The 70,533-nt window shown below is 49.0% G+C and overlaps 2 protein-coding genes across 5 annotated transcripts; both read right to left on the reverse strand.

Moving 5' to 3' along the window:
• Positions 1-2,291: 2,291 nt before the first annotated feature.
• On the reverse strand, positions 2,292-53,656 carry LSP1 (lymphocyte specific protein 1). Of its 4 annotated transcripts, none has more exons than XM_061463134.1 (11): positions 53,490-53,655; positions 27,243-27,395; positions 23,784-23,873; positions 20,514-20,709; positions 19,386-19,511; positions 16,177-16,220; positions 15,919-16,000; positions 15,413-15,553; positions 14,540-14,620; positions 13,516-13,630; positions 2,292-3,669 (listed from the first exon to the last, which is right to left on the reverse strand). In XM_061463134.1, the coding sequence occupies exons 1-10, from the start codon at positions 53,567-53,569 to the stop codon at positions 13,541-13,543; spliced, it is 1,083 nt and encodes a 360-aa protein (XP_061319118.1). In that variant the 5' UTR covers positions 53,570-53,655; the 3' UTR covers positions 2,292-3,669; positions 13,516-13,540. The 4 variants fall into 4 exon arrangements, with proteins under 4 accessions (XP_061319118.1, XP_061319121.1, XP_061319122.1 ...); XM_061463137.1 differs by lacking the exon at positions 53,490-53,655 and adding an exon at positions 40,046-40,254; XM_061463136.1 differs by lacking the exon at positions 2,292-3,669 and adding an exon at positions 9,532-10,093.
• A 776-nt stretch (positions 53,657-54,432) lies between these two features.
• On the reverse strand, positions 54,433-56,258 carry TNNI2 (troponin I2, fast skeletal type). The gene is made up of 5 exons (XM_061464294.1): positions 56,135-56,258; positions 55,739-55,867; positions 55,289-55,378; positions 54,978-55,154; positions 54,433-54,673 (listed from the first exon to the last, which is right to left on the reverse strand). The coding sequence occupies exons 2-5, from the start codon at positions 55,859-55,861 to the stop codon at positions 54,575-54,577; spliced, it is 489 nt and encodes a 162-aa protein (XP_061320278.1). The 5' UTR covers positions 55,862-55,867; positions 56,135-56,258; the 3' UTR covers positions 54,433-54,574.
• Between the last annotated feature and the right edge of the window lie 14,275 nt (positions 56,259-70,533).

Here is a 70,533-nt window from a genome sequence, read left to right on the forward strand (position 1 = left end):
CTCCCACAGATTTAAAACTAGGTGCTGTACAAAAGGGCATCCCCTTCTGCACAATCTAAACAAGCAGAACAGTGAAGGAGAAATTGGAATGAGGCAACACCTTGAGGTATGCCTCAAGGTCAGAACACTGACAGCCCACAGAGGGGCTCCACCCCTTTCTTTGAGCACCACTGACCTGCAAAGGGGATAGTAATCTGGGATAGGATGGCAGCACAGAAAACAGATTGGCAGCCAACAGATACAGGGGCCAAGAAAGCATCACTCTTCTCCACCAGGCTTTGAGGATAAGCTTAATCCTGCAAGAAAGACTCACTTAATGCCTCAATTTGTCCTTCCTACGCTCAAAATAAAACAGTCCCAGGAAAAGATAGAGCTAAGGTATCATAACAAAAGCCTAAGAGATGCCAATGCTGAAAAAAAAATACAATATGAATGTAGAAAAGATACGGAGCAGTCAGCTACTCAAAACCAGACCAGTAACTGTTATAGACAGAACACCCTGCTCTGCTTTACTCACGTGAGCAAGATGAGCCCCAGAGCACTCTTCCCATCCCTAGGAGTATGAAGGTCCCAGCACCACATAGAGATGCACAGGAGAGCTGGAAGCAGACTTGACTTTGCAAAGACTGCAGCATAACTTCGCTACCACACACTGTGGTTTCTTCACAGTGAATTCACCAGCAGGAACTTCTCATTTTAGCAGGAGATGAGCAGACACATTTCACAGATACATTTCAAGACATTTTCTTCTGACATGAGCAATAAAATCAGCCACAATGCCCAGTGCTTGCTGCTGAGGGAAGAAATGAGCTTTCATCCCCAATTAGCATTGCCCAAGATGCACATCCAGAACACCTGGGCTGCAGCATCTCTTTCTGTGGATGTCTTTCACCATTCTGGTAACCGCACTGCCACTCCCATCACTGAGTGCACACCACGTTACTTTATGAGGAGAAACAGCAAACCATACAGTTAATTTAACTGTGGGAAAACTTCCTTTGGCAGAAACAGGTACCTCATAAAGAGCTACACACACGTGCTCCAAAGCAGGCCTTTCCCCGGCTCCTCAGCGCTACTAGAGCACTCTGGCCTCCCAAGAGGCCTTCCACATAACCTGCTCACTTCTGCGCTGTAACCAGAACCCAAGTTATGCAGTTGTTTCAGGTGAAACCACACCTAGGTCCAAGTGGGCTTTAAGTGAGGAAAATATGCCCTGAAAATTAACCTTCCTCAGGGAGCGAATCCCACACAAGCAGCCTCTGGGGCTCTTTCTGCACTCTCCAAGCAGGGAACAGGAATAGTAACAGGTCAAATTTCTGACCATCCTTTCCATCAGCAAACTGCAGAATAGAGCTGCAAACAAATTGGTGCAACCACTTTGCATGCATGCAAGGGCACAGTATCATTGCTTTTGCATCAAATCAGAACACCTCCGTACACCCCATTAGCATGCCTCACTTGAAAACCCCAGTATGGCAGAGAAAGGGCTGAAAGGAGGAACAGCTGAAATGAGGAAGATGGGCCCAGATGTTGTCCACACTCCTCAGTGCTCTCCGAGGAACATGCTCCTTGCATTCTTACCTCCAGGACCTGAAGCAGAGAATGAAGGGGACAAGGGTACCAATAAAGCAAGATGACAGTAAGAAGTGGTATCTGAGAACTTTCCTCTTCCTAACAGTTTAAGAAAGTGTAGGTAAGGGCAGCACAAACTATTTTCTATCTCTGCACCATAGAAATGTTATTACTTGCAAGGTCACCTCCGTGGAAAGGTTTCTTCATTAGATGTTTCCAAGTAGGATAGCCAGCTCACTAGAGTGCTGGGCTCCTGCACAGACAGCTATATAGATCTCATCTAAACTGTATAAGCAGGCTATAGAGGATTTTTCAATTTTTTTTTTTTTAAACAGTTAACATTGCCAGTGCTTTTGGTTGAATCTTGTGATGTTCTCAGGTCCATTAGCTGAAGAGATAGGCTCTGTGCTTCATTTATCTGATCACTCCATGGGTGGTGTTCTGCATGCTGCTCCATCTCTCACCCAAACACCACTCATCCCCATTTTACAGTCAATTACCCCAGTAACAATGAAGAATGCAGCAAGATGACAAGGATCTCCTAAATGGGACAGGCACACAACAAGCCCCTTTCCTGCATATGTTAAGCTCCTTTTCTTGTTGTCACTCAGTCTGATGTTTCTTCTTCTCCACTTTCCACTCAAGCAGAGGTTTGCAAGATCTTGGAAAAAAACTTTGCTGAGGGAACTCCTATATCAATAAACTCAGAGTTGCCATCATTACAACATCTTCCTCAAATTTTATTAAATGCTTACAAAAAGAAAAAAGAAACCAATCCAGGATGCAGTAAATGGAAGCAGAAAGCACACTGATGCAGGAGAGAGAGAAGCTGTCCTCCCTCCAGGAAAGCAGAAACAAGTTGCAAAATTATGTTGACATGAGAAAAGGGTAGGAACTAAGAATATAAAGAGGGGATGGGTCATGCTAACACTATGACATATGAAGACATGGGAGAGTTCAGAAACAGCCCTAGGAGCTGATTTACAGACCTCAGGCCCAAGGCCAGAGCAACACTCTTTAGGGACTTAGTTTCCCCATGTTCACAGCAAGCTCTGACCTCCCCAAACAAATCACTAGGATGCCCTTTCACTGAGGCAGCTTTCAGTATAAGAACAGCCGCTGTTTCCCAGTTATCCTGTCCTCCTTCAGGAGCACTGAGGGTGAACTGTCAACATACCCATCACCACTGCCATTCAGAAAAAGTGTTTCAATCACTGGCACTGGAGCCTGCAGGTTAGGAACAAACAAATATCTTTCACAGAGAAGGGACGTAATACCAGCAGCCAGCACTCCTTACCTGTGAAAGGAGACTTCCAATCCATGTTAGGGAGAGGAAAGCAGCAGCTATTTGAAACAAAGCTGCTATTGACACTGTCAAGACTGAAAAGTGGCAGGAACATTTTGGCATGGGTATGTAACTGCAATTAAAGGATGATCTGGGAAATAGACTAAAAAACAGGACTAAGTTGAATGTGATTTGACATACACAGAATCCAGTAGATGGAAATCCCTCAAAGCAGATGTTGTAGAAGGACAGAGGCTGCATTGTAAACAGGGGAAGACTTTACCCACAGCTGGCACCAACATGGTGATAAGTGGTCCTCACAGTCGCCTCGTGCTCCGGATATGCCCACTGCCTTCCTTCCAAACACTGATTCTTTTGCTAGGTTTCTGTTAAGCTCCATCTCTCCCACCACCAACCACCAAGAACCACAAAGGTAGAAGTTCTTCATCACATAGCAAAATCCCTGACAGCTCAACTGATCCCCCTCTTCCAGACTTGGATGGAAGAGAGGGAGCAGAGCACAGGCTCCCATCTCCATAGCAGAGCCAGATTGAAAAAAAAAAAAAAAAAATGGAAAAAGAAAAAAATGCCAGAGTCACATTGAAGGTTATAACAGGGGTAGGTTTTTCCAGCTGATCTAGTTCCTTCCATCCATCCAGAGGCAGCATGGGGTATTACTCATAACCTGAGAGCAGTCAGGCTGTACCAAAGCAGGCTGGCATCAGGCAGAAGAGAAACATCCTTCAATTATCTTCTATGGAGCAGAGGAAATAGTGGCATTGAGAGTTGCATCGAGCCAGGACCAAGCTCAGCTGCAAGACAAGAAATCAACAGGTTTATTCATACCATTTGGCCTGCAACCAGCCATACCCTGGGTTGTACAGAGGCTGCATCTTGACAGCAATTACAGGTGGTTTTGTTCCACCCATTTAACAGAGCCCTGTGAAACATCCCATAAAGCTTCAGCACTGCAGGACAGCCAACCATGCCATGTGCCCATGGCAGAGTAGATGCTGAGGGCTGCACACCGGGCAGAGGTCACAGCTGCCCAGGCAGAGGGAGAAACATGCTCCTACCCAGCCATCTCCTCCCAAGAAGGAGATGAGCAGGTTTCCTTCCAAGCCTGACAAAGCCACTGACATGGAGAGCATGCTCCTGCAGCCCCCAGCAGCCATAGCTCGCTTCTTGGGACCATCTGCAGCAGTATTGGGTTCCTGCAGCTCTCCATCTGCTCCACGCATAACAGCTGGTACAGCCGAGGGGCTCCACGTGCAAATGACTTTTCCATCACGTGATAAATGACTCCCCCATGCTGACACCCTCCCCACCATTCCTGCTTTTGGGTTGATGCAAAGAGAGTGGACCACAGGAGAACAGTTGGGCTCCAAAGGTGGGTGACTTCCCCTCCACCACCAGGCATTCAACCAGTAGCAGGGAAGCTTAACCCTTTGAAAGCTTCTTAACTCAGCTTCTAGCTCAATTTCCTTCCAGCTTATCACATACACACCAGAGTTCCCATTCAATTTCCCCTGGATTTTCAGCTCTGGCCTTTCCAAGGGCAATAAAGCAAGTCTGCCTGTCCCTTTGCTTTTGCTTCATTATTCAGCAAGGGGGAAGATGCTCACAAGTCTTGCTCATTGCAGAATTTCTCCTGAGCACAAAGCTCTGAAGAAGACTCAAACAAAGCCAAGCATGACAGAGAAGGCAAATAAATTAAAAGCTGATTTCCTTTTTTTTCTGTTTTTAACATCTGTCTCCCTCACTAATCAAACACAAATATGCCAGCACAGTCACATGCCATGGAAGTTACCACCCACAAGATCTCCAGGGCCACAGAACAGCAGGTTTCAAGTCAGATGAGATGCTGAGATAGTAGCAAAAGTGATTAAGAGCACTATTGTAAGACACCAAAAATCTGAGGCTGTAGGGCATAAAGCAGCCTTGAACTTTGGGAACAGAGGGAAACCCTTCCTAGTGCATGCAGATTATATCTAAACTTCTTACTCCAAGAACCCCCATGGCCTCCTCAGTAACATCTGGCAGTCTGCAGCAAATCCCAGGCAAAATCCTGCTATGGCCTATACAGGAAGATGCCTTTTTGTGGGGTACAGCAGTCCATAGAAAACACTCAAACAGGTCATCAGTATTTGGGAAGTTCGCTATCCTGCCTTTTTATCCCAGCACAAGCCTGATGCAAATCAACCTTGTAATTTTGGTTTACCAGTGCTGCTAGACCACAGCTCATCTTGTAGGACAGGCTGTCCACAGGACCACATTAAACGGGAGCAGATGAAATCAGCTCACAATCAATCCTAACAGATGTACATCCTAGCTCACCTCGCAGCAGATAAAAATCACACAAGCGATTACCAATTCCTATACAATCTGAACCACAGCAGTGATTCACAAAAGCAAGTATGCACCTCTCCAACTCCGGCATTCTGACTTTCTGACCCAGAAGAACCTAGAATATCCACAAGGCTAGGGAGGAGAACAGGTATATGATAAAGGAATGGGCTCTCAGCCTTTATTTCAGGCTAGTGCAGACTTGTTTCTAAGAGTAGCTCCTGGAATAGAGCAAGTCCTAATCCCAGCCTTGTGCCTAAGGCATGATGCTGATAAGCCACTGGGAATGCCCAACAGTTGTCACCCCCAACTGGCATAAATCCCCTCCGAGCCCCCTCACCAAAACAACAGGAGGATTCTCATGCCTGTAGCCAAAATAAATCATAGAATCACAAAATAGTTTGTGATGGAAGGGACCTTTAAAGGCCATCTGGCCCAACCCTCCTGCAATGAGCAGGGACGTCTTCAACTAGATGTGGTTGCGCAGAGCCCCATCCAGACTGACCTTGAATGTCTCCAGGGATGGGGCTTCTACAACCTATCCCGGCAACCTGTTGGAGTGTTTCATCACCCTCATTGTAAAGAATTTCTTCCCTATATCCAGTCTGAATCCACCCTCTTTTAATTTAAAACCATTACCCCTTTTCCTATCACAACAGGCCCTACTAAAAAGTCTGTCCCAAATTTCTTATAAGAAAAGTATAAGAAAAGTTTTAAGTACTGAAAGGCTACAATAAGATCTCCCTGGAGCCTTCTCTTGTTCAGGTTGAACAACCCCAGCTCTCTCAGCCTCTCCTCATAGGAAGGCGCTCCATCAACTCCGATCATTTTTGTGGCCCTCCTCTGGACCTGCTCCAACAGGTCTGTGTCTTCCCTGTACTTCAGAAATCTGTTGGTAGAAGTGCACTACTTGCTAGAAGCTTCCTACGTCCAGCCCATCACAGCCTGTGCTATGGATCACGGCTCATCCACCACGGTGAAAGCTTCATCTTGAAGGCTTTGTGCCCTAAATGCCACCTCTTCAGTCCTTTCATTTGCTGCTGCATTTGTTGGAGTTGGTTTAGTTTTTTATGGGGTGGTAATTTTGGGGATTTTTTGGTTGTTTGGAGTTTTGTTGTTGTTTAATAGCAGTCATCTTTTCATGCCCATCCACAAATCAGTCTTGTCAGATACACCAACTGCTTGCTCAGTACAGATCAGCTTCCCAGCCCAGTGCTGACAGCAGCACTGCAAGCCCAAAAGCAACACTGAGCAGTCAAGCACAAAAAGCTGTTCTGCACTTTTGAGAGTTATATTCTGGATAGTTTTCTGCAGAGCAGGTATGCTACACACCCACACTAGCCAGAGCAGCTTGGGAGCCACCAGGAAACAAGCAGAGCCAGTAGTTCCTCTGGGCAACCCAGACATCATCCCACTTCTTCATTGTTTTGGGATGCTCAGGTGCATCCAGCATAGGGCACTAAGGGGCTCAGTGATTTATGCCTAGTTTCACAGCAAAAGTCAGCAACTCCGTGCTGAGAACCAGGGTAGTCAGATTTTCTTCTGTAGGCTGCCAAAGAATCATTGCAGGTCAGAGGCTGAGTGTTTGGTGCTCCCCAGCCCTGTTCAGGAAGGGAAAGAGGAGAAGAGAGACTAGTTTCATCTTCCTATCCCCAACACAGACCCTTAGCTCCACTATGCAGGTAATCTGATTGGTGCTCACCAGAAAGGATTTCGTGGCAAGTTAACAACAGAGAGCAGTTGTGCATCTCCCCAGGAGCAGCACAGTGTTGGCTAAAGATTGTCCAGCTGCAATTGCTACTGGGGATAAGACCTGACTCAGACCACAACCCATTTCTGTTTCACTGAAGAATGAGTGATACAGGCAGGACAGTGGCAATGCTCCCCAGCGGAAAGGGAAAACTAGGTTTTAAATTGAGCGCAGGAGGAGAAGATTGCCACTGTGCTTGGTGCAACAAGGAAATTACAATCAGAGTTAGCTTTGTGACAAAGCACTAACTCACCAGATAATCACAGCTTTTTAAAGCCCTGCATTTCACAGGGATGTCTTTAGGCCAGCTGAAATTAATCAGGGCCAGTGTTGACTTTGATTCAAACGACATGTAGTTTATGACTTATGTTGTACATTACATTGTATCAGAGTATTAATAATGGGAATTTTAAAAGCCATGAAATGGTATCAATTTATGCCTCTGGAGAATGTTTTAAAGCTTCAGAATTTCAGACCTGCTCTGTTTCTCTTGACAGTTCCTTCTAAATTGCATTAGGAGTTGCCAAGACACAAATGTCTGGGGTCCCAAGGAGCTCTCACAGGATTTTGCTCTAACACCAGGAGAGAGAGGGCTACAGATTCAGTAATACTGCTTCCCTCACTACATCTCTACATCTACATCCACACTACCACATCCCCCATCTATATCCCACACTACCCTCAAGACTGGATGAGGGCTCCTTAGGAGATTAAGGAAATCAAGATGGATGGTTTTCTTCCACAATTCTGACTCTATACTCATAGCTTTTGGAGAGAGGAAAAGGAGGCCTTATGTATGAATATTTCAGATCTAGCCCAGCAGTAAGCCCATGTCAACTCTAAGATTTTTGTCTTCTTTCAGGAGATGCCAATGCTGATAACAGTATCATCCTCCATCCAGCCTGCTCCCATTCACCACCACCTTTCTCCCCCTCCCACCTTACCAAAGCCCAGTAAGGACAACCTGCAGCTCCAGCGGCTGCTGAAGAAGGCAGCCAAGAAGAACGCTATCCGAGCTTCAGAGCAAGCCAAGTCCTTTCGGTCCAGCCTCTCGCCCGTGAATGAGGCCAGCTCTGACCTAGAGCACAATGAGAGCGCTCCCCCAGCAGAGACCCTCAAAACCACTATGCCTGCCTCCACCAGCCTCCCAGCCCGACTCTCCATCAAGCCCATCATTCATCGCATCCCCTCCCCTTTCCGAAAGAGCAAGCCTTTCACGCTGAAGGTCACTGAGCAGAGGCGCATTGCCGAACACCTCATTCTCACAAACTCGTCAGCCATGCCCCTGCTACACAAGCCAGAAGCTCCTGAGACTCCACAACAGCCTGAGGGCACAAATACCCACCTTCCCTCTCTACATGACCCTCAGATATCTATTTTCCCCCAGCCTCCTCCTACCAGTACACCCAGTAAAGAAAGGGCACCAGAGGTTACCTACATCACCAAGGTGCACACTTATTTCCACAGTGTCAAGCCACCCAGAGCTAAGACAGCCACATCAAATCAGACCCAAGGAACCATCAGCCATGAAGACAAAAGGCCTTCCTCACCAGCACCTGAAGCAAGCTGCTCTCAACCATACCCAGGGCAGATACCCACCCTGCTCAATGACAGCAAGGCCACGGCTACTGCACTGGAGCATTCCCTCCTTTCTGCTGCAGAGGCAGAGCCACCTAAGCAAGCTCCTAGGCCTGCTGTTACTGAAGATTCCATCAAGACCCCTTCACCCAAGCCCAGCATTGCCAGTGGTCACACTGATAAGCCTATGACCCATGGAAGTGACACTGAAATATCTGGATCAGAGACAGCACCCAAATTACCCAAGCAAGACCAGGACATCCAAAAACTATCCACACCCAGTGCTCCCTGCATGCAAGCACACCCAGCAACAGAAACCCCAGAACAAGCTGACAGTACCAGTGCCACCTCCACAGACACCAAAGCAGAACATGTTATTCAACCTCAGTTGACCCCCAGCTTGCCAAACACCAGCCCTCCCCTCGAAGATGAGCCAACACTATCACCAATAGAAGAAGCAAGACCTCCTGGAGCTAGTGCCAGTGGCTGGCATCGCCTCAGGAAGCACTTAATGGTGCAGCCAGAAGCACCCAGCTTCCCAGAGTCTGAGCCAGAAAAGTTGGGACAGGAGGAAGGGAGCAAGGAGAAGGAGGAGAACAGCTCTCAAGCAATCACACAAGACTGCAGGCTGTTTAAATCGAAGGCCACAAGAATGTGGGATGCTATTTTATACCAGATGACAGTCAACAAGGAGAGGAAGCAGCAAGCAGAAGAGAAGAAGCTGCGAAAGGAGGAAAGCTTATTTATTCCCCGCCGTTTACCCATCCTTCTACACAAGCCACGTTTTGATGCCCGAAAACTGAGGGAACTGGCTACCAAACCCATGACAAAGATCACCACCGCTTTTGAGGTGAGCCGGTTTAGACCCAAAGCGGTTGAGGAGCACACCGAGATCTTTAACAGAACAGCATCAGGATGGTCAGCCAACTGAAGCCAGGCTGCTTCAACAGGCCCACATCTCTGGAGGTTCTTACACGGCACCAAGCAAGAGAACACAGCCCAGAGCCAAGTATCAGGAAAAAATAAAATTAAATAAAACCCCTTCAAGCCAGCAGCCTCATGCTGTGGGTTTAAGGATTACTCTCCACGTGTATATAAACTTAAATGCATGACATACTACATCCACAAGTCATGAGCCAGGAAAACAAACATACACATGCACTTGTTCTAAAAAGAGCAAGCAACAACCACTGTATGCAATAGCACAGGGAAGAGAAGGGAGGCACACAGTGAAGAGGACAAATTGCCTGTAGAAAAAGCCCAATTTAGAGGAGGATGATAAAATTTGAATTTATTTTGTTGTGTTTATTTAAGACCAAGATAAATTCTAGAAAGAGAAGCAGCTGTAGATAGGACAATATGAAGGAATCTATGTCACTCCACATCTCCTCTAGGGAATCTTAGAAACTGAACTCCAAGAATATACACATCTCTATCTTCACGACTGAAACTGCACCCCACACCATTCACTGAAACAAGGTGGAAACTCATCCTTCCACCGCAGGCACTGACAAGAGACTCCATAAGATATCCATCTCACTCTCACATAGTGGTTCCCCTGCCTAAAAAAGAATGGACATCATCATTTGATGTCTGCCTTGCTCAGTCTGCTAAATGGTAGTGCACAGAACAACAATTTCATTGCAATAATCAAGTTTTACTATTTATTTGACCATGCTTTTAAAGTATAGCTGGGGGTTAGTTTTTCCACGATAACCAACAAGAGCCTCCATCAGCATGTGGGTATCCAAATATGTATTTAACAAGGTGCTGTTTTGAGGAGTTCTGCTAACCACGTGTAGTCTTGTTTTCAGGGGTAACGTCATGACAGTTGTGTACTTACTGGTGCCTAATGTCCTGAGAAAAAGGCTATTTAAAACAAAATCCCCCAACTCTGCCCATCCACAGGGGACAACTGTGCTTTCCTTCATTACAGTTACCCTTTGCATCTCCATTGGCAGCAGGCTTATGAGCATGAAAGCTGGAGATCAGCTATTTCTATTTCACAAGGAACTCTGTCATACGCTGGGATGTTCCTACACAGCTAATATAGAATTGCTATGTTTAGTCCAAATAGGAAACTTGATACACAGCTCTTTACATTCTCTTCATGTGCAGAGGATATGGAGCTGACCAAAAATTTCCCCAAGCCCAACTTCAAACAGACTTAGAAACAAAACCAAGAGTCACTTATTCTTCTTTGAAGTCTTCCAATTTTGGATTATGCTGTAAGAAGAGCTCAGTTATCAAACCTTCACTGAAGTTTTCACTTTGCTGGTCTTATTCTGGTTTGCAATTCCTTCCCTATTCCAAGAAAATAAAAGAGAAGGAAGAATAAAGCAAGTATCTAAATTTTGGACTTCAACATCCCAGTTTTCCAAGAAAAAACTGAAAAGAGGTAGGTTGGAAATGCACCAGTCATCATGAGCGGATCCCAGGTAAGCCTCTGCAGGATAATTCAGCATGCTGCAAGAGAAGGCTATAGAGACAGCAGCAATACAAAATCAAAAAGAGTGCAGCATAAAACACGTAGAATGCCTAATGCAGACAAAGATGACCTTACACACAGTGATAAAATAGCACTTTCGTGTAGCACAGCTAGATGGATGCCTATGCACGAGAGTTTGCATTTACAAGATCACAGCACCAGCATGAGGCAGAACAGCTAATATTGATTACCCTTGGGAGACTAAGTGAATCCAGCCAGAGAAGATGGTTTCAGAACCAATTCTGCTTTAATTCACTTTGTCCTGTAGTGAGGACAACCACCCAGAACAAAACAGGGATTCTCACATAAGGCTTATGTTTTGCATCTGCTGGCTTCCCACCAGGCTGCATTCACAATCCATCCCTACTGCATAGGGATGGAGACTGACTAGTGAGGGGAGCAGCTCCCACAGTGCTAAGCAGAGAAGGCAGATCTGCCTGCATGGGTTAGTCCTTTTGTCCCAGGAGTGAAGGGCAGGGGCATAGGGCAGGCATGGCAAGTCCTGCAGAGACAGACCCTGGCATGAGAGCATCACAGAAGAGAGAACAGATACCTGGAGACAAAAGACTTCCACCAGCAGCTCTGCACTGGGACTCATTGCAGCACGTCCCAGACCAAGTTGCCATGCTGAGCAAGGGAAGGGGAATGCCACTGGGCACAGAGTTTGGTTGTTTTCAATGTCAAACTGCCTCAGGCAGCTGCTGAGAGACCAAATTGCCATGTAGAGAAAACCTGCAGCCTGTTCAGAGATCTTGCAGCTCATTAAGAGAGGGGAGGAGGAAAAACTGTACCTGTGCTCAAGCAACTAGAAAGCTGGTAAGGTGGTGTTGAGTGACATGAGGGTGAGGCAGAAAGGTTTGAGAGCATAAAGGCAACCACAAAGGGATCTGGCAGGATGAACGTAGTTAAAGGGGGTTGGAAAGGAGCTGGGACCTCACAGCACACAAAACAGCTAAAAACCCAAGAAATGAGCCAATATCCTTCAGCTATTTCAGTCATTTTGCTATTCAGAATCAAAAATCCTTACATGGCAGTGTTCTGCCATGGCTATTTGGAGTGCTGGGTGAATCCAAAAGGACAGCCCATGACAGTCAATAGCCTTTCAAGAAAAGATGCTAGAAAAAGGGCAGAGCCAAGGTCACTTGCCTTTGAACTGCCTGCAGGAGCTCAGGTACGGCAAATTAAACCTGCTGACACCCTAGCAATGCCTATTTGCTATAAAGAACTGACGCTCAGCAGGATCCCACTTGGTGCATCAAAACAGACCTCAGGAAAAAGACTGATCAAAAAGAAGACCTTAAAATAAGTTTCTGAAAGCCACAGGCAGAGAATCAAGTTGAGGCTGTAAGTCCTGTAGGCTCCTCCTTTACATCTAAAAACATAGCTTTGGCCAGGCTTGGGTTTGTACTGCTGCCCATCTCAAAGTGGCGTTTAAGAGACCTCCTGCTCTAAATAGGCACCACAAAAGTCTAAATAAATCAAACAACAAACAAAATGTGCTGCACTCAGAAGCCAGCTTCTTGAAGGAAGGAAAGGGGGAAGAAAAAAAAGGAACATGGCTCTCAAAAGAATTCAGAAACAAAAGGTGGTTTGTAGACAGAGCTATTTATAAGCTTGGCTACGAAATAAAGCTTCTTTTTTATAGCAGGAAAAATGAGAATGAGCTTGTTTTTACCCCCAACAACTTCCTCTCCTCTCACTGTGCCAGATGCTGCCCAGTTGGATCCAACTAGTTATCACAGCCCTGTACAACATTCCTCCTTATTGCTGCAACCCTCTGCTATCATCCACTCAAGATAACACCAGGATATCTATTAAAATAAACACAATATGAGCATGAGATCCAAAGACTGTTTCAAGAGGGCACAAAACCAGCAACCCAGCTCTGCTTTCCCCCTTGCTTCACATCAGAGGACAATCTTTTCTGCTTTGTTGGTCTACCCAGCACAGCAGATGTCCATGTCCTCCCCACTACAACCCTATTACGGACTGGTTCTAAGAGGTTATTGAAATCATTAAAAGTTCTTCCCTTCCCCTGATTAATTCAATAAATCTGGGAATTGGACCCCAGAAGCATCTGAATTTCAGAACTATATCAGATCCCATGCTCAGCCAGAATGACCTTCAGCTATCTACTTATCCTTGCATCATAAGGGAGCATAAGAAAAGACAGCAGATAGAGACTGTTCCTTTGAACTAGCAAAGGCAAGCGCATCTTCACCCAACCAGCAGTAGCTAAGGGACTTACTCTGCAGATTAACTCGGATATCAAGCTTCCTAGCAGCATCAGAAAGTCAGAGACCAAAACAAACCTCTACTGTGTACCCGCTCCTTCCCAGCTCACAAAGTCAGGCACTTGACCAGAAGCAAGGCTCCAGCTGTTACCATGTAGTACCTTCCAACTCACCTAAAGTGTAGCTGGCAGAAATAGCCCCAGCACCCTGCCAGAACAGTACCAGGAGCTTGTAAGGCAGTGCAAGGTCATACCCCACCTACCTGGTTAATGAGTTCTCCAGGCATGCTATTTCTCTGCAGCATCGTCTATCAACACCTTCTTGTACTGGCCATGGCCTGTTGCAATGAATTTATACTTTTTGCCAGAAGGAGTGGACTGAACAGGAGAGAAAGAAAGAGCCAAAGTCAACAATTTTCTCTCTCAAATAGGCAGGCAAGATTAAATAACTGAAGTCAGAGGAGCATGTGATATGGTTGTCTGTAATCCCACAGGACTTTGAGACAGTCTACTCTGTACTCCCTTCCTGCCCTTCCACATAAACTCCTTGCACAGACCAACCACCACTTTTTATAGGCATAAGGTAACACAGCAAGCACAGGATGTGTATTAGCAAAGGGAAGATGCAATGCAAGGCATCATGAGGGAGGGCTCATCTAAAACTGAAACCTCCCAAAACAGAGCTAATTTCACCCATGCAAAAAGCTAGTTTCATATACCACATACTGGCAGCATACTGACCCAGGAACAGGCAAGATACTTAGATCTGCCTCTCCCAGCCTGAAGAGTTTGAACAGCAGCTGCTTGCTGCATTTTAAAAGGCATTCCCACAGACATACTGTAGGCACAAAACATCAGATTCATCTGCAAGTGTTGATGCTGTTTTAGATTCACTTCCACTTTATTTTGCACGGCTTTTTTACTCTCAAGATCAAAAGCTATAACAAGAACAAAGTAACTCACATATGCAGTTCAATTTGAGCTTAGAAGGCTGGGGCTTCCAACGCATGGGCCAAGAGCAACATGTTATTCAAGAGATCCCTCAGTATTATTAGTTATAAAATGGGTTTTGCCCCCATTTTCACTAGGGCTGAAGCAATAGTTGCTCACTGTTGGGACAAGCTTTTAAGGTAAGCAATGGCATTGATAGGTACTGCTTGTATCTATCAATGCAGTTGTGTACCTACAGAACACCACCATCTTCTCAACACTTCCAACCCAGACAAGAGCCCTATTCTTTTTCACAAGAGATCAACTACTTTCATACTCATACAGATGCTAACTCACCTTGGTATTGGTCTCCAGTTTGGGATTGCCCTTCTGTTCCCAAAGGCTTCTTTTACTCACAATATCTCCAGCCACAATATCCTGAGAAAATTATGCTCTTATTAGTATTCTCTGCTAATACTGCTGAACATGCCTTTGTTCATATATCTTTCAAACCCATGTGTTTGACTTTATTTATAATATCACATCATCTGGCCTATGACAACTGCAGGTAAAACCCATGACTATGAAAACTTCCTCGTATTCCCAGTATACCCTATGTTTTCCTCTCTCTCACTCTCTTCAACAAAAGCCTGGATCAGAGATCCAAGACGTTTATTTTCTTAAGTTCATTAAGTATTTAAAACATGCTAACATCAAGCCTTTTTTTATGTGGAAGGAATTTTGCTCACATAAACACAGATTTGCAACCAGTGGGTTACAGAATCAACCTCACTCAGAATGACCAGAAAGTGAAATTAAGAGAGCAATGCATTATACTCTCTGCCTTTTTCAAGTTTACAAGATTTATCATCTTGGTACAAGATGCAACTTTGTGCTCAACAACTGGAGCTCAGTCCTAGCCCCTGAAGAAGACATATGCATTCTCCCCACCAGCTGATTTGATTCCTAGTTCTAAACAGAACCTCAACTAGCATCATAGAGGCTTTCCTAGGTGTACTACCAAGGAACAATTTGGTATCCTAGCACAGGTGAAGCAAAGCTCTGAGGTATGACGCCTTGCATCCTGAAGGAGAAAATTTGATCTCTAATACAGATAGCTTTAAAGCTGGTACCAACAACAGCAAGCTGACACAAGTGTAATGCATATTGTGCCCAGAGGCCAGTCCCTCTTCCCCTACACAAGCAACACAAGTCCTGTAAGTGCCGTACCTTACAGGGCAAGGACTTCATGGCAGACTGAGCTGTGACCTCTCCAGTCTCCCAGAGGCTTTTTGTGCTGGCTACCATCATGCTCGTGGTGGGAAGGTCAAGAACAGGTTGTCGAACAGGTTTTGGAGCCTTTGTGGATGTCTGGAACGTAAATGAAGAGAGACCAGCATCAGGGAGTGTGTGTTTTCTTTCCCCACCCCTGTAACTGGAGGTCCTCAGGGATAAGGGATTGTAAAAGAAAACTTACAGGGTCTTGCTAGCTCCTGCCACATGCTCCCACCCTTTAAGCAGGGAACATGCAGAAACTGGGATAGGACAGCTCACCAAAGAAACCTCCTTTATGCTGTGGAAGGAGATAGAGACTGGAGAAAGGGCTGCTCCCATCTAAGGCGAGACTGTTCAGTTGTCACCCCCGAGACGGTAAGACTAAGAGGCGCAGTGGGAAATCAATGTCTAGCAGAGAGGGCTCCTTGGAGAGTGGGGAAAGAGACAACACAGCAGCCCACCTCAATAGCCTGTGTGTACTGCTCCAGCCTGTCATCAATCTTCGACACAGGGAGGGGAGGCTGACTCTTCTTTATGCTGTTACTGGAAAGCAGAAGAGAGAAGAGTATTAAGGTGATCCCCCAGGGCCTCAAGGAAAGGGAGGACTTCGAGGGCCACAGGCAGCCTCTCACTCCTGCCCTACCCAGGAGGGGGACCCTTCAGCATGCTCCACTTGCAGGAAGGGCCCTGCTTTACCCTGAGGTCAACCCTAGAAATACCTTTTCTTTATTGAGCGATTCAGCGACTCGGTTCTGTCTGTGAGCTGAAGTGGGAGAGAAAAGACAAAGACATTACTTTTGTCTGTGGACCTCAGATGGATGCAAGTCACCTCCACTGACCATAATTCAATCATTTCTCTGCTCTAACTCCTCACCTAGGTTTTGTTAGAAACGCCTCACTCAATTCCATGTCCCCACACTGGTTGGAAGACACTGTCATCCCCTTTCCTTCTCCCTTCCCAGGCAGGTGAGCAGAATCCCACACAGTTTCAGGTGCAAAACAACAACATGCAGCTTGACTGACAGCTGAAACAGCAACCAAGACCATTTTCTCTACTCCCTCTGCCCAAGGGCTAGGCATCTTTCTCAACACTTGGTTTCCTAGACAGACACAACAGAGAACGTAGCAAGTGTGGAAAGACAAGGGGGAAAAACTAGAGATACTGCCGGCTAAGTCTGTAGAAGAGTAGCCAAGCTTGAGAGCAGCACAGGTATGAGTTACATTGACTTATCCGCACCAGAGAAGCACACAGGGCAAGTCAGCACATGAAGCCACCTGCAAAGAAGCCCTTCAGGTCAAGCCAGAGGGAAAGTGAGTTTTGCGTAAGAGGCCCCTGTGCAAGAACTCTTTGGCCAAAGCAAAGGAAGGCAAACACCTCCTAACCACCAAGTAAAGGAAAGCTGAAATGTTTTCAGCTAAACTTCACAACTTTTGAATGCCCCCCAAAACAAGAATACAGTGAGAAAAATCACTTTCAAGTTAAGAGGGGGCTCTTTGTCAACATCACCTCCTACAGAGCCAAGGAGCAGCAACCATGTAACAAGGAGCCTTCTCTCCCTGTATAACTGCTGGCTGTGCCATGGGAAACATCACCTACCAGCAGATAGAAAGTAGCCCTAGGTGCTCATTTTAAGATGCTTTCAGGATGCCAGCACTAAATTTTATCTCAGCAGAAGACAAAACAGTGTCACAGAGAACATACATTTAACAGCCGTGCCCAAGAGCACGGGGCCCATTAGAGATGAGCACAACCATCAAACAGTGCAACCCTGGCTAACAGAAATGCATTAAGGGTCATCACTCTGCAGGGTCCCAGCACAGCAGCAAGATATCCATCCCACCACCCAGCTTTTTCTGCTGGGCAGGCTGTCTGCCTGCTGCTAGGTTACTACTTTGCTTTGTGCCATGAGACTTATGCTTGTCTCTGAGCCATGAGTCCAGAGATTGGGTTGCTCATTCCTCTGGGACATTGATGGGCAGGCTGGCCCCTCATGGGACATAAAAGCATCCAAAAGGGGAATCTGGCAGATCCCTGCCTATGTCTCAGCTGTTCAACCACGAGTCAATGAGATATCAGTAGGAAGAAGCCTTGCCAGCCCTGCCAACAGAGAGATGCTGTGCAGGTGCAAACCACCCACAGGTGCTTCCAAAATGTCATAAATGAGCATCAGGTTATATAGAAGGGTCTAGGAAAGGCTGTAGGTGACAGCAGATCTCAGCACAACACTCTAGGTGTGAACAAACTTTTCCTAAGCTATTTGGAGACCACCTCCCCATGCCCCATAGGGCAATTCCTTGCAGTGAGAGTCATGCATTTCTCTGGTCCAAAGCACTTTCTGGAGGTCAGAAGAGACCACAGTTGCTCACTCAGCCAACCTTAAAACTCAGAATTCACAAGAAGCCTGGGACAAAATGGGGCTGGTACAGTGCTTCACCCCTGCGATCCCACGTCTATTTCTGCCCCCAGGCCACACTGGCCCTCTGAACCCTGAAGAGCTGCCTGCCTCAGATGTGTACCTGGCCTCCACCACCCACGGCAAATGCTCTCATCTTTCTACTACAAGCAGTGTTTGTGCTGAGCGATCCTGTACCAAAACACCTCCTTGGTGGTCTACATGTCTAATTCTTTGTGTTCACATAAAGCCCTCCCAGCTGGGGTGTAAAGATCCTCCTTCCTTTGGAACGATCCCAAGCTCATATTTTTCCTGCACTGCTTTACATTAGGCTTTGTGTACTGGTGAGCTTTGACATCACCATTATAAAACAGAGACTATATTTCTAAACCTTCCTCAGGGCTGAATCTAGCAGCAGCAGGTAAGCTAAGGAAACTATGTATGTTTTGGGGTTGTAATGACAAAGCTTTCAGCATATAAAAGCTGTTGGAAGTGTTTCACACATTTCCCCACCAGCCCCACTCCAGGGATGTGTTTTGACCACCCCACCCCATTTTTCAGACCTAACATTAGCATATGGCCTGCATCCAAACCCACCCCTTCTCTCCTTTTATTTGGCTTTAAAAAGGCTTCTCCAGAAACAAGAATCTGATGGTTGTAGATGATGAAACCTTCTTCTTACAATCTGTTTACTTTTGCAAGAGGGAGTGCTCATACAATCACTCCCTCCAGCTAGGAAATTTTGACCAAGAAGCAAATAGCACAGATTAAATGTAAGAAAGCAAAGATACCAACAGGAGATTAGCAGGCTACACAGGCTCCTCACTATTTCCCTCATTGATACAATCAACAAGTTTAGGGCTTACAAAGACAAAAAGCCATTCACTACAGAAACCACTTATCTGTATCTATTGCATTTTAAAAGGACAAACATAGAATTGAGGATTTGTAGTAAATGCAACAGAAGTCATGAGATGCAATTCAGGTAGTGTTAAAAATGGAAGCTTTGAAAGAGCATCAGTGCAGAGAGATGTCATTGGGAAGGACTCTATGCTTGACAGATCCGGAATCTCAGCTTAAGAAAACTTAAGTCATACTTTCTGATTTTATTCTAAGTAAGACTGGGAAATTCCAGTGCTTTGGTTTGGGGTATTTTTGGGGGAAGGGAAATTTAGTTTTCTGATTAAGTTCACATGTAGTTTTTGACCAAATGCACAAGCTGAAAGCACAGACATCTTTCTCAGTATTACAATATTCCCTGGAGTCCTCAATGAGCTTTAGATTTTTACGGTGATTGGCAAAGTATACACAGAGACAGTTACATCTCCAACAGCTCAAGCAAGAGGAGAGGAGGCTAACAACCAAGGAAGATGAGGGAAACAGATTACATGATTTGTCCCAGCCTGTAGTGGGAGTGGGATATCAGGATTCACACCCTACATTGCAGTAAGCCCTGGATCCTCTTTCCTCATCATTAGTTAGGTGCTCTGTTGCAATAGCTGTCATGACCCCAATGAGGCCCCAGGAACACAAACCTTAGTGGAGCAGACTAAAGTGTGGTCAGGGCACAGCTCCTCCTCTTCCAGGCTAGCAGGGCTTGGGGCCTTCTGGCGTTTTTCTGGTGTCATTTCTTCTTCCTCATTTCTCCTTCTCTTCTTTTCCTGATTGCAGAAAATGAGCAAGCCAGAAAGTGAGCTGGTCAAACTGCTTACTATGCAACAAAAGTGACTTTTGCCCTCTCTCACAGGCTTCCTGCTTTACACTAAACAAGCACGGGAGCAAAGAAACTTTAGCTCACATTATCTAATTCTGAAGCATCCAGGAAGCAGCTCATGTGTCACGTAGAGAGAGGGAAATCTGAGAAATTTTGCAGGTTCAGGGTTCCAAAATTATATGGAAAGAGGTCCTTGAATCAATCAGCAAAGATTTTCTACCGCTATTCGGGATAGCAAAATGTGAATTTCTTTTTTAGAGGCCACAAGGAGACAGAGCAGCTGGCCTTAGAATGAAGGGCTAGAAAGAGCCACACAGTTCAAATGTCAAAAGCATGCTAGCCTCCACAAGTCAAAATCCATGAATTCATTTACAACAACAAAATATACTTGAAGCTCAGCCACCCTAATGGACTTGCACACCACTAATGGACTTGCACACCACTCAAGCTCCAGCTTTGTCTCTTTCACTAACCAGGAATTACACCCTTTCAGAAGGGCAAAAAAGAAAACCTCAGCTGGGAGCAATGCAGTATTTAGTGATACATCAAGACAAAGTGCTCCAAAGGTGCAACAAAGACTAGGGAGGGAAAAACAAGTAGTAAAATTTAGACTTGAGTTCTGAAGAGCTACTCACTGCTCACAAAACCACAGGAGAAATAGTAGAACTTTTCTTCTTGGTATTCCAGGGACATGACTAAACCGCCACACACTCTGGGAGCAAACACACCACCCTCGCAAGAAGCCAGAAGCTGCCTACAGTGACCTCAAGAAGGCACATAGGCAAGAGTGACACTGGGCCCAGGTCTTGCCATGAAAGCATGTTTACTTGGGCTCATCAGTCAGTGGTGTCAACAGTAGTGGTGAGCTAAGTTCTTAGAGAGCAGCCCCCAGCCACAGCTCTCCCACCACTCCCGGGGAGAGGAAAAGGTCAGCCCCTCCTGATCTCACCTCTTGCTCAGCTCTCCCCTCTTCTTCCTGCTCTTGGACCTGTTCTGCCTCCTGGCACAGTCTCTCTTCCTCCCCAGTAACCACATTCTCCTCTCGGATCTCCTCCGGGCTTTCCTGATCCAGCTGGATCTGCTCCAGTTTGACTTCAGCTTCCTTCACACGACTGTCCTCCTCTTCATATGACTGTTGTGGAGATCTGGAGGTGGGGGAAAGAGGTCAAAGAAGCAAAATGTTTTTATGAACCTACAGACACTACCAAGTGTGTCAGACCTCTAGAAATCTGGTTTTATCACTCTCCCACGTTTACAACTTGCTAAGTGTTTTACAGCAGGGCCACAGCCACTTCATGATCCAGTTCCAGGCCCCCAGATGTAACAGCAGTCACATCACACTCCCGCACTTTGAATGTCCGAGACTCAGCTCAACTAAGAGCTGTGGCAGATCTGAAAGCATCTGCACCTTTCCACCCTCACCACAGACAAGACCCACAGGAAAACAGATATCAGACCTCCACTCAGACCCCAGGCACAGAGGACACTACCACCATTGCATGGTGCTGGCTCAATTCTCTGCTGAGCTACAGCCTAAATATCAGGTGAATCAGCATGTTCAGTGGTCCCAATACACAAACACAGACCTGACACTGCCCCCTCAGTTCCCAGCATCAATTCAACTTGGAGCACCAAACACAACCTTTTTCTGCCTAAATTCAACTTCCATGTTAACAGAGCCTCTCGCTGGAGAGGGATCCAACCAATGACACATGAACATGATTCCCAAGATTTCCATTCTCTTCAGCTGAAACTAAACTGCAGGGCAAGGCTGTACAGCCATTCACATAGGGTTTGGGTTTTTTGCAAGGCACAGTGCTTCACAAGCAATGCTGTATCTACATCTGACCCCATGCCTCCGTTTTGCCCTCTGGAATAAATTACACCTCTACTCATGCACTCATATCATAGCCCAGAAAATCAAAGGAGTCCCAAAGTAGGGTTTGTACAAGAGGATTCCTCCTGGTCTCTAAGACCCAGGAGCATGTTTAAGCAACAAGCTTTGTGAAAGCAGAGCAGTCCACGTCTTTGGTCACAGAGTCAATGGGAGCTCATGATCCCAGAGTTCTCACGGGCTCACAGCCATGCATCAAGGTGTTATTGCCATCTTACTTTCCCTGGCCAGAATATAGCTTTCTCCTCCTACACATTTCTTAGAAAACCACCTGGCTTGTGACAGCAAGGCAGGAGAGCTGCTAGCAGGCAGTAGCCAAAGCATGAGAATGACTCACTGCTTCTGCTCCACCAGCCAGCACCAAAACATGACAGAAAGTTCAAGCAAGGCTTTCCCACCCACCTCTCTGCTGCTGGGAAGGCAACTCACAGGACAGCCCTCCTCACTGACCACATGGAGAAAAACACTGATGCATATGCTGGCTCACTTGGCTTGCTACTAATCATCCTCCCACGACAGCACAGGCACTGACAGCAAACAAGCTCCAAGTAACTAGCTACTCTCAACCAGGATGCCAGCGATGCCTCTAAGCTGAAGTGCAAGCTCATATTGAAAACTAAGGCCAGCAGATATGGTGCAGTCTATAAAACGCCTTTCACATCACAGCAGTCTTATATGGGAGACAGCTAGTCTGACACATGCCCCACATTCTTGCACACCACTAATAGCATGGTTCTCCCTCCACAAAGCAGGGGACCAGAACCAAAAAGACAATGCGCCTTAGCACCAGTGCCCTCCGGGGATGCACAAGCTGGTTTAGTTCCATTCAACAGAGGATAACTGTCTTCACCTCATTTATATCCATTCACTTGAACACCCTTCAAATGAAAAAACAGGGCTTGCTCCATATTCAGTTAAGCAAGAGAGAACAGAACTGGGAAACCCTGGCAACAGCACTGCTTGTCCCAGTGTGGGGCATCCCAGCCAGAAACAACCTACCTGTGCTCACAACACACAGGAAAATGAGCAAGGACAAAGCTGCTGAAGGGACTTTAAGGGCACAGCCACCCACTAAGGAAGCAAGCCCAGATTTTCCAAGAAACCTACTCCCAGCAAGCCCAAAGGGTCTGAGCCCCTTCACCTATCTCTCCCAACCAGCCTCTAGCCACAGAAGCACTCTAGCTACAGCCACTGCCTTTAAAGCACCATACCTCTCTGATGGGCTCCACCTGCCATGGATGCCACCTCTGCTGCTCAGCACCTTCCTGCCCCACTACAGAATAAATCACATGAAAACTCAAGCAATTTCTGTAGGGGATAGCACAACCCTCCCAGCTAATCTTTTGAAGGCCAAAGAGGGAACTGCCAGAAAGGGAGCTGCCACCTTTCTCTCTGGACAAGCTCTTTGCAAGGGGGGGTGGAAAAAAGGCAGCCTGCCGAAAAGCAGATGGGGCTGATTTCTAATTGCTCCCACAGATGTGATAATCAACATCACAGCAAGGTGCTTGAGAAATGCTTGTAGGTTTGGGCTGCAAAGGTACAGGTTACAGAGTGCTTCAGCTACAGTGTTTGGAAAGAAGTAAGAAAGAGAGAAGCTCTATTTATTTGTTCAGCAATAAACATTAATCTTAGGAATTTTTTCAGGCTTGGTTGTAAAGAAGAGGCTGTGTCATCACAGGAGAAAAATTCCCTATAAAATCAAGCTTCCAAGAGACCTGAATCACAAGAGTTCACATGCAGGTAGATTATGTCCAAGGGAAGTGGTTAAAGCAAGCGTTTGGTTCAGCTCAGCAAAGGGAGAGTCATGGGAGATGGGGACTAAACAGCCAGCACACACGCACCTCTCAGGGCTCTTTGCTGCCTGTTTTCCCCTGCTGAAAGAGGAGCCAACCACAGGGTGGGCTGGGGCCATAACACTCACTATGCTGACACGAGCCAGGAAGTAGCTTTTTAGGCTGGCCTGGATTATGTTAGAGGCCGTTTCAACCCCTGCAGCAGCTCAGGTGGCTTAAATCCACCACTGTCCCTCCTCCAAACCCAGGCATTCTGGCAGGCTGCCACTGTTTGTAGTGCAAGGCTCCATCCAAACATCCCCAAAACCTGGGGCTGTCCATGAGCCTTGCTCCTCCATGTTAGCCCGAATGGCAGGCAGAGAGCATCCATCCCAGCAGTGTGAGGCCCATACTGTCCTGATGATGCTCCAGTCTCTGGCTTCATGCTTATGCATGTGAGGCTTGACTTGGGCTTGGTCACCCCTCCTCAGGGATGCTCCTTTTGCTGGGCATGTTGGATCCGCTCCCCACAGTCTGGCTGTGTCCTACCCACCTCTGTTTGCGCTGCTCAAGCTTCTGAGACCAGTCACTGAACCCCTCATCCTCCTCCAGCTCTGAAGTCCCATATGGCTTAAAGTCATAGCTGAAACACAGCAAGAAGGAAAATTAAGGTGAGAAATACAAAAACCCCAAACCTGTCCTGAAAGATCCCCAGCCTGGTACCATTCTTCTCTCCCTCCAGTTATTGCATCTTCTTTCCTCTGGCTGCTCCCAAATTGCATTTGAAGCCTTACCCTCGATTACAGAAAAGATGCCTTTGCCACGTGCTTAGGAGCACCCTTACACAAAGGTGGTTTCTTGGGGCATCACTGCAAGATGGAGAGGTAGAAGGAGCAGTTCCATGTCTCCAGCAAGAGCACCCCGCTGCCTGCCTGGACTCTGCGGCTGCACACAGGCAAGCAAAAGACAAGCAGCACATCAAAACCAGAAAGTCAATGCACCATGGTCATTCTGCACCAGAGCTGGCCTTACCTTGTTTGGACCAGTGGTGTTTCAAACACAGTTGCTGCTTGTCGTACGCTTGTACATAGGCCCTTAGAAAAGACATGAGCAGGAGCCAGCCTGAACAGACTGCTGGATAAGGAAGGCACGAAGATCCAAAGACTAGGATACTGGCTCAAGCTCTGGACTGGGTCTTCATTTTCCCCTACAACTCTGAGCCAGTCACAAGCACTTGCATGACCCTGGCTCCCCACCTCCATATACTGCAGCCCTGGCAGGGCACACAGCTGCCAGCACCAGATGCAGGATGCCCAAGCACTGGGATTGTTGGGTTCTCCCTGTTTTTTCCCATGTGTTTGCAAGGAGACTTGCCTCCCAGGCAGAAGTCCTGGGGGAGCAGCCCCATTGCAAGCATCAGCCTGAGAAGGTGGCTTCACAGATGTTTTTCAGATGCAGGGCAGTCACATTGCCTGGGAATGGGAATTAGGAAGTGGGACCCACAGATTAATTTAAAACTCAGAGGTTCAAAATAAGTAACAAACATGAGTGAGCCTTTTCTTTGCCTTCCTGGGCTCTCAGGAGGTACCAGAAGGTACTTAGCCTCCTAAATGGGGACTTCCTTTGAGTTTTGGGAGCCTCATATTGAACTGACTGCAGGAGCTGAAGGTTTACAGAAAACACGTCTTCACCAGGCTCACCAGGAAGGATAGCAGGGGACGCACACTGAAAACAGTTGTTCAGCCACAAGTTTGAGCATAGCCCAGCTGCTGCTGTAGTTCAGCATCACCTTTGGCTGCCAAAAAGTGAGGCCATGTAAGTCCAGGACACTCCAGCCTAGGCTGGATTATTTTCCACTGTGTGTGTAGTAGTAGCTTGTGGGTGCCCCAGGATAACACTCAGGAAACTTGATGAGGAGCCAGGATGGGACCGCAGACCTGGTAGGGCTTCAGGTTAGCTGCAGCACTGATGATGCCCAAGGCAGAATTGCTCCAGTATTTGTGGCCACGGCTACAAACGTGCTCAGGCTATCAACAAAGCTATCAGGGAGCAAGGGACACCAGCCAAATGCTATCTGAAAACTGGTCCTTTCCCTGTGCCCCTCTGCAAATACAGCCCCAGGGGAAGCAGTGAACCAGGAGAGCGCCATCTGCACTGCTTAAGATGACATCCACCCCTCTGGCTCCCAAGGCCACTGTTTTGCAGGTTATTTCTCTTTTTTCTTAGTGGGGGGAAGGGAGCAGAGGAGCTTTTACTCTGTCCCTCTGGTGCAAGGAAATGCCGAGGGTAGGTTTGCACAAACAGGAGTGACATGGATGGGATGAGTCCCAGCGTGGGAAGAGCGGAGGGAAGGAAGGGGCAGTGTTTACACAAGAGAGAGCAAAGCTCTTCAGAGTAATAGCTGGGGCTGACCATGGCTGCATAAGCAAGCCCAGGTGGCTGTGAGCAGCTGCAGAAGAAACCAGGGGGTGGCCAGAGAGGAAACACTCTTCTGGTGAAGTGCGGCCCAGCAAGCTCAAGCATCGTGGAGGAAAGAGCAAAACCCCTTGGTTTAGTTCTTCTTGTTATTACTCCCTTTGCAGATGCTTAAGCACTCAGTTAAAATGGGGCAATGCCAGTGGCCCTGTGGAGTCAGCAGCATGTCTGTGCCTGTGCCCACAGGAACAGAGCTTGCAAGCTGGGTTACTGGGGCTGCTGCATGCTGCTCTGTGCCGGAGCCCACTTACAGCATCTCCCAGCAAAGCAGAGACCAGAGATCTGGTCTGCTGTTTTTAAGACCTTTATGAATTATTTTCCAGTCCTGATGTGAAGCAGGATTTGGAAAAGCTAACGATTATTATTAGTTTTCAGATCTTCTGTTTGCTTTCAGGGCAGACTACAGAGGCTTTGTTTGCGGGATATCACTGGATGTATTTCCACAAAAGATTCTGAAACTTCTTTGAAACTTTCTTAGACCCCCTTCAAAAACAGTACTGAATAATTTTGAAAGTATCTGAGGAAAAAAAGAATCTTTTAATGGAAAAAATATATTTTTATGAATAGCCTTTGCTATTTTTTCCAGTAAAATGAAGCTGCTACTTCTCTCTGACTGTAATCCCAAATCCTGCTGCCACTTTTCCATTGTGTTTAATATAGTTAGAAATAAGTTGAACACACAAATAGCGGGAAGACTGGAGTCTTCAAGACAGAGTTTTGTGACTCAAGAGTGCAGAACGGTTTTTGTGCCAGCCCCAGTGCTGCACAGCACCTGGGCTGAGCTGTGGGCACAGGGAGCCTGTGGTGGGATACTGCAGTGGGATGCTGGGGATGTGACTGGTCACCCTATCACTTCCCCAGTTCTTTCTTCTCTGACAGCAGATATCTCAGCATCACCATAAATATCTCCTGAAATATTTCCATTTAGGACCTGCCCCATTAAAGCATCAAGTTAACTTTAACCCTTGGAGCTGCGAACTGCACCAGCTGGAAAGCTGCTCCATGCTCCCCACTGCTGGGCAGCATCCTCCAAGAGAAGAGCAGGAAGCCCAGCTGGGAGAGGTGATGGCTTGCTCTGCCATGTGATCTGCTTGGGGGTTGTGTGTCACATCCTCAGGCACATGTCTGTCTTCCCAAGTATCAGGAATTTCCATTAGTTTCGGTGTAGGATGATTCACAAGCTGAAATGCAACCAGGCAGTTGAATCCCTGGCAATGGGGACTCCCTGCCTGAGCTCAGCCTTACCCAAGCTGTCCTAAGTTTAAACTCCCAGGCAGTGAAACACCCAGCATCAGCCAGAAAAAAAAAAAACAAAAAAAATAAGCAAAGCAGATATTCTGGCTTTTTCTGCCCAAACTCGAAACACACTTTTTGTTAGTTTGGGCTAAATCCCCCAACCCAAATCTATTAGGGAACTTCCCCACTTCCCCAAACCAGACTGAGCAACAGAGACACAGGGACACCCGCTCTGTGGATGCAGGAGGGTTTTGCTGCAAGGAAAGAGTACGTCACTGGAGCATTTATCCACAGTTCTTACTGGTTTTCCTGTGCTGGACCCGAGCTCTCTGAGCAGGAGATGGTGCCATTCAAGCCCTCTTCTGCCTGGGACCTCAGCTGCTTCTCCCTCTCCCGCCGCCGCCGCTCTCTCGCCGCCTCTTCCTCATCTTCCACACTCCACTGTGCTGTCAGCCTGCCAAGCCAGAGGAAAAACCCATCCTTAATGCTGGGCAGTGCCTCTGAAACCTGTCAGCAACCCTCTGAGGTGCCTGGACTTCCTCCAGCAAACAGGAGGCTCCAACAGAGGAGTTCTCCCACCATGAGCCATGGTCCTCAAAGCAACATCCCCAACCTCCATCGGCACAGCTCCACAGCAGGATCGACCAATGTGCAATGATAAGGTGGGCCACATGCACTGGGAGAGGGCTGCAGGAAAGCCTTTTCCAATGCCAAGGAAGAAGTGGTATGTAAGAAATCTCAATCCCACACTCTCATCTCAAGCTTTGGTCCAGGGAGGGCAAAATCTTCACCTTGAGGGTGAGTTTCCTTAAGCAGCTGAGATGCTCCTGTCTGGCCAGGAGCAGAGGGAACAGTGTCAGAGGGCAGTGGCTGTGTCCTCCTCTGCCCTGCTCAGCTTCCTTCCACCCCTGCAGAGAACAAAAACCTGCCCTGGCTTCTCCCAGACATCTCAGGCGCTGGATTATAGTGCCTCTGTCAGCAGAATGGCCTCTTACACCCCTGAGGAAGTGATAAGGCAGCTGCCACACTCCTGCATCAATGCTGGTCCCCACACAGGATTGGCTCTCTCTCCACAGTGGCAGCACCAGCCAGGATGCAGGCAGAAAGGGGCATGACACAACAGCGTGATCACTGCTCACCCAAAGAGTCTGTGATGCCAGCTGCAGCAAGGCAGGTCTGACTTGTGGTACCTGGGGCTGATGCTGGGGCAGATTCTCCCTCACCCCACTCCATGAAGGCTGTTTTCCCGGGTGCTTGCAAGTCTATTTAGAGAAACGCTCTTGTGCAAGGCATGGACACAGGGATCAGGAAGGCAATCTCCCACCAGCAGCAGCACCCCTTCGCGGAGTGGTCCCCCCACCACCCTGGCAGGAGGCTAGGGGTGATCCAGCAACCCTGAGCTGGACAGAGACAGGCCACCCATCCCGGCCAAGCTCACGGGGGAGCAGGGAGCAAAGCAGATCCCAGAACCAGGCCAAGAGACAGCTCCATGGCAGTGTAATTACTGCTTGACTCATTTTGGGTGGGGTCTTTGGCAAGCAGCAAATTCAGCCATCCTTTCCCCTTCTCCCCACTCTCGCCCCTGGCCACCTTGAGCAAAGTGGACCCAGACTAGAGCTTGGGCTCCCCTCCTCCTTTCCTGACTCATCCCACACTCCTATTTATTATTTCCCCCCAGGTTCCCATAGAAACCCTTGTCTGTGGGCCTGGCAGGAAGCCACCGTGTTGTTGTTGGGTTTTTTTAATATATAAATGAAGTCATTCATTAAACTCTGCCATGATCTCCCTTCCTTGTGCAGCAGCTCCAGATAGTCTCTGATTTGGAAAGGCTCTTAACTCCCTCTCACCCAAATCACCCCAGTTACAAGAAGCAAGGTCCATGCTTATGCCAGAATAAGTTAGATTTTGATTTAATTCCCTGGCACCCTCCTCCAGCTCCTTGGGAAGCCACTGCAGAGGCAGCACTGCACCAACCCCCTGGCTTGGCCAGGGTGCGGGGGGGAGCCAGAAGGGGGTCCCCTCCGAATCACATGAGCTTCCTGCAGTGTGAGAGCAACGTTGGTTGGCAGCCCTCTCCCTTTCCCAGTTGGATGTGACTAACTCTCTCTCCATGACCTCACCGGCTCGCTATTCTGTCCCTGCATCCTCCAAACAGGCTGAGGACAGAGCTGGGGGCTACCGTTTTGGGGAGATGGATTTTTCTGCAAAAGCAGGGAAAGAACTTTCCCAGCTCCTTTTGTCACAGAGCAAACCAGCCTCCAAGATGCCCATCACCACGCTGGGATGCGGCTCAGGCACACATCAGGGCTGGGCTGCGATGCTGGGAGCTCCATATCTGCTCCTCTCAGCAATAAGTGCATCCTCCAGCAAACACCTTAAACAGTTTACTAGCAAATTCAGAGCTCCAACAGGCTGGCAGCAGAGCAAGGTTTAATGAGAGATGCTTTGGGGTTCAGTAGTCACATCAACAAGCTGAGGGAAAAGGACAATTCCTATTTGACTGACCCAGCAGAACAAATATTTGTGAAATCTTCAGTGAAAAAAAAAAAAGGAAACAAAAAAATACCCCAAACAAATGAGAAACTAAACCTCACCAAAGGCCCTGCCTTCGGGTCAGCTACAAGGGTTTGTTGGGCTGGAGATAGAATGTGCCGTTTCGATTTGGACAAGCCCAAGTGTGAGGAGGGGGTCAGCTGTTAAATCGCTTTTCAAAGCAAAATGGTGGAAAGATTTAATTTACAAACAGCTCTGTTTTCTAAGAAGGGGCTGCAGTCTCCTGTTTGTTCCAATTGCTCATAATCACATTCCGCAACCCAGTGTGCTCAGCCCACAGCAGTATTGCACAACCATCTTTCCCACTTCTAGAAATAATTTCCCAGCACTTCAGGATCCAGATGATACCACGTATCACTCTGCCTTCACCTCCAGCCAGCACTTTTCCAGGTCAGTCTCAGGCTGGAGAAGTCTGGGGAAAAAACAGGCTCATAGCTGTGGCTGGGTCAGAGAGCTCCCCACTTCATTTCACCCAGCACAAGATAGGGAAATGGTAAATAAGAAGACTTAAAAGCTTAAAGGCTTGCAAGATGAGCAACAGAGTACTTCACTCCTGCATTCAGTCACCGCCCTATATAGAGCAATTTTCATGTGAGGGGAAAGGAAATTGATTCTCTCACACAAACATAACAGGAACTGGAGAAGGGAGGATAGAAAAATGACTTTGTTGCCCCTGCAGCTAGGAGCTGCGGCAAGGCTTGCTCCAGCAAGACCTCATCATAGGATTGGATTGTTTCTCTTTATGCAGTCCTCAGCCAGCCAGCAGCTTTTGGAGGTCTTGACTGGGGGTGTTGGTGGATGAGAAAATGAACATGAGCCGGCAGTGTGCGCTCGCAGCCCAGAAAGCCAACCGTATCCTGGGCTGCATCAAAAGGAGCATGACCAGCAGGTTGAAGGAGGTGATCCTGCCCCTCTACTCTGCTCTTGTGAGACCTCACCCGGAGTATTGTGTGCAGTGCTGGTGTCCTCAACATAAAAAGGACAAGGAACTGTTGGAACAAGTCCAGAGAAGGGCCACGAGGATGATCAGGGGACTGGAGCACCTCCCGTATGAAGACAGGCTGAGGAAGTTGGGGCTGTTCAGCCTGCAGAAGAGAAGGCTGTGTGGAGACCTCATAGCAGCCTTCCAGTACCTGAAAAGGGCCTATAAGGGTGCTTGGGATGGACTCTTTATCAGGGACTGTAGTGATAGGACAAGGGGTAATGGGTTAAAACTTAAACAGGGGAAGTTTAGATTGGATATAAGGAGGAAATTCTTTCCTGTTAGGGTGGTGAGACACTGGAATGGGTTGCCCAAGGAGGTGGTGAATGAGCCATCCCTGGCGGTGTTCAAGTCCAGGTTGGACAGAGCCTTGGGTGACATGGTCTAGAAGGATCCCTGCCCATGGCAGGGGGGTTGGAACTAGATGATCTTACAGTCCTTTCCAACCCAAACCATTCTGTGATTTGGGGAAAAACAGTCTTTGTGGAAGGGGCTTATCTCTTCCTGAGAAGGCGAGGAGATCCTGCAAGCCTAAGGATAGGCAGAAAACACCTTGGTTCAGATTTGGCCATAGAGTCACAGCTTGCCAAGCATCTGGGATGCTTAGACTTCTGCTCTGACTGGGTCCAGCTGCTCGTTTCAGATCTAGCTCTTGACTTCACCTCCCTCCAGACTCCCACACAAGGGAGGGTTTTTATTTCCATTTGCCCTACAAAACACCTCCTCATCCTGCAGAACAATGTCACAGGCACCCACACTCTGGCTGCACTGTTCCACATGGCCACGAATGCCCGCTCCAGACAAGCTAATGTTGATGGAAAGGTTAAGTTTCCTTTGGGCATTTCCTCACCAGCACTTGAGGAGATTATAATATTCAGGCAAGGGAAATTTATGGCACCAGCTGACCTGTGTTTAAGGGAAATGTTGCAGACTTGAGGAGTCTTCTGCATGGCCAACAGCTCAAAGGAAGCTTTTCTGGCTCAAACCCAACCTTCAGCACTAAAGCTAATTCCAGAAAGGAAAATGAAATGCCTCCCAGAGGGTTTGAGCTTTGCAGACCCATGCCAGACAAACTCAGGAACCCTCTACCAGCACACTGGACATTCCTGTCTCCTGAGCTCGCCGGGGTATCGGAGCCAGGACAATGTTGACTTTGGTCACCGCCTCCTTCGGGTAGGCTGCACCTGCAGTGCCAAGGTTCATGAGTGAAGTTTTGGGAACATGGTTTCGAAGGAGCCATGTGCAGGCCATGGAATGATGGACACCCTTTCCCAGAAGACATATTGTCCCATCACCTGCAAAAGCGTCTACCACCATCACTCACAAGAAGTGGGGCTACATGAACTAGAGAAGAACTGAGAAGGGTAGCCCTGTATGCCCCAGCAGACTTCCCTTTGGTCTCTCTCTTGAGGTTAGGAGAAAGGGAGATGCCAGAAACCTATGCAAGAGTCCTTCCCCTCTAATCGACTGCAGCCTCCCTTGCCTTATCATGATGCTAGATAAAATATGGCCTAGGGCTGTCAACAAGTTCATCCTACTGCCATATATAAAGGGCCCAGATATGACTGGCAGGAATATGGGGATGTGCAGCTCACCTTTCATGGCTGAAGATATTTGCATGCAATGCATGGTCATGCTGCCATGGCTCAGTTTCTCTCCATCCCAGCAAATCAACACAGGAACTCATCAACACAGTTTCCCAGGGGATGCATCACAACGCAGACATCAGTATTAATCATCAGAATTCAGCATCTCAGCCCCTTCAAAGATCCATCTAAGGCCCAGGTTTACCTCCACCGATCAAGAAACCTTCAAAAACCTGTCTTTAACCCAAGGACTTGTCCAAGGTCACCACAAAGCCAGAAGACATAGGGAATGGAGCTGAAGTCCAGCTGGCATCCCAACCCCCTGATCAATGTTCTGCCAAGAGGCTGTTCCTGAAAACCAGCAACCACAGGGACCACGTGCTCCCTGACACCAGGGGACATGGACTGGCAAAGCATCCGTAGTATGAACATCACCATGTCAGACAACAAGCAACAGTTACATTTCTTGATGGATGGGTTTCTGTGACTTCAGAGTAATGCAGCAAAGACTACAGCTGGGTAGTCTTTGGGATACAGCTTTATCCCATTGGATAAAGAAGGAGGTGTGGATAGTGGTATGATACAGGGATACTGCAAAAATAAATAAAATAAAATACTATGTCACAGCCTGGAGTTTATTTCAGCCTAGTCTCAGGGGAGATGATTATCCTGGCTCTGAAAGACCAGCTTGTCAGTCAAAGACATCCAGAGATGCTGCACAAGCCGCTCCTTCCCATAAATTCATGTAATTCCTCAGCTGCATTGCTCTGTTCACAGTAACGGCTACACAGTTTGAATGGGGGGGGCGGGGGGGGGGGGTGGCAAGGAAAAAAATGCACCTATATGCTTCACCCTCAGCCTTTTTCTCATACCAAGCTTCCCCACCCCACCCATAGCTGCACAGTCTCAGCCACATCTCCCTGTTTCTGCTATAAATCACGGCTCGCCTTCAAGATGTGAATAGCAGGATAGAGCTGCTTCACACCCAGGAGCAGCCACGGAGCCTGTCCCTGCTGACCCACTGGAGCTGGGCGGGGTGCAGAAAGGCATCACACATGGGGCGATAAGGACACGCCAAGGCGCCTGGGCAGAATATGATACGGCCCAAACTTTCATCAGGCAGGAACAGGAGAAAAAAACCTCATGCAGCTCCTCTTTTTTAGATGAATCTTGGATTTTTTCCACAAAACCATATCCCATTTCTGCCCAAAGAAAGATATGCAGATGTACAGCCATGCATCCACACATGCCAGGTATAAAACTTTGCCTGGTTTAGCCTTCACTTAGTTCCCTGCTAAGACTAACTTTCACTGGCATGATAGGCAGGGAATACCCCAAGCTGGTAATTTACCGCTTCCACAAGAAAAACGAGAGACATTTTGAGAAATCTGGTGGTGAGTGGCAGGAGCAGACCTTGGAGGAGGGACACAGGCAGGGCTGGACCTTCATCACAAGCTTCATCTGTCCCCTCCTGCCTCTCACAGGATGGCAGCTCCAGAAAGACAGAAGAGATGGTCCACACTTCCAGATATCATGGGTGATGCACAGCCCACTCATAGAGGCACAAGGCAGCAGATGGGAGCAACTGCTTCTTTTTGTTATTATTGGGTTTAATCATAGCAGACAGAATCCAAACGAATCCTTTACAAGATGATGGATTGCACCCCAAGGACCATGGGTCCTTAGCACACAGATAGGCTGGTGCGGTAATGTATTAACATCATCAGTCAGGAATTTGGCAGGGGGGAGGAAAGGGCTGGAGTTCGAGCCCTTCCAGCGATCCATGGTATTCAGTAGGTGTGAGAAATCGGTGCTGTGTACAACCTCAGACCATGGCCCTTTCTCACAGTCTCTCCATCTCAGCCCTAAGGTTCAAGAAATCTTTTTTTTTCTAAAGAGCAGGAAGTCTAGGCTCTGTTTTTGCAAGGGAGAAGCATGCCAGAAGAGAAAATAAGACTTGTCAGAGAGGTTCAGGCTGCCTTGCCCAGCTTTTCTACTGTACTTTCCTCCTGTCTCAGAGGGAAGCAAGCTTCCATAGCTTTCTCGCCTTGGCTACAGTCAGCCAGCATCCTTCTCATGCTAGAAAACAAGTCTGAGCCTAGGGAGGTGAGAAATAGCCTTACCCCTGCTTCAAGCTGGGATTTAGAGTGAGATTCAAACCAGACATGCTGCTTTTTATAGTACTGCTGTCTTGGCCACAAGTCCTTCATTTTGCAGCCCTTGGGGAGATGTGGTCCCCCCAGCCCCTGCGGTCCCCAGCAGAAGAAGGGAGTTTGCTACCCAAGCACTGACAGGAGGCAGCAGGGAGGCCGTGAGAACGTGCTGCTCTGCTCCATGGGTGAGGATCTCTTCGTTTATAGCCATCACTGATCAGTTGTGCTGCAACAGGAACTGGAGTCAGCAGCAAGCCCTCGGTCCCTGCTGTGCTAAAGCAGCATGTCTTTGTGAGAAAATACAGCCTTTGCCCCAGAGTACTGATTGCAACCCGTGTGCTTAAGGGCATGGTCACCCCCAAGCTCTCGCCGTGGGACAGAGGCACTTGGCAGCCCAAGTTGCCACTGCCTGACATATTGCTGAGGGACAGTGCTGATGATATTCGGTGCCCACTGAACTCAAAAAGGCTCAGTCACACAAATGGTGGGAGAAGGGGAAAAAAAGCAGTTTGGAAGCTGAAAATTTGTTCTTACACACCATCCCAGCTGCAAAGCTTCAGACCTCAGCTTTCCCATTCAGTGCCCTTTCCAGATGAACCACACTCAGATGCACATAGTAATCCTCCACCCTTCCAAAGGATACGGATAACCTGCAGCTGCAGCCCCAAGGGGCTCAGAGGCTCACTACAGCGCACAGAAATGCTCATGGGCTCACGTTCAGGCCCTGAATATCCAATTGCTTGAGAACAGGCGAAGCCCGAGACAAGCAAGGCTAAAAGCAAACAAAAAACATCATCTGACTTCTGGGAAAAGTCAGTGTTAGGTGGAGTGTTTCTGAAGAAACAAGCCCCAGGGCTGGGAAAATCTGGGAATGGAGGAGATACCCCAACTGCAGAAGGATGAGCTGCCCTCCTTGAAGTAAAAGCAGAGGGTGAGCATCCCACGAGGCACACAGCAGGGGGTACACACCCCGCACTGGCCCACCCAGCCCCACGCTCAGCTGGGCTGCAAAGCCCCGGGTCTCTCCTGGCTTGCAAAATGCAGTGACATAACTCTGCAAGCAGCTGGCACCACTTAAGCTGAGCCTCAATGGGGTATGGAAAGCCCCCAAGCATGCCTTGCCTGAGCTGGGTGATCAGTCTGGCATAAAGGGCTCTCCTGGCCACTCCTCCCAGTCAGCAGCTCTGGTCACTTCTCTCTTCCCATCTGCCCTCCACTCCTGAGGCTCACAAAGGCACCCATAAACTCTTCCATGGCCCCAGTGGTGGGATGCAGAGGAATAAAGAGCACTAATAAAAGCACCAAAATAGGGAGGACTTGGGAAGGGGAGCACCACGGTGGGTAAACCCTGCAGGGACCATAGGCTCCTCATCACAGGCTGAGGCAGCACTGCAAAGCATGAATTGCACAGATGAAGGTCCCATGTCCCCTGCTGTCCCTATCCTAGCATCCCTCTCTTCTTCCCAACCCAGCAGCTCTGCTACTGGTTCGATCTTGCACGTTCATTTTCCCCATCTCCCCTAAAGAGATGCCCTGCTTCTTCACAGCAAGCTTTCCTCACTCACCAAACCTACCCACAAACAAGGGAGGTGGAGTAAAGAGATGCTACAATAGCCTCCAGAGGGAGTAGCTACCTTCCAGGCAACAAACTGTGTCCAGACCATGTCCTGCCATCAACCACACACACCCCCCGCAAAAATGCCCTCCCCACTCAAAACATCATGCATCCTTCCCAAGCATTCTAAGCTCCTTGTTCCCAGCTCAGCATTCAGAAGGTCAAGACAGAAGTAGCATCTTCCCTGCTGAGACACATCCGGGCAAGCTCCAGGAAATGCAAGCAGAAAGGAAGGCATCCCACAGAGGTGGGCAAAGCCCCCAGATCCCAATCAAACTAAATATTACACTCATGACATACACCAAAATTCAACGAGTTTGGAGAATTTTAAAGCTACCCTTAATGCTGAGCATCACCAGGACATTGCTCAACAATGCAGCAGCATATTGCAGGGAGAAAGAAGAGGCATGCAACCGCCTGGTCCACCAGGACCATGAGTGCTGACATCAGCTGGAGTCTGAAAGCATCTCATCATGTAAGGCAGGCCAAAACACACCGGTGTGCAAGCATGATTTCAGACCTCATGGTTCAGCTTCCCATGTTAATGACTCCATGGAAGATGAAGAAGCAAAAGTCACATCCTAGGAGGAAATAATTAGGTTTATCAGCCGATCCGATTTTCCAATTCATTTTCTTCCCTAAGCTTTTTCATCCTAGAGATTCAACCCCCCTTCCCCACAGCATTATTTGCACTTGAGACTCAACAGCATTGCAGAGACATGTAATTATAGACACTTGTTTACATGGTGCCTGCTCAGCAGCCATGCTTTGGAACCCCTCTTCTGGACCAGGTTCCCCATTGTGCCTGGAGGCATACAAGCAGCGTGCAAGAAAACTGTCCTTTATCCCCAAGACCAGACCACAGCTCACTTCCTAATGTCACCCGAGATTCACCCACATGCTGGATAAAAACCAAACCAGCTGAGACAAGAGTGGTAGTGCTTCTAACACACATCCATCTGTAAGCACACTTGACCCCCCTTACCCCACCCAGAGCCCAGCTATGGGGATGTGACTGCAGTCAGCTGCTGCAGCACTCAGCAGGAACAGTGTAAACCAAGAGGCCCGATAATCCAATTGGCACAGCCAATTTACAGAGAAGCTGATTTGTAGGTTAATTAAACAGCCATATTCTTCTGTGAAACACTCGATAAATAGAGGGAGAATAAAATTCCAGCAGGAGCAGATAACGAACTGAATGAATCGACATGACAGGAGCTGGATCCCTATCTTATTTATTGGAATTCATTAGAAAGATAAGGAAAAACAGACCACAATAACAAGATTAAGCAGCTCATGTTTGGAGAGGTCTTAAAACAAAAAAGAAGTCTTGCGGGCATGTGAGGGATTGCTGCTGTTCATCTGCTACAAAGGGAGAAATCTTTCCCCAGGTATATCTTGATAGAGTGCCTGGGCACGCTCCTCAAAGGAGGGAAGGCAGATAACCCTGATACTGCCCATTCTTTCCCAGGTAATCACTCAGCCACTCAGGGCATAGCCCTGAGCTCTCTTCAGCCTCCAACCTTTCGACATACTCCTAAACGACATACTCCTGCCTGCACTTTCTGCAAAGCCAGCGAGGAACAAGGAGAGCTAATTTTTCCAGCCTACCTCTATCCAGGCTGGGAAGAGGTGAAGGATGTTTCCCAGAGCGCCGACTCAGCACTTCAGCCTGTGGTGCCTTTGACACCCTTAAAGCACAGTTTGCACTAATCCTGTCAGGATGGTCCACAGAAAAGCCATTCCATGGCTTCAATTTGGCTCCTGGGACAGATGTTCAGGTGATGGCAGCCAGGTACTCCTGCTCAGCACATGGGCATAGGCCACTTCATCTGAAATGCTGGGATTTTATCTCAAGCACAAGGTTGGATGCCTAAACACTGGGACTCTGCTCTTCAACCCAAAACCACCAAGATTTTTACACTGCTTTCAATTCAGGATCCTTTAACCCTGATGCAGGACAGCCTGGCAAACAGCGCCCTTGGCTGAGCAATGCTCAGAGAAAGTAATTCCCTGGGTATCCCTGCTGATGCTCTGCAGCAGTCTAACCTGTCATTCTGATTAGTTTGTTCTCCAGATCTTGGTGACAGCAGGAGCAGCTAGGTAAATCTCAGGATCACATCAAAATCCCCAGTGCTCACAAACGTGTGTCTGGGCAGCCGTTTTCACTCTTGGGCTCCAGATCCCCGATGCACTCAGGTGCATCAGAAGAGCCTAGGACCTATGCTCTGTAAGTCACCTTGGGACAGATAAAAGCAATCTTGACAGCAATATATCTTCAAGCCAGGAGCCTCAAGCCATTGTTCAACAACTGAAGGAGCTTGTTCCTGCACCTGAAGTGGCAGGTCTTACAGAGTAAGCCTCATGACCAGGCTTAGGAGGGAAACTGCTGGGAGAAAATACAACACAGGCTGTCCTTTGCAAGGAGCAGATCCTGCCTATCCTCCTGTTGATTTATGCGAGCATTAATGGGGTTATTTGGGTGTAAACCATGGATGAAATCCCTCATACATCTTCACATACCACCTCCCTGTCTGTTAAGTAGGACTGAAAAACACAGCCACAAAGCCAAACCTCAGCCAGATAAAAAGGTAATAACCCCACTCTCATGTCATCCCAGAGTTCCTCTAGTAAAAACCCCTGTGAGTCTCTGCAGCACCAGAAGTCCCATATCCACAGTAGGAGGAACTTGGAGACACCATTAAGGACAGGTAAACACCCCTGGCTTGGGCTGTGCCAAGGGCAGCTCTTTGGACACCCCTTTTCTGTGTATGAGGCATAGGTACCTCCTCCACAACCCCCCACCTGCAAAATAAGTTGCCACCCAGCTGTAAGCAGGCAATTCCCACCCCAGTTCATTTGCCTGGCCCTCCTCAGTACTAGCTGGCCCCAAATCTGAGCCAATCCCTACCTGCTGTACACCTAACATGGAGATTTCCATACTGCTCATGAGTCCCTGACCAAGCCCTGTTCTGAAACAGGGATACATAACAGAGATCCCAGTCCCTCTGGGCTGAGACCAAGGAAAGAGTGCAACTGGCCAAACAGGAGAGGATTTGGCTCCTCCTGCCCACTTTCCATCCCATGCAAACAGTGGGAGCTTTCCAGACAACTCCCCTTTGTCCAGAAAGGGCCCAGGGAGAAGGTAGGGGGAACTTGATGGCTGTAGAAGCCAGCTCCCTTTCCAAGGCAAGCAATTCACCTGAGAGATGAGGTTTAGAGGCTGCATTACCCCCCAGGGAAATCGCAAAATTGACAGGAAAACACCTGTCCAAATAAATCCCACCCTGACATCTCCTACCTTCTGGCTGGAGACCAGCAGACACCAGTAGCCACAAGGGAGCCAAGAGGTGCTCAAGGCACAGGAGGGGAGTCCAGCACTCCTAATTCCATTTTCACTCATCCAGCTGCTCAATTAAATTTAAAGAGGCAAGGAGTGCCTCTCTTCTGCCCAGTCAGAGCCAGCAGCATGACACACCACCAGCAGCCAGAGGAGGATCCCAGAAACCCACAGAGAAAAGCGACATTTCCAGCCCTCGAGGACGAGCAGAGTGACCACATGGAAGGGAATCCCAGCGCCAGCAGACAATGTAGCCGTCCTCCCGGGCTCAGCTCTGGCTGACAAATGGGAATAACCCAGCTGAACTGTCCACCTCCCAGCCCTGGCAACTACACTCCGAGGGAAAGGTTCAAAGCACTATTGCAATTAATTAAATTGGAAGACAGAGATGTCAACTTGCAGCCCTGGGAGGATCTGGCTCTTTACAGATCTCTGAATTGAAAATGCACATGCAGCATGCACAGCGTACGTTTCCAACCCCCAAATAAATAAATCAATCATTTTTCTAGGCAGAAGCCTTCAGCCCTCAGGGGACACAAAAAGACACACTGAGACATCCCTTGCGGAGAAAGAAGGGGGAGAAATCAGCCGGCTCACGTGAGTGTCACAGCACAGTTGTGTGCTCCTGGAAAAGCCATCAGTAAGTTCAAATCTGCTTTTCTCATACTGCTTTTGGGGAGGGAGGGTATCTATTTGGGTGTCTATTTTCCTTCCATCCAATGTATCGTGTCTGCTGAAGCAGCAGGGTGAGGAAGAAATCCAGCCGGTTTAAAGGGACCCGAAGACGGTCGATCCGGAGCACGTTTCCTTTCTCCCACCCGGCACCCCCCACCCGCGGGCCGGGTCGGGGTCCCCGCGGACAGGTGTGCGCTCACCTGATGAGATTCTGCAGGCCCTGCTTGCTGGAGTTCCTCCTCAGGATTGCGCTGGTCATGGTGGCCGCAGCAGAGTGGCGCCAGGGTCCCGCTGCCGCCCCTTCCCCAGTGCCGCAGGCAGCTGCCTGCCTCTCTGCCCGCCTGCCTGCGCGCTGCCGCGTCCCCCCTCTCCGCCTTCAGGAAGTTCTGCAGCTGGTTTCCTTTTGTTTCTGCTACCTCCCCTGCTCCACACCCCCGGCTTGGCTCCTCCACCTCCTCCTCTTCCTTCTCCTCCTCCTCCTCGTGGAAGTGTCACGGGAGAATCGGGAAAACCGCGCGGAGCTGGTCCCGCAGCACAAAGACCGGCGCTCCCCACTCCTCAGCGAGGGGGGCGAGAGGGCCTTCTCCCGCGCCCTTCTCCGCTTTAACTCTCTTCTCTCCCTCCTTCATCTTCTCCAGCCCCCTCCTCCCTCTCTTCTTCAATACCCCCCGGCTCCCCTTCTTTTTTTTCCACCTTTACCACTGCTTACACAAAGCAACTTGGGAGCAGAAATCCAGGTTGGCGACTCGGAGGGCTGTAAAGCCCTGCTGGTCATTCACAGCAGAAGTCTGTGAAGGGCTCACCGCCCAACGATCCCAGAACGCCCGGAGGTGAACCAAGAGCCAGATTAATGCGAGATGGCCTTTGTGCTGGGAAACACCACACTGGACAAAAAGTGTTCTCCTGGGATGGAGGTAGCAGATGGGTTTTGGGGGAAGCCACTGGGCTGCAGCCCTGGGCAGACAAAGCAGCATGCGTCTTGCTTCTACTTTCAAACCTGCCCCTCACCTGCTCAAGTGACTGACTCTTCAGTGGCTCAGTTTCCCCAGCCATCAAATTGGGTAAGAGCAAAAAAAAGTGGCTTGCCTCCTTGAAACACTGGTATTTCAGGAGATGAAAGAAGTGTGTGAGCGTCTGATGAACAACTAACAACATTGCCGCCTGCTAAAACAAAATGCCCATCTGCCATGCATTCAAGAGGGTTGTTCTTCATGCTATCTCATCATGAGAGCAGTCTTAGGAAGAAAGAACAAACAGTCTTCTTTTTTTCCCAACCTGCATCTCCTGGTCCCTGTGTGTTGGTTTTTGGGGAAAAGATCTTCCTCTATAGCAAACCAACAGGTACCTGGACTCCTACATTGAAAGTTCTAGCCTTACCTTGTATTTGCACATCACAGTGCTCATGGCATAGCGTGTCCGGGTTTCCCTACAGTCAGTGGCGATGTTCCTCTGGCTGTGTTTGAGATGGGAGCTGTTATGACAGGATCATCCTGCTTAGACCCTCACCTTCTTCCTGCTTTCAGTCCCCTTCATCTCATTTACGTGTTTCCCTTCAATCACTTCTGCAGGAGTGCTTCTTGCCTCCTGGTAAGTTGAGGGAAGTTGCCCATAAAATACACCCAGAAATCTCAATTAACAAGGCAGTGCATTAAAGTCAGACAAGAAGGTCTGGAAGAACCTTCAGGAAGGAGCCCAAGGATCGTTGGGAGGTGAGCCCTTCACAGACTTCTGCTGTGAATGACCAGCAGGGCTTTACAGCCCTCCGAGTCGCCAACCTGGATTTCTGCTCCCAAGTTGCTTTGTGTAAGCAGTGGTAAAGGTGGAAAAAAGTCAGGAAGAAGTGCCTGTCTTCCTTCCCACTGTCTCTTCATTTCAAAACAGCTTCTTTTTTTTTTTTTTGCAGGTATTTACTAAGCATCCCCTAAGTGGTCAGGAACAACAAAACCCACCAGGCACAGATATTGATGCTGGCCCCACTCTGGGCTGCTCACTTGCTGTCACACTGCTTTTTTTTTTAATCAATTTTTCTTTCTCAGTTTGGTGAGAAGATGCATGAGATCCACCATAAAAGGTCTCTTGCTGAACAAAGAGCCTGTCCCAGCCCTGCAAGTACTTACAGGAATAATTAGGTTTAAGCATGTGAGCACCCCTATTGACTTCACCACAACTGCCCACAGGGTTGAAGTGAAATATGAACCTACAGGGTTTTCTCTTTGGAGAGAATCAGCCCAAGCCTGCCAGCTTCTCCCGTGGCCTGAGACAGCCAAGGATGCACAACGGAGGAGCCCTGGCAGGCAGGGACGCAGCTGGCACCCATGGGCCAGCAACAACTGGGTGCTGAACGAAATCACAGCAGCACTCTTATTTCAGGCAGAGATGCCGGGCAATCCGCAGGGAGCTGAGGAGGGGCAAGGAGGAATGCAGCCATTGTCGCCAGAAGAAGGCAGAAGCTTGGTATATGTAGTGAGCAGAAAAGGCAATGGCACACCACTACCTAGTGGAGGCGAGATCCTCTGTGTAAACAGACAAGGGGAAAAGCTGTTGATTCTCCCAGCAAGAGAGCCTTGCCTCCACACCCAGGTTTGTCTCTCTGAGGGTGCCAGTGTGAGCTCCTCATCTTGCAAGCACTTGGCAGACTTTCACCCCAAGCCCGGGACTGACTGCCTCTCAGACATGGGGGCCTTCAATGAACAGAGCTGACAAAACCCATGCTTGGGTGATGATATCCAGGACCAGAGAGAGGTTGTGACACTAGCTCTTGCTGGTCTAAGGTGCTGCTGTCATTTGGAAACACTGGAAGTGAAGCATCCCTACATCGGAACAGGCAGCAGGCTGACCTCTCCATTGCTCCCAGGGAAAGATGTTTTTGGTACTGAATTCCACCTGGAAAATCCTCCTGGCTGTGCTACTCAACCTCTGGGGAAGGTTTCCTGCCCTTCTCCTTGGCTTTCATCTTTGAGAAAGACATCAGATATGACAAGAAAACTCATCCTTCACCCAGCATCAGCAGGGTCCTCCAGGACCACAGGGAAAGGAGAGCAGAGCAGGATTCTCTTCCTAAACTCACAGCTTGTAGGAAGGGAGGGAACTGAGCACTGACACATGGACAGAGTCGCTATCCCCATCTCCATGGGGAGAATTTAAACCCACTATTCAAGAGCGCAAAGGCTGGGCCTAAAGGACCATGGAAAAAGGGCAGTGCAGCAGAATCCCCACACCATCATCCTGCAGAACAGAGGTGCCTTCTGTACCCTCTCCTCCCTTGCTTGCTGCCAAGCCCAGGTGCATCAGTCTGAGTCATGCCACATATCCAAGTACAGTAAGGTCAGCATCAGCCCCACTGCTGCTCCTAATCCCTTCACTGAAACAAACCTCCTGGTCCCATCAGGAAGTGGGTAGGAGTACAATGGACACAGGAAAAAAATAAACAAAGAATTAATTCATCTGTTATTTTTTGGCACAGTTTAAGCTAGGAGAACCACCGTAAATCTCTACAGCAAAACTGCTCCCCACTACAGGAGCAGGGATGCCTGGAGCACCCAGAAACACACTGCAGGGGATCGGAGAGCTTCCCAGAGCTCTTCCCAGCAGCAGGGGAAGCAGAGAAGGTGAGGGAGTTAATCTGTCTCCATCACTGTGGGGAGGAGGGCAGGAGTCCCAGAAAGATAGGGCTGCACCAGTTCCTGTTAATTACACAATCACTCTGCTATGTAGCACTAGTTGCAAAATCAGTTGGAGGCTAACACATGGTGTAGGGAAAAAGAAACAAAAAAGACTCGAGTCCTGCTAGCAAAGAAACACAGCCAGTTATTTTCTGCAACTTTGCTGGGATGCACAGCACTGTCAGCATCAGCTCCAACATACAGCATGCAGTCCGTTATAGGTGCCATCAGCTGACAACATGGTCCATGCCTGCATGTCAATGGTGGAAGCACACCCATAGAAAATGTTCTCACAGGAACAGCCTAACCCCTTCAGCAAGGACTGTGCAGCACTGCCTCAGCCACAGACCTGCACTTCCACCAGCAGCCCCCCTAGGATGATGGAGTAGATGGGGTCTCTCTGTTTAGCCTTCTAAGTGATGCATCCTTCCCTCTGCCATCCCAAACCTCTGTCCCTCTCCTGACACCCCCAACCTCTTCAACATGCACATGCAACCCCCACTTTGAAACCAGCCTGGCAGACATCAGCACTTGCCTAGCCCACTAGGAGCCTCAGTCCAGTGAAAGGGGCACACCAGTTGGTACGTCAGCTGTGTAGATGGTGGGGTTTACATGTTAGCCTGATGGATCGGGTTGTTCGTCTCCCCTTCATCCCTAATAACCAGTTAGCTCAGCCCAGCTTTCACTGCCAGCACTTGCTTTTGGGCAGCTAAATACAGAGGCCAAAACAGGCAGCCAGAGATAATCCCAAGGATTATCTAGCAGCCAAGAGCAGCACGTTGTCTCCTTCACACCAGAACAGCTAGTTACAAGCTCCAGAAATGTGCTATCAATAGGCCAGGGCATCTCAACTGTGCAATTAGCTCAGGGTGCAGGGGAAGGAGTCCAATCCCAATGATACTCCCAGCAAGCCTTCCCCTGCCTGGCCATGAGTCAGGAGGGGACATTCCGAAGCCAACGCGTGACCCCATGGCTGTCGAGGGAGAGGATGCTGTAGGCAGGAGCTGTCTTGGCTCAGAGCTGGTTCCTGGCCCACACTCTCAGAGGAGCCCCATGAAGAACATGCGTAATTGTGGGCTGCATCCAAAGAGTCAACAAACACCATGTCATACTAAGTCTCAAGTACTCGGCTTGGGATCAATGATTACTTTCTTCCTATGACATCCAAAGAGCCAGAAATGAGAAGGAGAGGAAGCCAGGTCAAGAAGGAGCATCCCTTCTTCATCTACCCCACCACTACCCCTCACCTTCACACAGAATGGAGGGACCCTCCCTGTGAGGCACTTCATGGGTACATGCATAAACCTAAAATCCCCAAAGTTTGGTTCACCTTCCAGTGAGAGGGGAAGATGCAAGCTTTCCCTGCCTTGTAAGAGAAGATGCTCCAGGGGTAATACAAACAAGGGCAAAGGATGAGGGGACTGAGGGAGAAGGAACCAGAAGGAATATCCGAAAGCTGGATTTAAGAAAGGGAGGGGAGGGAAGCAAAGGGAGGTGGTGCAAGCACTAATTGGGCAGCCCTGCATGGTTAAAGTTGATCAGAGTCCCTGTTACACTAGGTGCTGTGCAAATAGGGAGAGATATCACCTGAGCCACTGCAGTGAACTACCATCCCGTTTTACTGACCAGGGCCAAGGCCAAGTGACTCAGCCAAGCCCTGGAGGGGTGCAGCTAGTCCAGCGCATGGAGCCAGCATGGTTACTGCAGCCTACACAATACCTATATATTAGGTTAAACAAACAAAGCCATTGGGAAAGAGACAGGAAGACAAAACAATGGCTTCAGATAAGATGTTCCCAGCCCACACAGGAGGGTCATTACAGAACAAGAGGAGAACTATTGGCCCCAAATACCGGCTCCATCTCTCTGGGATGCCTCTCCAAGAGAAGCAGGACAAAGGACTCCAGCCAGGATGAATAAGCCACAGTCAACTGCTGCCAAGGGGTTGTCCCCCCACCAGCAGACACTGTAAGAAATGTCCAAAACAGACCTTCTTACAGCATCATATCCCCTTGTCACTGGTTTCTGTTCACCAAGGTTTGGAAAGCTGCTGAATTAATTTGAACTTGGAATGCCCATTTAAAATAAATGGAGTAGCCTTTGCTTTGGCTTGGTGGATTAGGTGGACACTGGGCAGCCAGAAACACGTTCAGACTTCTCTCATGTTTTGCATAAGAGGGACACAACCTGTAATAGAGGCATCACCTTCTTTCAGCAAGTAAGTGGCATGTGAGATGTGTTTAAGCATCACCCAAAGCCAAGCAATACGTTTTCTTGATAGGCTTGTAAGATAGTGCTGCTGTGCAAGTACGGCTCTGCCCAAGCCATGTTGCTCAGCTGACCAGCACAGCTTTCAAGAGGTGAAATACAGATTCTGCCCAATATAAACTTATTAGTATATCTGCAGCCAGCTCGAGGCTCTGATGTAGTACTGCGTTGTGCAACACAAGCAGTTTTAGCAACCATTAATCCCTGCCTCACACTGCCAGGCTGGTTACTCCAGCTGGGGTCAGGGTAGACTAATGGATAAGAAGGATCCCCAGCATCATCTGACAGTTCCTGCTCTCAGGCTATACCCTCACTTCAAAATGCATCTTGTCTGGGGAAAGGCATTGAATATCAGCTTGCCAGTAACACCCATGCCCCCTCACCAAGCTGGGCAAAAGATGGGAGCTGTTATGAAAGGTCAAGCAAAAGTATCATCATGTATCCAAAACGCCTGAAGACCAACATATACCTCCATCGAGGAAGAAGATGCCCCTCTACTCTGCTCTTGTGAGACCTCACCTGGAGTATTGTGTGCAGTTCTGGTGTCCTCAACCTAAAAAGAACATGGAACTGTTGGAACAAGTCCAGAGAAGGGCCAAGAGGATGATCAGAGGGCTGGAGCACCTCCCATATGCAGACAGGCTGAGAAAGTTGGGGCTGTTCAGCCTGGAGAACAGAAGGCTGCGTGGAGACCTCCTAGCAGCCTTCCAGTATCTGAAAGGGGCCTATAAGGGTGCTTGGGATGGACTCTTCATCAGGGACTGTAGTGATAGGACAAGGGGTAAAGGGTTAAAACTTAAACAGGGGAAGTTTAGATTGGATATAAGGGAGAAGTTCTTTCCTGTAAGGGTGGTGAGGCACTGGAATGGGTTGCCCAGGGAGGTTGTGAATGCTCCATCCCTGGCAGTGTTCAAGGCCAGGTTGGACAGAGCCTTGGGTGACATGGTTTAGTGGGAGATGTCCCTGCCCATGGCAGGGGGGGCTGGAACTAGATGATCTTAAGGTCCTTTCCAACCATAACTATTCTATGATTCTTTTAACTTTTAACATAAAGTTAAAAGACAAGCCTTTCTGCAAAATGGGCAGCTAAGGGTATATGCAGAAAGATGGCAACTGAGTGAAGAAGCAGCAGAAGAGACAAATGCCACCTGAAGGAAGGAAAAGCCCCACCATAGCAAGAGTGTACAGGCTGTATAACATATCAGTCTGTCCTTCAAGACAGCTCAGCTCAGACACACTGCTGTCAGCTCCTGTTACGTGACGCTAGGTGACAATGGCAAGGAGGCACTTATTTTAAGAGGAAATAGTTACTGACATCAATTTTATTGAGGGAGAACTTTGCCCCCCTCCCAAAAGGCTGGCAGTCATGATTGTTTGGGGTCTGTCAATAGTTCAGAGTTTGTTGATGCTAATGGCTCTGGAGCAAGCTTTCACTGGAAATTGCTTTTGCAGCAGAAAAGCACATGCATGCACAAGCATGGAAGAAGAGATCGTATTTTCCAAAGTGTCTGGCAAGGGCTTGATAAAAGGTATTGCACATACTGTTTATTCAGCTGCAGCAAGCAACAGATACCTAGAGCTGGGAGAGAGGCTTCTTCGTAATGCAGAACTAATCCCTAGCAAAGGATCTATTTTCAAAATGAGCATGTAAGCAAAAGAACTGAAGACCTCCAGCTGATGCAAACTGACACAGCTTTATGGCAGACAGTAGGGTGGTGCTGATGTACACTAGCATTTGGGCCTACAGGTCTGTGCAATAGCAAGAGAAATCCAAGTAAACTGAGCTCCAAATAAACCAAGTCTTTCACATCTCAGACCAGTTGCTCTGAGGTGGCTCCAAGTTTTTAGACTACCGAATGCAAGTCACCAATCAAGCTAATAATAGATGCCCACTGACTGCCATTTCCATTCATTAATAAATCCTGCTGGATTTGCTCATCTGTCTTCCTCTTTACCCATGCATTCCCTGGGTAGTTATCAGACACACCAGGCTTGTATGAAGCACCACTGCTCCTTTGAGATAGGATGAACCCAAGGAGCTCCTGCGTTTAACACTCACCTTGTATGACTCCAGATGGAGCTATCAGCATCAGCTCTGCTGCCAGCCCCTGCAACCCGTCCCAGGAGTGACTTGTTTAAACCAGCAAATAAGAGAAGACATTTCAACCTGCCTTGCTGCAAATTCTCCTGCAGAGGATGGGGTCTGCCAGGCTCCCTGCTCAGCCATTGCAAGAGCACTGGCGGAGCCCCCAGAAAGCTGCTGAAGAGCTGCCCGTGAGAAAGCCGAGTGCCGAAACCTGGGATTAAGACGCTTCAGTGGCTGCCTCACACATCTGGTGTGTGTTAGGAGGGATACACTGGCAAGGAAAACACACATAGGCTCCAAGTGGGGCTGGTTAACCCATTTGTGACTGAGCCTCTGTGGAGCACCCAGACAAGCTGAGGACTGTTAGATATCTAGCCAAGCCTCAGGAGAGCTCAACTCCAATCTCAGCAGTGGCCTGTGTTTCCTACGTGATATTTGGAAACCAGGGAGTAATTCAGGTGCCAAGTGTCACTGAGGATGCCTTGGGTTACCCAAGACACCAGCCAAGGCCTGAAAGATGTCACATGAGTCCAGTAGGAAACCTCCTTTTCTGGGTACCCAATCGGCAGTGGGCAAGTCCAATGGCTGGAGCATCTCTTCCGCTTCCTAAACATCTCAACCTCAGCTGTCTGGTCTTGCAGTAGAGATTACCTGTTTGCTTTTCCCTGAGGCAGTAGGCCATTGGGATGACCACAGAGCACCCACCATGGTAACACTCTGACTTTGGCTTGACACTGTAGGTTCTGCTCTAGTATCAATCATCCTGCAGTCATGTCATGGAGGACAGCTGCCTTCCCAGCACATGCAGCATCTCTGAGGGCACATTCTTGACCCATATACCAGACGACCATGATCCAGAACACAGTCTGGGTAAAGAGGCCCCTGAGTCCCTATCATATAAATACACACCCATGTCTTCTTTTCACTGACGTACATCCTCAAGGTTTCTCCTTATAAGCAGCTTAAGAAGAACAGAACCACCCCATGAGAACCCATTCCCTGTGCTTCTGGCCCCAAAGGATGTCAAAGCATCTCCTCAGTGAGCCCAAAGACAGCCTGATGAGGAGCTTGGTGGACTCATATTAAGGGAATGGGAACTGCAACTATGGGACATCAAAGCTGCTGCACAAGCTGGGTGTTGGGCAAAGCAGAACCCTCCCTTGCCTGCACCATCTTTCCCAGGCAGGTTCACACAGTCAAACTGTACTGGGAGAGCTGCATGTGGAGGATAAAGTGAGAGCAGCAAATCCTTGAGGCATTTCCTCTGAGCCAAAGGGTGACAGCAGGTTTGCACTGTCAGTCAGAGCCAGATTACAGCCACAGGAGTCCAGCAGCCACCAAACCCCCCTGGAGCCTGGGCAACAACTTTCTCCAGGTTAGGAATCCCACTCCCCCAAAGAGATAGCTGTTCCCAACCAAAATGCAGTGCCAACAATGCCTTGGAGCACCTCCCAGACAGGCGGTCTGCCCAGATGCAAGTCAGTGTCCCGACAAAGTCAGCACCCAGGCTGGATGAGTGCCCTGCTGGGAGAAAACCCAGCTCTGGAGAGAGCACAGAGGCAGCAAGGGACCCACTCAGACCCCACAGCCAGGCACATGGATCACAAGGGTGATGGATGCAAATGGGAGAGATGCAGGCAGAGCATCAGCCAGGGCTGGGTTAGCAGGGTCAGTGGGGGTCGGAGCAGAGGGGCCCAGGATCCCCAGGTCACGCTCAGGTTAACCACTTCACTGCCACAAAGCCAGCTGTGGTAGCTTCTGCCCTTCCAGTTACTACTAGGAGAAAGGCTTACATGTTCTGGGAAAAGCCTGAAACCCTCTGAAGCAGCATACCACACAAAACTCGTATGTCCAGGGAGGATGCCCAGACCAGGGGGGTGGAAGAAAATCCCTCTTTTTTCCCCACCTTCCTGAACCAGCCCTCCACACACCTCACACATGTCTAAGTTGAACTCAGCTGTGCCCACAGAGCAGCACTTGTCCTGTTCCAGCTGCAGCAAACATGGGAAAGCACATGCACTTTTAACCCATGTGTGGAGCATGGCTGCAAACAGACCCTGAGCTGTCCTAAGACCAGGACACCAGCCTGTCCCAAGATGTCATCATATCCCCTGATATGATGAGCCTCCCTTGGGGACATTTCCACCCTGGGGGATGCTTGCCTGCTCTAAGCAAACAGTAAAGCCCAGCCATGCCCCAAAACTCTGCCTGGACATCTCCACTTTCCTCACTGCTGCAGATTTATTAATGCTGTTGGACAAACCAGGGCAAGCAGAGCTTGCCCCATTGTGGGGTGCGGCCAGGGGATATCTGGGCTCCTGGAGACAGAGGGGTTGGGTGCCCCAGGGTGCAGGTGGGGCTGTGCCTCTGCTCCCCTTCCCCCAGGACAGCAGGAGCCCCAGCACCACCTCAGACAGCAGAAGTGCTTTTTCACCCCACACCAGCAATGGTGGTCTGGCAAAACCTCCTCCTAGCAGCCCGCAAGGATGGTCCCTGGGTCAGCCAACCCAGCCTTCCCCACAGCCAGGCCTCCAAAATCCAGGGGCAAGGGATTCCCACAAGCTTCAGAGCCAGACTTCACCCCAAGGGTTTTAAAAGAGCCAGCAGAGTCTCCCGTGGTTTAAAAATAGTAAAATTCAAATAACTGCTGCTGGGCTGCTTTAATGCTCACACCTCCAAACCCATGGGTTTACATGGCAAAATAAGCTCAGAGGCAAGGCAAGGGCCTTGTTGTTCTTCTTCTTCAAGGAGAAAGGGGCAGTGAAGGCACTTGATACCTCCCTATAATTAGAGATAGTTCTTTATCCCTAATGCCACTGCCAGAGCACCTACATTGAATTTGGAAACACTAAAGCATTGCCCAGTTCCGCTAAATTATCCATCTGGCCCATGTTCACTTCCCTACTATTTTTCCACTTTAATAAGCCCAGCTGGGTCAAACAAACCAGTTACTCCTGAGCAGAAATCAGCCATCCCTCCCCCAAGGAATTCAGTGCACCAAGGTGTCCAAAGACTCTCCATGTATCAGTTTTCCTAAACAACCTCCTTCCAACCATGGGTATACTTGGCAACAGCAGTCACCCTAGCAAGGACCCTCAAGATGCCTCTAGGGATCTGGAGAATTCAGGACAGCTGGGGATAGGCATGGCAAAGAGATGCCTGGGGCTTGCTAGCACAGCAGAGCCTGTCCCCAGGCAGTGACCATACATGGGCTGCCAAGGTCTCCCTGTAGCTCACAGCATGGGAAACCCCAGAAGAAAGGAGATGGGGGAGTTTGGGAGAAGCCAATCTCTCACCTCATACCCCGCAGACAAGAGAAACCTGCCTCATGAGCCATGCTGCTGCTCAGGGACAAACAGCCTGCAGAGCACAGCCCAAGCTGTAGGGACACACACAGCCGTGGATGTGGAAACCAAGGTCAAGGACTGCCTCAAGCCTCCAGAGCATTATGGAGAGCGCTCATAGTACAAGACCCACAGTACATAGTGGGATCCCAACCTCCCATCATCAAGGCAGGACAACCCAAGCAGTCTGCCTCAGCTTCTTGTTGCTTTTGGGAAGGTTCTGCATCAGGCCCACACCACAGTGCTTTCCTATACAGCAATTACAGTTCATGGAAGAGAGCATAACACCAGTTTGGTTTAAGTGGTGTTACAATTGGCATCAGCAAGACTTTGACAGCATGTTCCCATTTGTACAGGAAAGAAGAGTACAGTATGCCCAAATTAGGATTTCTAAAACATGCAAGCTTCTCTATATATATGCTGAGCACAGTTAAGTAGACAATCTTCATTATTTAAGCACACCCAACACTTTTTTTCTTCCCGTGTCTTCTCACTGTGCATTTATGCCAGGGAGCCTTGGGATTTACTTTCCTGGAAGCTCAGTCGCAAGACTCGGTGCTCATACCTCCAGCACACCTTATGCTGCCTTAGGAGCACTATCCTGACTCCATGCACACACAGGTCAGCTTGACAAGAGCTTTAGCCTCAAGGAAAGGAGACCACAGAGCTGAGCTAACCACAGGGTGAGAAAAGGTAGCCCTAAACAGCAAGTAAACACTTCCTTCCTCCATTTTGGGAGAGGAAACCCCCAGAGCCTAGCAAGCCTTTTAGTAGCACAAGTAAAAGCAGGAGAAGTTTAGAGCTGCACATGAGACTATCAGATGAACTGGGAGAGAAAGTAATTCCCCATATTTTAGAAACAGAAAGGAAGTTATTTTTGCTCACTGCTTTTGCCATCAAGTTTTGTATTTCAGTGCAATTCTAAAATGCAGCTAGGGAGGAAGGGCTGTGCCACCCTGCCATCAGCATTCACAGACACACTCCTTAAACATGTCTCTAAAGGCTGTAAGAGTTGGAGTGCTACAGAACAGACCCCTCCAGGCAGCCCCTTATCTAGCTGAAACTCCAACAGGAAACAGAGGAGGGAACAAGCTGATACTGCCTCCACAGCAGCCCCACTGCTGGCCCTGGCTGCATCAACTTACCAGTGCCTGCCACAGCAAAAGGAAAGTGGCAAGTCCCAGTCACCTCGGGTCATCCCAGCATCTGCTCCTTGCTCCTGCAAGGTGAGCTGAGCCTGCGGTGGAGGCACAGCCAGGCTGGAACGATGCTGGGAATCACATGGATCACCCTGCATTCCCCCAGCAGCCAAGGCTCCCCCTTTGTATCAGCAGAGAGTCATGCACAGAGCCTTCCAGCACCTTTTGAAGCTTCCAGTCAAGCCTTCAGCTAAGGCTAATTGCTGTCAAGTGTCAGTCAAAACACTTAACTGCAACCACTAGTGACAGGAGATGACACACCTTTCTCCTCTCATCCTCACCCAAGGGTTTGGGGTTTTCTTCCCCCCATCAATATTAACTTAGCTGGCTTTCAGAAGCCTTGGGGAGAAGTGCTAATGCAAGCTTTGAAGCTGGAGGTGAAAAATCAGGCAACCCCCCAAGCTCCCTGGATGCTCAGCCTGAATCCAGTCTAAATCTGAGTACTTCTGGGTGATATACCTCAGCCGAGCTTATCTAAGTCTGCCTCCACCACAGACAGATGTGATCTCTGCTACTGATCTTCTTTCAACCCGCATGGAAAGCTCTCTGTGTTAGAGTGAACAGACTCCAAATTTTACAGTCTCTGCTGATAAAGCAACAAAGCCGAGTGGAGGCACAGGGAGATGTATAACCTCATGGCAACTAGCCTGCAACATTGCCACATTAACTTGGTTATAAATATAGGGGACACAGCAAGAAACCAGTTGTGCCCATCGATTGCTGCAAGGAGAGGAGGCAGCTGATGTTCACTCGCTGGCCTTAAAGATGGGGCTGATTTTAGCTGCAGAGCAGGTCCAGGTTGCCAGGCTCCTAGCTGAGCTTGCCGGCTGCTGGAGCTGTGGTTCCCCACTTGATCAACCCCTCCCAAGGGCTTTGAAGTTCAAAGGAGATGAGACCTTTAGGAAGTCTAAGTCTCTCCTTAGCTGGAGGTACTGGTCAAAAGCCAGCCAGAGCAACTGACCCATTTCAGCCTCATGGGTCATTACCATTTTGGCTGTGCATCCTCCTTTCCCACCATCACCCTCCCAGTTTCCCATGACTGGAAGGCAGTCATGGCATTGGGGCACCAGGTCCCCAGGCCTCACCTCTCGCTGTCCCCAGGGTTTTCATCTCCCACTTGGTTCACACCTTCTGCACCCTCCTGGCATCCCTCCAAGTCTGACATCTTCTCCTCTGTCCAGCACAGTGGTCCTGCAGACAGCTCTGGTGTGAGGGTGCTGCTGCTGTTTCACTTTTCCTGTGCTAAGCAGAAGTGAGCTCTGCCGGAAACCTCATGGGCTGAGGGTTTTGGGGGGATGGGAAAGGGAAGTCAAATCTGGGGGGGGGGGGGTGTTTGTTTTTGTAAAAACAGTGGGACTATTTTAAGGTTTGCCACTACCAGCAGTTCAAAATTGGGAAGTACTGGGCTAACCCAAAGGCAAAGCAAGGGGCACAGACATCCCCACCGTGGCAGGGAGAAGAGTGATCTGCCACTCCCCAGTTGCCTACAGAGCTCTGGGTACAGCCAGCATCTCTAAACTGGGGCACCCTACACTTCACCGGTACTGGGGCACTGCTGCAGGAGCTGATGAGGTTGCCCTGACTCTGCACCTCTCAAAGCCCACTGAAGCCAAAGGTCCCACTTCTGCCCTGTAGCTGTCACCCTTCAGCATCCTACCCAGCTCTTCTCCTTCCCCATGTCTTCCTGCTGTTGCCACCGTGGGAGGAGGTTCTGCATCACTTCCTGGAGCTTGGGCTCATGTCTTTGTCTCTTTGCCTCTAGTGAAAGACATGGCAAGGAGCTGGTGGTACAGCATGGAGGGAGGATGCCAGCAGAGCTTGGTGGCATGGCCTCAACCTTTCCTCTCCACAATGACAGGATAAGCATCCCAGCTTTGGAAGGAGACCAACAGTAGAGGGATCCTTCATCCCCACAGCACAGCCCCTCCAAAGCCTCCCTGTCTTCACCAGGAGCCCCACAATGGCAGAAGACCTATTGGCACCATGGCGCAGGTTGGAATCTGGCTCCCCAGGCAGGCAACACCCACCTCTCCCACCAAAGCTTTATTTACACCACTGCTGCCAGGATGCAGCTCTTCCAAAATCAGAGAGAAATGGCACCTAGCAGGTGCCCCTGAACCTAGGGGGACAGCCGGGACAGGAGGGAGGAGAGGACGGGTGATGCAGGTGCTTAGGACTCGCCAGTCTCGAACATCTTCTTCCTGCCCTCCATGCCGGACTTCTCCTCAATGTTCTTCCTCCAGTCACCAACATCACGGAGGTCCTTCTCCTGGGGAAAGGATGGGCGTGTTGGTGTGCAGTGCCTTTCAGGGTGAGAACCCACCCAGGCAGGGCCCTTCACCTGTCCACCCATGGAAAACCCTGTGCCAGCTAGAGGAACCCAATTCCACCCATACATCTTTTCAGGCTGCACCCTCCTTTTTCAGCATGATGGGTGCCAGAGGAGGAAATGTCAAGCAGGAAGAACTTTACAGAAAGGCTCATGCTCAATCTTATCTATTACACAGTGAGGCATGAGCCCCCCAAAATGGGGGACAAATCCTATATGTGCCCAGGGGAGAGGGAAAGAGTACCTTCTCAGTGTCTTCCTTCTTGACTTGCTTCAGGTTGGCTCGGAGATCCATGCAGACTTTGTGCTTGGAGCCCAGCAGGGCCCGCAGCATCGCATCAGCAGACATGCGCACCCTGCGCAGGGGCGGCCTCTTGAACTTGCCCTTCAGGTCAAAGAGCTTCAGGCTCAAGTCTTCCAGCTACAGGGGGATGAAATGAGGAGGGAAAGAGAGAGAGCAGGGCATGGGTTTCATAACACAGACCCAAGCGGCACAGGGAGGCATGAAGGATGGACTGGAGACTTCCCTGAAGGATGGCTTTGGAGAAAACTCACCTCCTTGTTAGTCTTCTGTAGCTTCACCTCTATGTCATACCTCTCCTCATCCACTGACTCTATCTTGGCATGAAGCTTTCTGCACAGATCCTGCAAAGAAAAGCAGAGAGGGATGTTGACTTCAAGGACTTACCTGTGATTCCTCTCTCCTGACCAGTCTGGTTCTGAAAGACCCCGTCCAGTAGACCAGATGGGGTCAACACCAGTTGGGTAGCTTGCAGGCCAGCTCCTGGTCTCCATGCTGCTGGCTACACACAAATGCTGCCTCAACACATTGTTAGAAATGCAACTTTCTTGCCAGACAGACCCTCTTTCTTATCCAGCCAGCTCCAGTGCACCCACAGGTAAGAAGGGGTCAAGATGGGAAGGCCAATCTATATTCATCAGGCTGACTGATGAAGCAAGATCTTTTCTGCTCCGGCACAATGAAAGGGTTACAGAAGTCTTTACCTGAAGTTCCTGCATGGATCCTGGGAGAGACAGAGGAGGGCAATGCTCTGCCAGGTAGTTTTGCTTTTCCACTTCTTTAGCAGCTGCTTCTTTTTCTATTTCAGTGACAGCAAGTTGGAGCATAGCACTCTGGAAGACATCAGGAAGATGGTCAGCATAGGGTGGAGGCAAGGGAGGGAGAACCCTGATGAAGAGGCAGCTTGGGGAGCCCCCCATCAATACCAGCATCTCTAAGCAAGGGATACTGATGGGGACCCAGTAAGGAGTGGGATGGGGGGCTTTCACACTGTGCATTATTGCCTTTTTCAGGAGGAAGAGTGCCAAGAGCTGTCAGGCTCAGGATGGGAGATAGGCTGGTCTGGACACATTTCACCCAGCCCCAGCAGTGCCACGTACCTTCAGGTGCTGCCGACGGGCAGTGGCTGCCCTCCTTTTTTTCTGCAAGTGGAAGGAACACGACAAAAGCAGGTTATCAGGTGGCTTTTCCTCTTTCTGTTCCCCTTCCCCATGCAACCCCCCAGTCCCCTGAGGACCTGCAGCCCTGCCAGTGAGCTGGCTCCAGCCAGTTGGTCCCCAAACCAGACTTCTCAAAGTGGCACTCTTTGAAGTGGCACTCAAAGAAGAGGCTTCCTGCCACACTCTGAAATGGCACAGCTTGGCATTTGATATGGGGGAGTTGAAAGCAGCATTTGAGTGTGACACTGCGTTGCATAGAGGAGGAAGTGGATAAGGATCTGCAGAGCAAAATGTAACAAGATGGTTTGCATATGCAAATGGTGCCAATGCCCTCCTGACAGGGCTGGAGGGCTGTGCAGAGAAAAGGCATCCAGCTCAGAGATGCAATACATCATGAATTGATTTTGATCACATGAATCTAGGTATGGGCCATAACACAGCAGATCCCTTTGAGCACTGTTAGCCCAGGCTTATCCTCCATCTGAAAACTGGTGCCTTAGCACAGAGTGCCCTCCCAGCCTTTTCTGGGGGCACTGGGTTTGATGGAGAATAAAAGCACCTGTTGGACATCAGCGCCATACTGTGGAGTTTGTCTGTGTCCCTGAAATACTCTTTTCTCTCAGTGTGGCAAGCTTGAGCTTGTGGTATTTTGGACGCATGGGGAGATGCCAAGCAGAGATGAAGGATGGAGCAACTTGCTAAGAGGCGATGCAGAGTGACAAAGCCATGCACAGCCCTTCCACACCAGCCACCCCCAGGCTTCAAGCCCAACACCACTCCAGCTCTGCCAGAAGCCAGAGAGAACTAGCTAAGAATGCAAACTCTACTCTGTTCATGCTTCCAGGTCTCCCTGAACTGCCCTCGCGAAACGATTTGGCAGTGCTTGGTGGGCAGAGAATGAGAGGCTAGGTGTGGGGAAGGATGAGAGGATACTAGGCCAAGGGCTGGGTGGTGGATTGATGATGGAGAATCAGCTCTATACCACCACCTTCCCAGCACTATCTCATGGCTGGCTGGGGAAGCAGGAAAGGAGGGGAAAAGCATCTTAACTCCAAGCCAGGAGGCAGAAACAACGTTTAAAAGGGATTTTTCTTCTCCTCCCCATCTTTACCAGGAGCAGTCAGCAAGCATCAAGCCTTGCCATGAACTGTTCTTACACACACACAGCCAGCAGGTGCTTGTCCTAAGGAGGAATGGTGAAGCCAGGATTGGCTTCACCATGAGCATCACTGAAGAAAAAACCCCAGCAAGACACACTTACCTCTTCACTGTTCAGGAAGAGCAGATGGACAAAAAAGGGAAGGAAGAGAAAGAGGAAAGGGGGAAGAGAAAGGGGAAAGTTAGCATCCTAATTGCAAACAAGCAGAGGAATAGTAACAAGCATAAAAATTTGGCAGTTAAACAAAAGTTCTTAAATGCCAACAACATATCAGAGACATAAAAATGGGAACTTACTCAGACATCTTGCTTTAAATGGTTATGAGCCTGCAGTGAAAAACCAAGAAAAAAGATTCACAGTTATTCATGCTGGTGGGGACTTTCCTGGGTTTAAAAAGCAAGATTCCTCTAAAAAAAAAAAAACAACCAAAACAGAAAAAGAGGAACAGGTTTGCTCTTATTTCCCTACTTCTCCTAATTCTCATCACATAGGGAACTAGACTGCTGTTTGTGGATGAGAGCCAAACATGTGCTTACTCACAGCCACATAAACCTCAGCACCGGGATTGCTGAAGCAGACCAAATAGTGCTGGGCCAGAAGAGAGAGATTTATGATACTAATTCCTGTAGGTATGTCTCTTGTTTGATCCCCAGCAAACCATTTTATGAAATGAAGTAAGACAAGGAAAAGGTAATTTTCAGTTTACTGCTTCACTTTGCCATGCAGCCTTTCTCCCATTTCATGAATAAGAGATACCAAAGCCTGCGGAGGGGTGGCAGGGGCCCCAGATGACGAGGAAAGACTTCATAGGATGCTCCTGCCAGTATATGCACCCATTGCATGGGGCAGGGGAGCCTGTTGCGACAACCTCGCCACAGATGACATAGAAAGGGGCTGTTGTTGAGTTGGTAAAGGCACAAGTTTCCCCAGACAATTCCTTGCATTTCCTTTAAGTGGAAATTTTACAGGTACAATGCAGAGAGAAGAGATGGAAAAGCACCTTTGTTTTGCTGAAAATCATTTCCCTGTAAACAGAATTTTACTTTTCTAGCAGAGCAATATCTCCTGCTCATGTCTCCTAATGGAAGGATCCAGAAGTGCTGCTGAGCCCAAAATAAGACAGTCCTTTGCAGAGAAAAAGAGCCCCCATAACACATCCATCTGCAGACGTGGGAGGCTCCTTCAGGAGGTGAAGTGTTAACAGGGGCTCATGCCCAGGGGGGAGGCACAGCTTAGAGGGCCAAGGAAACTTTATCCTGGAAAATGTGCAGGCCCATCACATTACTTCAGGGAGGAGGGGGGGAAAGTGCTTCTAAAAATGGCCAGGGAGCTGCAGAAGGAGCTGCAGCTGTCTCCTCGGACAGCAGTGTGTCCCCAGTGCCAGCCCCGTGACTCACGGAGGTCGGGGCGATGCAAAGCAAAAGCCACCGCAGGTGCCGGGCTGCAGCTGAGGGACAGGGCGGCCGAGGAATGCCAGCTATTTTTACTGACACTCCTGCTCCATGCGCGCACGCACCCGCCTCGGCGGCAGCAGTGCCAAAGAAACAAGGGGACAACACCAGGCTGCGGCTCGCTGCCTGCAACATGGGCTTTAAATCACCTGTTCTGGGGGGAGGACACCGTAAATCTGGATATCGGCCCTGTCCGAGAGGGGTTTTGGGGAGGAAGGCACTGCAAGGACTGGGTTGGGAGATGGAGGAAGGGGTGTAAGTAGGGAACATCGCCAAGGTACCGCAGACAAGGATCCCGCATCCCATGTCCCACAGAAGGTCAGCATTAGGGAGCCTGTGGCTCCATTTGCCCTCACCACTCAAGCTGGAGAACAGAACCAACCAAAGGAAGAGAAGGCATGAAACCAAAGAGAAAGGTCACTGGAAAAGATGAAGACTTTCCAATACACAGATCTTCTCTAACAGGCAAAGGATGAAGAATGCTTTATGAGCACCTATGTTTCTCCCAGCAGGTCATCCCCACCTGGTATTTATCTCCCTAGAACTCAGGTGAGTGAATTTACTCCCCCATTACCCCCTAAGAGCAAGCTGGGTCATTAAGAGACATGCAAAACGGCTCACCCGTCTGGAGGAGAAAATCAGGGTTTCCCACTGGCTGGACAGGACAGACTGGCGGGCTGCAGGCAGCTGCCTGAGTAAGGAGGTATAAAAGGGCTTCTCGGGTGGCTCAGCAGAAAATCCACCTTCTCTTTAAGGGCATGGAGACCTCCTCAGACCAATGATGTGCAAGAGTCCCCTGTGCACCTCCCTTGGCTGGGGCAGGCCAGGCAGGCAGCCCCGGAGGAGAGGACAGCCATCAGGATGGAGGGGTGGGAAAGGGGAGGACATCTTCTACCCGTGGGGTGGGCAAGCGGAGCCATCCCAGGGGAGCCAGAGAGGTGCTTTCCCTTGCAAGTGCGGAGGAGGGAGCCTTCCTCTCCCTCTTCCTCCCACCAACCAGCCACACCAGGTACGGCTTCAAGGTTGCACAGAGCCTGGGCTCCCTGCACACAGCCATCCAACTGCAAGGCCTCTAGTAAAATGTCCCCTTGGATACACAGAGTGACTTATCCATGGACAGGGCACAGCTCTGTTCACCTCCAAGGGCTTGGGAACAGCCCTTCAGGAATGAAGAGGGGAAAGAGCCTGCACCCCACAATCCATTGCCGATAGCATGTGCAAAAGCAATCTCTGAGTGAGCCAACCCATCACCAGCATGCTCTTTCAACCTCACTTACCACACAGGAAACCTCTGCAGCTCCTCCCCATGTGAAGCATTGCAACACAACAAAGGTTTTGTTTAAAAATAAACCACTGGAGCTGCTGCAGGCAGCCCCAAGGCTCCCTGCACTGCAGGGGCTGGCAAGAGGCAGCAAAGCATGGGAAAGCAGCCCCACACTGCCAGCAAGAAAGATAATCAGCCCATGGGATGACCCAGACCTGCATCTCCATGGATCCAAAAGAGAAGTTTGTGGAAGGTAGCTGAAAATATTCACCAGCCCTAGTCACAGCACATGCACTGTGTGTGTGTAGGGGATCCCATGAAGACAGGAGCCCAAACAGCTCCTGCCCTCCTCCACAGCCGAGGTCCTCCCTCTGCTTTTAGCAGGGGCTTTTTAGGCTGATTGAGACGTATTTTCTAGGCACCTCTCAGACATTATATAGACAACAGCAACTCCAATGCTGCTGGCTTCCTGTTTCACAGCCTTTAGCATCATACAAGTAATACTGCAGATGCCAGTGAAGGAAGAGCAAGTCCTTGAGACTGGGCTGGAGTCTCACAGGAGTTTGCCCCCATAGTGAATGGAGGATGGAGAAGTCCCAAGCGTGGGCAAGGGTGTGTCTACTCACGCTTTGTTCCTCTGGAGTGTCAAGAGGTAGATGGTTTGGGTAGTGAACATCTGGTGTCAATGTATGCTGGCCTGTAGATCTGAGCTAACCCCCTTGAGCCCCCTTGCTACCCTCTCCACCATGAGATTCCTGGAAATGCACAGTGAAGGTGCAGTTTAACAGAGGTTTTGGCTGCTTTTGCCCTCATCATCGTTTGTTCCCTTGCAACATCTGTTGGTCAGCACCTTGTTGAGGGAGCTGGGTTGGGAAGAGCTGTAATGAGGATCAGCCAGATTCAACCCTTTTGCCTACCCACCTCATGCACATCCATGTCCCCCTGATGGTGATCTCTACTGGAGACAGACCTAGAAAACACAGAGGTTAAAATCCAGCAGCTTTGGTCCTCAGAAGCATCCCTCATTGCAGCCACTGAGGAAGAGTCATTGGTAGTGGTATCACTGCACCCAGCACCCACCTCCCATGTGGACTTCAGCAAAAAACAGTTTGGCAGGAGGAACGTCTGCTTGTCACAGCTAAAGCCAATTTCTCAGAAAATGAAAACCACAGACCAAAGCAAGTGCATTTGCAGGCAACAGTGGCCACCCTCAACAGCCACCAGTCAAAATCACCTATGCAGGGACAGCTTAGTTGCTCACTTCTCTCAGTGCAAACTCCATTGGCCATGTTTGACTCTAAACTGACTCCTTATTCTTTCCAAAGTCTCTACAGCCATTTTCTTTAGCTCCCTACACAGCTACACACATTCTGGCCACTGCTAGCTCACCAGTCCTCTGGAGAGCAGCTCAGCTCTCGGCAGAGGGATCAGAACTGGGGGAGTTCTCCATTCACAAATTCCACACAGCCAAGGAGTTTCCTTCAGCCCCATGAAATGAAGACTTCCTGGAGAGTCCAAGCACGCAGCACAGCACGAGATTTGCTCCAAGTTCAGGGGTTTGGTTATCACCCTGGGATAGAGAAGTGTTGGCTTGAAATAGTTGCATAAAGAAGTTCAAAGAAAGCGTAAAATTTTAGCTAACAGATGTGGTTTTGGATATGGAAGGAGTGGAGGGTGAAGTGTGATGATAGGATGAGCAGAAGGTTGAGCCTCCGAGTCTGCATAACGTTTTCCATGGAGCTAATCTGCACAGAGCTTAAGTTGTAGAGAAGCTCACACAGAAAAAAGAGGCTCCAGACTTAGAATGTCATGAGGAAGAAACCCAGTGAGGACCATGAAGGACAGAAGCCCAAAACCATCCCAAAATTAAGAGCTATGGTTAACATTAAGAAAGACAGAGAAGTGGTGTGAGTTATGAATTAACAAGTTCTTTGCAGAAAACCTCAAGGAAGACATAAGGAAGCTCCAGGCAAGTCCTTCAGAGAGGCGCTTTGCTCTGTGAATATCAAGTATGACTGAGGGTATTGCACTTCTCATACCTTGTCCCCTTCCCTCATTCCTCTCCACTCGTGCTAGAGGAATGTGCCACGGATACTGTCCACTATTCCCAGAGAACTTCAGCTCTCCTGCAAGGCCAGACTGAGGGAAGACCTCTGTCCTGGGTTCAGCAGTAGCAGTCATTTTTTCTCCTTCTTAGTAGCTGGTGCAGCGTTGTGTTTTGACTTTCAACCTGGGAACAGCGCTGATAACACCCATGTTTTTAGTTACTGCTCAAATATTTACTCTGACCAAGGACTTTGTGAGCCTCATGCTCTGCCAGGGAGGAGGGGAAGCCAGGAGGAAGCAGAGACAGGACACCTGACCCAAACTGACCAAAGAGGTATTCCATAACACAGCACGTCGTGCCCAGGATGTAACTGGGAGTTACCCAGAAGGGCACTCACTGCTTGGCCAGGCTCCGTTGGTGGGTAGTATTGTATTCTCTTCCCTTGTTATTTCCCTTATCATTATTATTATTGGTGGTAGCAGTAGTGATCTGTGTTATACCTTAGTTACTAAACTGTTCTTATCTCAACCCGTGGGAGTTGCATTCTTTTTGATTCTCCTCTCTGTCCCTCTGGGAGCGGGGAGGGGGGAGAGAAAAGGTGGGGGGTGGGGTGGGGGGGGCGGGTGGGGAGTGGACTGCGTGGCTAATTTGACGACAGGGTTTAAACCATGACAGTTCTTTTTGGCGCCCAACATGGGGCATGAACGGTTGAGATAATGACAGATCTGACCAGAGTGTGTCTAATCGTATTTGTGATAAGCATTCGTTGTTTTGGATTAATAGTTACTTGTCACAATGCTGATTTACTGGCTCTCAAAGTTGTTTCTCTTGATTTCACAGTTTCAGCATACTGTACCTTACCTACAGCCGGTATTTGCTGTGTTTGTTAGTGTTTTTCAAGTGCGGGGCTTGGGCTAAGGTTCTTGTCTCATTGTACTTCACGGTAATGACTTGTAATACAATAGAATCATTGATCATGAAACTGACCTGGCTTATGTTCCCAGTGTGGTCACCACCTTTATACTTTGGGAGGTATATAATAGAAGTGTATAGCAATTACACATCTTTTTTCTCCTTCTCAGGTGGTCAACCTGTGAAGGAGATATTCTCTTACCCTCTCACCAGCCTCCCCTAGGCCGTTTACAACAGTGTGTGAGAGTTTTGAAGTTTTTGAATGGCCTTTTAATGCTGTTGAGACCTGTTTGCTGATTGTGATGGGGATCACCATGTTGGCACGCATAAAGAGCATGTTTTACGCACGACCATTTCATCTGATTTCAAGAGTTAAGCAGAGTCAGGTTTGGGTCTTGTCTGGGGTTAGACTACGATATAGGAGGACCAAGAGATTCTTCCCGAGGCTGGACAGCCATGAGTGGCAGGGTGTGTGGGATAGTATGGGCAAGTATCTAGGTCAGTGGGCCCCTCCAGTACTTTGGAATCTCACCACCGAACAACTGCAAAATCCAGAAGAATTAGTAAAACACTTAAATGTGGTGTGTGGTCATTCTGACCATACCAGAGATGGACAAATCATGGCAACGTGCTGGGGCTTGGCCTATGCTTACAGGGCCCTGTTCAACACTATCCAGCACCTTCAAAAGGAAAAGAATGTTGGCGGATCTGAGGGCAAAGCAGCAGACAACGCAGCTACTCCAGCTCCTAGCACAGCAGCTACACCACCCCCAGCGACAAGTACAGTCGCTACTCAAACTTTGGCTGCAACGAACAGCGCAGCTACCCCAGCGGCAAGTACAGCAGCTGCTCAAACTTTGACTGCAACAGACAGCGCGGTTACCCCAGCTCCAAGCACAGCAGCTGCACCATCCCCAGCAACAAGTACAGTTGCTACTCAAACGACAGTGATAATCACTGCAGCCAAACCAGAGGACCAATTCGTACCAATATCGATTACCCCTGTACACAAGAGAACAAGCAAAAAAGAGGTAAGAAGGGTGAAGCAAGATGAAGAAACAATGAATTCACCACCCGGTCCAGCATCTGATCAGGAGTCATCATCACATGACGAAGAAGAAGAAGAAGAGGTGACTTCTCGACCCCGGACCTCAACCGAGCTGCAGAATATGCGAAAAGATTTTACCCATCAACCAGGGGAGCACATCATCACCTGGTTACTCCGATGCTGGCACAATGGGGCTGATGGTCACGAACTAGAAGGTACAGAAGGCAAGCAGCTGGGATCACTTGCTAGAGAAGGGGGAATTGACAAAGCAATTGCAAGAGAGAAAAAGTCCCTCAGTCTTTGGAGGCGGCTCTTGGCAGCTGTGAAAGACAGGTTTCCATACAAGGACGATGTTATGAGTCATTCGGCCAAGCGGACTACTATAGACAAAGGCATCCAGTCTCTGAGGGAATCGGCCATCGTAGCGATGAACTATCACATCAAGCCAAATAGAATAGAATCACAGAATAATTAGGGTTGGAAAGGACCTTAAGATCATCTAGTTCCAACCCCCCTGCCATGGGCAGGGACACCTTACGCTAAATCATATCACCCGAGGCCTCGTCCAACCTGGTCTTGAACACTGCCAGGGATGGAGCATTCACAACCTCCTTGGGCAACCTATTCCAGTGCCTCACCACCCTTACAGTAAAGAATCTCTTCCTTATATCCAATCTAAACTTCCCATTTTAAGTTTTAACCCGTTACCCCTTGTCCTATCACTACAGTCCCTAATGAAGAGTCCCTCTCCAGCATCCTTGTAGGCCCCCTTCAGATACTGGAAGGCTGCTAGGAAGTCTCCACGCAGCCTTCTCTTCTCCAGGCTGAACAGCCCCAACTTTCTCAGCCTGTCTTCCTATGGGAGGTGCTCCAGTCCCCTGATCATCCTCGTGTCCCTTCTCTGGACTTGTTCCAAAAGTTCCATGTCCTTTTTATGTTGAGGACACCAGAACTGCACACAATACTCCAGGTGAGGTCTCACAAGAGCAGAGTAGAGGGGCAGGATCACCTCCTTCGACCTGCTGGTCACGCTCCTTTTGATGCAGCCCAGGATACAGTTGGCTTTCTGGGCTGCATGCACACACTGCCAGCCCAAGTTCATTTTCTCATCAACCAATACCCTCAAGTCCTTCTCTGCAGGGCTGCTCTGAATCTCTTCTCTGCCCAACCTGTAGCTGTGCCTGGGATTGCTCCGACCCCGGTGTAGGACCTTGCACTTGGCATGGTTAAACTTCATGAGGTTGGCATCAGCCCACCTCACAAGCGTGTCAGGGTCCCTCTGGATGGCATTCCTTCCCTCCAGGGTATCAACTGAACCACACAGCTTGGTGTCATCGGCAAACTTGCTGAGGGCGCACTCAATCCCACTGTCCATGTCAGCGACAAAGATGTTAAACAAGACCAGTCCCAACACCAAGGATATACCCATAGATCCAGATGAAGTTGAATGTACACGACCCGTGTGGCAAAAACTTACACAGAATGCACCGTCATTATATGCCCATTCATTGGCAACAGTAACCTGGAATGACATAGTACCACTTACAGTGGATGAAACAATTCATAAACTCCGAGAGTTCAAAGACAATCTCACCCCTTCCATCATCTCAGCTGTGTAAAAACTGTCCCAGGACCTCAAACAATTGAGGGTCGATCTATCTGATTTATCCAGCTCCTCACGTGTACCAGCCCACGTCTCAGCAATTAACAAAAGATGTCCTATTGTTCAAGAGAGAAGATATAGAAGGTATACGCCACGGGCTACCCTATGGTTTTACCTGCAGGATCATGGAGAAGACATGACAAAGTGGGATGGAAAACCTACTTCAGTTTTGGAGGAACGGGTGACTGAATTGAAGAGGAGAACAAGGGTCAAGGAGATCATCCCATGAAAGCTGCGGCTTCAGTCTCTGGTGAGCAGTTTCCCAGATGGAGTGGAAGAGCTGATTTTACTCCAGCTCCTGTGATAACGAAGAATAATCCCTTTCACCACGACTTAAGTGTCCAACGTTGTGATGACTATTAAAGGGGCCCTGCCTCCAGCCAGGTGGAGGTAGGGGACAATTGGTTTTACTGGACTGTGTGGATCAGATGGCCTGGCACATCAGTCCCACAGGAGTATAAGGCTCTAGTAGATACCGGTGCAGGTATCAGTGTACCCTGATGCCATCAAGCTGTCAAGGGGTGGAACCCATCTATATTTCTGGAGTGACAGGAGGATCCCAAGAGTTGACTGTGCTGGAGACTGAAATCAGCCTGACTGGGAGGAAATGGCAAAAGCCCACCATTGTGATTGGTCCAGAGGCTCCATGCATCTTTGGCATAGATTACCTCAGGAGAGGGTACTTCAAAGACCCAAAATGGTACCAATGGGCTTTTGGTATTGCTGATTTGGAGACAAAGGAAATTGAGCAGCTGTCCACCTTGCCTGGCCTCTCAGAGGACCCTTCTGTTGTGTGGTTGCTGAAGGTCGAAGAACAACAAGTGCCAATTGCGACCACAATAGTGCACCGGCGGCAATATTGCACCAACCGAGACTCCCTGATTCCCATCCATCAGCTGATCCGTAGACTGGAGAGTCAGGGAGTGATCAGCAGGACCTGCTCACCCTTTAATAGCCCCATATGGCCAGTGCGAAAGTCTAATGGAGAATGGAGACTAACAGTAGACTATCGTGGCCTGAATGAAGTCACACCACCATTGAGTGCAGCTGTACCGGACATGCTAGAACTTCAGTATGAACTGGAGTCAAAGGCAGCCAAGAGGTATGCCACGATTGATATTGTCAATGCATTTTTCTCAGTTCCTTTGGCAGCAGAGTGCAGGCCACAGTTTGCTTTTACTTGAAGGGGCGTCCAGTTCACTTGGAACCGACTGCCCCAGGGGTGGAAACACAGCCCTACCATTTGCCATGGACTGATCCAGACTGCACTGGAACAGGGGCAAGCTCCAGAACACCTGCAATACATTGATGACATTATTGTGTGGGGCGATACAGCGGAAGAAGTCTTTGAGAAAGGGAGGAAAATAATCCAAATCCTGCTGAAAGCCGGTTTTGCCATAAAACGGAGTAAGATCAAGGGACCTGCACAGGAGATTCAATTTTTGGGAATAAAATGGGAAGATGGACGTAGACAGATCCCCACAGATCTGATCAACAAGGTAACAGCAATGTCTCCACCAACTAATAAGAAAGAAACACAAACTTTCTTGGGTGCTGTGGGGTTCTGGAGAATGCACATCCCAAATTACAGTTCGATTGTAAGCCCTCTCTATCATGTGACCCGGAAGAAGAATGATTTTAAATGGGGCCCTGAGCAAGAAGAAGCCTTTGAGCAAATTAAACATGAGATAGTTCACGCAGTAGCCCTTGGACCTGTCCAGACCAGGCCAGATGTAAAAAATGTGCTGTACACTGCAGCTGGGGAGACCGGTCCTACCTGGAGCCTCTGGCAGAAAGCTCCAGGGGAGACTCGAGGTCGACCCCTTGGCTTTTGGAGTTGGGGATACAAAGGATCTGAGGCCAGCTATACCCCAACTGAGAAAGAGACACTGGCAGCCTATGAAGGGGCTCGAGCTGCTTCGGAAGTGATTGGCACTGAAGCACAGCTCCTCCTGGCACTCCACTTGCCCGTGCTGGGCTGGATGTTCAAAGGCAGGGTCTCCTCTACACATCATGCAATTGATGCTACATGGAGTAAATGGGCTGCACTAATTACACAACGAGCTCAAATAGGAAATCTCAGTCATCCAGGCATTCTAGAAGTCATCATGGACTGGCCAGAGGGCAAAGATTTCAGAATGTCACCAGAGGAGGAGGTGATGCGTGCTGAAGAGGCCCCACCATATAATAAACTGTCAGAAAGTGAAAAGCAGTATGCCTTGTTTACTGATGGCTCTTGCCGTATTGTGGGAAAGCATCGGAGATGGAAGGCAGCTGTATGGAGTCCTGGACGACAAGTTGCAGAAACTGCTGAAGGAGAGGGTGAATCGCGTCAGTTTGCCGAGGTGAAAGCCATCCAGCTGGCCCTGGACATTGCCGAACGAGAAAAGTGGCCAGTACTTTACCTCTATACTGATTCATGGATGGTGGCAAATGCCCTGTGGGGGTGGTTGAAGCAATGGAAGCAGAGCAACTGGCAACGCAGAGGTAAACCCATCTGGGCTGCTGCACTGTGGAAAGATATCGCTGCCAGGGTGCAGAACCTGGGGGTGAAGGTACGCCATGTAGATGCCCATGTACCCAAGAGTCGGGCCACTGAGGAACACCAGAACAACCAACAAGTGGATAAACTGCTAAGATTGAAGTGGCTCTGATGGACTTAGATTGGCAACATAAAGGTGAATTATCTTTGGCCCGGTGGGCCCATGACACTTCAGGCCATCAGGGCAGAAATGCAACATGCAGATAGGCTCGTGATAGACAGGTGGATTTAACAATGGACACTATTGCCCAGGTTATTCATGAGTGTGACACATGTGCTGCCATTAAACAAGTCAAACGGTTAAAGCCTCTTTGGTATGGAGGACGATGGTTGAAGTATAAATATGGGAAGGCCTGGCAGATTGACTATATCACACTGCCACCAACCCGCCAAGGCAAGCACCATGGGCTTACCATGGTGGAGGCAGCCACTGGATGGCTGGAAACATACGCTGTGCCCCATGCCACTGCCCGGAACACTATCCTGGGCCTTGAGAAACAGATTTTGTGGCGACACGGCACCCCAGAGAGAATTGAGTCAGACAATGGGACTCATTTCTGGAATAACCTTATAGACACTTGGGCCAAAGAGCATGGCATTGAATGGGTATATCACATCCCCTACCACGCACCAGCCTCTGGGAAAATTGAACGGTACAATGGGCTGTTAAAAACTACACTGAGAGCAATGGGTGGGGGGAACTTTCAAGCATTGGGATACACACTTACCAAAGGCCACCTGGTTGGTCAACACCAGAGGATCTGCCAACAGGGCTGGCCCAGCCCAGTCAGAACTTTTACATATTGTAGAGGGGAACAAAGTTCCCGTGGTGCACATAAAGAATCTGCTGAGCAAGACAGTCTGGGTTATTCCTCGTGGGATTGCTTTTACTCAGGGACCCGAATATACTTGGTGGGTAATGAGGGAAGATGGGGAAGTCTGATGCATACCTCAAGGGGATTTGATTTTAGGGGAAAACAGCCAATGAACTCAATTGTATGGTGTTGCCTGCTATGTAATACTTTTATAGCCCATCAACTAGATGTCTTCAGGTCATCAGCGACTGGCCCTGACTTCCCTCCAACCATCATCCCAACAGAGAATGAACTTTGATAGAACCAGACAAGTTCTGCAGTAAAGGCAATGATCCAACACTGCACACAGCCTCTCCTGCCCCGAAATACTTTTACAAGAGATGGAACCTGACATCATGGACCGAATGGACTTGGCAGCATTATAGGGATTGGTCCATGCACTAAGAAAATTATCTCTTTCTCTCTGTGTATGTGGATGTATATATGTAAGAGCGATGGTATACTGAAAATGTGGGATCTGAGCATGACATGAATGGTATGGAATAAGGGGTGGATACTGTCCTGGGTTCAGCAGTAGCAGTCAATTTTTCTCCTTCTTAGTAGCTGGTGCAGCGTTGTGTTTTGACTTTCGACCTGGGAACAGCGCTGATAACACCCATGTTTTTAGTTACTGCTCAAATATTTACTCTGACCAAGGACTTTGTGAGTCTCATGCCCTGCCAGGGAGGAGGGGAAGCCAGGAGGAAGCAGAGACAGGACACCTGACCCAAACTGACCAAAGAGGTATTCCATACCACAGCACGTCGTGCCCAGGATGTAACTGGGAGTTACCCAGAAGGGCACTCACTGCTTGGCCAGGCTCCGTTGGTGGGTAGTATTGTATTCTCTTCCCTTGTTATTTCCCTTATCATTATTATTATTGGTGGTAGCAGTAGTGATTTGTGTTACACCTTAATTACTAAACTGTTCTTATCTCAACCCGTGGGAGCTGCATTCTTTCAATTCTCCTCCCCATCCCTCTGGGAGCGGGAGGGGGGAGAGAAAAGGCGGGGGTGGGGTGGGGAGTGGACTGTGTGGCTAACTTGATGACAGGGTTTAAACCATGACAACCTCATGCACATAGGAGGTTCTGCCCTAAGCTTTTGATATAAACACTGTCCTTGAAGAGAAACAAGTGTGGGCTGCTGGAGGGGTTTGCAATTCATTGCAAACCAGAGCCAGGAGGAAGGGCAGCATTTTAGACTGAAAACACAAAGGGGTGAAGAGCAACTGCAGGGAGAGGGCAAGTAACAGAAAACCCCTCTGGATGAAGCCCCTTCTGACCACAGTAGCCACTGGGAGCTTCAGTCTCCAGCAATGGGGAGGCTGTGTTCATAGCCAGGGTTATGATCTCTTGTTTCCCAGTTCAGCCCTGGGTACACACCTCACCCCTTGGAAG

The sequence above is a fragment of the Pezoporus flaviventris genome, unplaced genomic scaffold (assembly GCF_033815535.1).
Source record: "Pezoporus flaviventris isolate CSIRO_AGI_PZ_B2104156 unplaced genomic scaffold, CSIRO_AGI_Pfla_v1 ptg000036l, whole genome shotgun sequence".
Taxonomy (NCBI): domain Eukaryota; kingdom Metazoa; phylum Chordata; class Aves; order Psittaciformes; family Psittacidae; genus Pezoporus; species Pezoporus flaviventris.

What these genes read in the sequence shown, in the direction of transcription:
- LSP1 (XM_061463134.1), bottom strand. Translation starts at nt 53,569, where the DNA reads ATGTCAGACTTGGAGGGATGCCAGGAGGGTGCAGAAGGTGTGAACCAA. An exon ending in GGTCCAGCACAGGAAAACCA is followed by an intron (nt 23,874 to 27,242) that starts GTAAGAACTGTG and finishes GCTGTGTTTCAG; the next exon opens with CTATGACTTTAAGCCATATG. An exon ending in CTTGAGCAGCGCAAACAGAG is followed by an intron (nt 20,710 to 23,783) that starts GTGGGTAGGACA and finishes CCCCACCTCCAG; the next exon opens with ATCTCCACAACAGTCATATG.
- TNNI2 (XM_061464294.1), bottom strand. Translation starts at nt 55,861, where the DNA reads ATGCTCCAACTTGCTGTCACTGAAATAGAAAAAGAAGCAGCTGCTAAA. An exon ending in GATCCATGCAGGAACTTCAG is followed by an intron (nt 55,379 to 55,738) that starts GTAAAGACTTCT and finishes TTTTCTTTGCAG; the next exon opens with GATCTGTGCAGAAAGCTTCA. An exon ending in AGAAGGAAGACACTGAGAAG is followed by an intron (nt 54,674 to 54,977) that starts GTACTCTTTCCC and finishes TCCTTTCCCCAG; the next exon opens with GAGAAGGACCTCCGTGATGT.